The sequence below is a fragment of the Camellia sinensis genome, chromosome 8 (assembly GCF_055761805.1).
Source record: "Camellia sinensis isolate YWXY chromosome 8, ASM5576180v1, whole genome shotgun sequence".
Classification (NCBI taxonomy): Eukaryota; Viridiplantae; Streptophyta; class Magnoliopsida; order Ericales; family Theaceae; genus Camellia; species Camellia sinensis.
In genome coordinates, this window is record NC_138968.1 from 75793001 (window position 1) to 75865089 (window position 72089).

General features: G+C 37.1%; 1 long non-coding RNA gene and 1 pseudogene across 1 annotated transcript; one reads left to right on the plus strand and one right to left on the minus strand.

The window, feature by feature from the left end:
- Window positions 1-19724: 19724 nt before the first annotated feature.
- LOC114273564 (GCN5-related N-acetyltransferase 8 pseudogene) lies at window positions 19725-41191 on the minus strand (annotated as a pseudogene).
- Window positions 41192-42417: 1226 nt separating this feature from the next.
- Window positions 42418-47251, plus strand: LOC145796990 (uncharacterized). Its single transcript, XR_014337856.1, has 2 exons — window positions 42418-42635; window positions 47026-47251. It is a non-coding gene; the product is annotated as an uncharacterized LOC145796990 (long non-coding RNA).
- The last annotated feature ends 24838 nt before the right edge of the window (window positions 47252-72089 follow it).

A 72089-nucleotide genomic window follows, 5' to 3' on the forward strand; every position in this document is an offset into this window, starting at 1 on the left:
CCTTTTGGTTAAAAGCATTCGGGTGTGCCCCGGTGTTTACAACACTCATTTTGGTTAAAAGCATTCGGGTGTACCCCGGTGTTTACAACACTCCTTTTGGTTAAAAGCATTCGGGTGTGCCACGGTGTTTACACCACTCCTTTTGGTTAAAAGAATTCGGGTGTGCCCTGGTGTTTACACCACTCCTTTTGGTTAAAAGCATTCGGGTGTGCCCCGATTTTTGCACCACTCTTTTTCATTAAAAGCATTCAGGTGTGCCCTGGTGTTTACACCACTCCTTTTGGTTAAAAGCATTTGGGTGTGCCCCGGTGTTTACACTACTCCTTTTGGTTGAAAACATTCGAGTGCGTCCTGGTGTTTACACCACCTTTTCCCCTCGTGCATGAGACGCGTTGGGATTGTTTGTTTTGGTTGAAAACATTTGGGTGCGTCCCGATGTTTACACCACCTTTTCCCCTCATGCATGAGACGCGTTGGGATTGTTTGTTTTGGTTGAAAACATTCAGGTGCGTCCCGATGTTTACACCATCTTTTCCCCTTGTGCGTGAGACGCGTCGGGACTGCTTATTTTGGTTAAAAATATTTGTGTGCGTTCTGATGTTTATACCACCCTTCGGTTACCCGCCCTCCAGTTAAAAACATTTGTGTGCATCTTGATGTTTATACCCTCTTTCGGTCACTGCCCTCCGATTGAAAACATTCGGGTGCGCCCCAGTATCCACACCACCTTTTTTTCTTCTGTGTGCAACACATTAAGATTTCGGTTGAGACCCCGGGTGCACCCGATGGTTGCTTTTTGTCTTTCTTGTGCATCGTGCAGTTAAGTTTGCATAATTTTCTTACATCCTTTCTGCATGAAATGTGGTTCAGTCCGTAATTCCCACATGTGGCGTGTTTGTTTACTCCTCCTTATGATTGAGGTTATTATACCTTGCTTCGGTTTGTTTGAATGTGGCATTTTCATGGCATAGAATTTGCATCTAAATGTTTCATTACAGCCTCATTGTATGATCATAAGTTATGTTCCTACATTGTACATATCATTTGCATCTTGTCCCAGAACTACGCTGGTTTCATTCCTTGCAAAAAGATACGTAGGCAGCCTGCGGGCGCAACCATTTGTTGTCTTGTTTGTTTGCTTGTCCAAGTCTTCGGCCTTGTCAAAAATAGGTCGTCTTTGGACTTTGACATTCACTCCTGTCATTTCATGACTTCTGAATTCTGTCAAAGAGGGGCAACTATAGACACCCCATTTTTGACCATCCTCAAGACTTGAACATCATCGCTTGAGCACTCGATGATTATGTTTGTTTGTGTTTGTTTTGAGCGCCCGAAGTCCTCGGCGGAACGCCCTGTCTTCGAGCTTCTTCACCTTTCCTTTTATTTGCTTGGTTTTGGACCAATTCTTGTTGTTTTTTAGTCTAGAACCTCTTGGTGACCTATCGACCACCACCACAGGCTGTCGGCCATGGTTTTTTCTTGTCCGCCTGGCGTGGCCGGTCGGCCACCAATGCCTTTTTCCAGATATTTGTTGACAGTTGTGCCAGCTGTTAGCACAATGAGTTGCATCTCCTTACACATGTATGGTGGGATGTTTCTAAGCTTATAGAGTGTTTTTCTATAAATATGGGGGTTCCTACCCCGTTTTGAGAGGTTTGTAATTTTGGAACAAAATTCTCCCTCTCTCTCTAGATTTCTCTCTCTCTCTCTCTCTCTCTCTCTCTCTTGCAATTTTGTATACATTTACTCGCAAATCCTTAGCTTCTGCCTATACCTCCTAAACCAAATTTCCTTCTCTTTGAGCTAAGGTTCCTTGAGACTTGTTTTGAGCTCTAGCAAGTGGTTTTAGCTTGGATTTGTGCCTAAACTTGCTCTTTGCTTCAAGAGGTAGTTTATTTGCTTTGTTCACTAGTTCAGTATACTTGTTTTGCCATCTATTTTAATTGTTTTTGGCCTGGTTTTGACCTATAACATCCTCTATTTTTGTGACTTAAAAGTGGTGGTTTAAGCACTTTTTTTAATTAGGGTTGGTTCACCATTCTTGTTTGTTAGCTTTTATAGATTTTGTGCCTTTATTCATCACTTTCAAATCAACTTTTTTGGGCCCTTTAATCACTGAATTTTAGAGGTTTTTCAGTGGTGAAAAACTCATTTTGAAGTCCAAAATTGTTGGGGTTAGCCTCCCCACGTCATGTCTTGTTTGTATGCCTAGTTAGCTTCACATGTTAGCATGTTCTTTTAGCTTAGCTTAGCTCAGCTCAAGTCTAGCTTGTTTTAGTCTCTGAAATAACTTATTTTAGCTCTGTTTTGGGCTGGTTAGTTTGTTTGAGTCTTGTTTTGCATAGTTGTAGTGCAACATCATGCATTAGCTTAATGTTTTGGCTTTTTGTGTCTTGAGTCCATCATGTTTTAGACCATGTTTAGGGCTATTTTGCTTCTGTTTTTGGTTATTTGTTTCATTTGAGCCTTGTATGGCATGGTTGTAGTGTTAATTCCTTCGCTAGCTTAGTGTTTTAAGGCTTTAACTCTCATTGGTGTGAGTTGGTTGCATGTTTTAGTGCTTTTATCATTCATTTTCAGCACTTGATCACCTCTGCAATCCCCTCAACTCTTCACTTTTGATTTTCTTTGAAAGTGGTTTCAAACCACTTGTTTGCCTAAGTGTGAAATTGAGGTGTTACACCTAATGGTTTAATTCCTCAGGGGGTTCATTACCAACAGTGTAATGCCTCTTTCATGCCCAAGCAACTTGGGGTTTGAGCCATCTTTCCATTAGAGGACACTCACTAATGGACAAATCGATTAAAGAATGAATTGGTAATTAAAATAAGTAAACAAAATTGGCAAGTGAAAGTGTGCAAGATAGGCATTCTTTGTGTTGCATTACATGTGTTCAAATTGAACGTTAGTTTGAACACAAGGAAAATGGAACATTTCATATTCAAAAGTGATGAAATGTTCCATTTCCCTAGATCTCCATTGCCCTTGATCATGAAAGATAAGGTGGTGGTCATTTTGGTCTTGTTTGTGCATTTATTGAACTTGTACAAACTTGGTTCCTTAGCCATCATGCATGGAAATTGCTTGATTGATGGTTTGAGAGCCAAGAGTTTCCCTCCTTTGAGCTTGTGTGATGATAAGGAGGGTAAACAGTACAAATAACCTATTAGAATACACTGTTTTGCTCTGTTTTGCTCTTTGTTGCAGCATGGAAGTGTAAACCAGTAGTGGCCAACAGTCACCATCAGTGGCCGACTAGCCCCTTGTCCCTTTTGTCAGCCATCAGTGATTTTTGCACAATGTGTTGATAAGATAAAGCAGAGGTGTTCTGGAAGTTGGCAGAATTTTCAGTGATCAAATGTGAAAACAGAGGCTTGCAGAAGCAAAACAGCGACTTTTCGGGGGAAACCGGGCCCGTGCATGAGCCTCCCTTGCATTTTCAAGCTTATTTAGAGTTTAATATCTAGCTTAGATGCATGTTGTAATTAATTAGTTGTAACTAATTAAGTGGTGTAAATAATTAGTTAGTTTAGCTCATTATTCCATTTCGGTTTGTAACAATTAGTTAACTAGAATAGTTAATTAGTTTTGGTTTGTAATAATTACTTAGCTTAATTAGCGTAGCTAGTTGGTTAGCTTATTCATTCGAACCCTCCTTTGCGAGGGCGTAATGTTTTAATAAGTGTGCGTGTGTGTGTGTATGTTTTCCAATCCCACGTCTTTCTCCCTTTTATTTAATCGCTTTCGATGGTTAGATTAGGGACATGTTTCAGTTAGTATATTGCATGATTGCATCCATTTATCTTGCCTTGCATGCATCGAGGCTCAACGCATCATTCAAACTGCATTTGCATTTCAATACTTCTTTTAATACGTGTTTAATCGCATGTTGTTAAAATGCTTTATATGTCGTATTAGTAGCCGAGCGTATTAATTTTATATTGCATGTGTTGCATTAGACACTTAACATAGTCAGGATCGTACATTGTTTTCTAACTCATATTTTCCTAGCTTGGAGTACTAGGTGAGTTTTACGCTTTAGCATACTTGCATGAGTGTAATTGCCATGTGGCCATGATTTGCATGCTTGTCATGAGGCTATGTGCTTAAATGCTAAACTGCATGAATGCCATTGGATGAAGGCTTGTTGTTTGAATTGGAATAATTCAACAAATGTGTGTTTTAAACCCACTTTGTCGAGCGGCAAATCATGTTTTAAGCCCACTATGTTTAATGGCAAATCTGAATCTTTAAGCCCACTTGAGGTGGCAAATTCAAACCATTTTCGCAAACAAACATGGGTTGAATTGTTCCAATTCTTACGACATAATCTATACTTGCTTGTGTGCGTCACATAGTAATGCTAGCTAAATAACTGGACCAAGAACACATAATGTTTATAAAAACATCATATCATGATTAGTAGAGGCCGATCTTTGATCGGGCGAGCGGGGGTGCTCAATTCATGACCTTCCCCCCTCGTACCTAAGTTCCCGAGCCGAGGCAACTTTGATGATGACGGATACGTTGCCTTTGGCATGAGTCAGGATTTCCTAAATTTTCCCAAAAATAAAACATTTAGGTGGCAACTCTATATCTGACAAAGCACTCCATTTTTGGCATTATTTGATTTAAAATCAATTTTGCAAAAGGTTTGCCGAATTTGGACTCTTTTGGTGATTATCAGTTTCACATTGCACTTATGAGAATAGATTCAGAACCGCAGGAGTTCAAACTATGAGGCCTTTCATTTCAAACATTTTCGAAAGAGGGGGCGCGAAAAATGCGAGTCCACACTATCCAATTTCACATTTTCAACACTAATTACAATTATTTATACAAAAATAATTAATTGAAACATGTAAGGGCAAAACTCCTCTTTCATTCAAAATCCAATCCATGTGTCAAAATCAACAAATTTAACACAACACATCCTCATATCTACTCCCACAACCATTTTCAATACCTTCATTGAAAACCCCTCTTTTGATTTTTAAACTAAACCCTAGGTTCGTTTAAAAGCCTCCACATCCTAACATTTCTTACAAATTAACAAATAACTAAGTTAAAAATCATAGGAGAATATAGAAAGTCCCTACCTCGAAGTTAGAAGACGAGCAAAGCAAGGAGAAAACTTCAAAGACGCCGGAATCGACTTTTGTTTGGATCAAAGTGGAGCCCTTAAGATGCTCTACCTTTTTTCCAAAGACACTAGGGTAGAAAAACCAAAGGATCTAGGTGAAAATGTAGAGAGAAGGTGATTTGTAAAGAGAGAGGCTCTAGATCTAGGGTTTTGAGAGAAAAAGGTATGAAAAAGTGATGTAAAAAGGTGTTGCTATGAACTGATATACGCATAGTCCATTTGAGTGCAAGAAGTGATGCTCGAGCATCAGACACAATAAATTGTTCCACTCTAGCGTAAGAAGTGATGCTCGAGCGCAGAATGCACACTCGTAGTAGTTTTGCAGACAACAAACTAACGCTCAAGCACAAGAAAGGTCGCTGAAGTGCAGAATACACCGCTCGAGCGTAGAATACACTCTCCTAGTAGTGTTGTAGACCTACAAAAGTACTAAGACTTTGCAAAGCCCGCTCAAGCGCAAGAAGGGCCGCTCAAGTGGAGAAGCAAAATTTTGGACAACAAAAGTTTGGAAACTAAGCAACCAATCTACCCAAAAGCAACCACAACAACCCAATAGCCAAATTTAAGGAAATACAAGGGAAGCAAGATATGATCAACAATATGAAACCATGAAACCCGAGTCCAGAATAAAAAAAGCGAAGCAAGATATAATCTCCCTCCTTAAGGAATTTCATCCCCGAAATCTCAAATCAAGTTTTAAAGTTATGCTTAAACCAAACATAGTAAAGATAATTAATCAATTCCAACACCTTGACCCATTCTCTGGCCACCCATTCTTATCAACTCGATACACAAGTTCCAACATAGAAAGTACAATTCGTATTTTCCCAAAACATTTACAATGTTTATATTAAACCCATATTTCCAAAACTCATACAACATGTACAATGTTTCTATGCATTCTCAAAACATATACAGTGTTCTCATATTTTATTAACATAATCAAAAAACTTCAATACATACTCAAACATCAACAAATAAGTTCGGATACTTCTCACGGACTTCCGACTCATGTTCCCAAGTTGCTTCTTGAACCCCGTGATGTTTCCACAATACTTTAACCAAGGGAATTGTTTTGCCTCACAAGACTTGGTCCCAAGTATCCAAGATTCTCACCAGTCTCTCCTCGTACGAGGCATCCTCATCTACCTCTAAGTCTGTCCAATCCAATACGTGTGATGGATCCAGCTCATACTTCCAAAGCATGCTAATATGAAACACATCATGAACCTTGGAAAGCTATGGCGGCAAGGCCAAATGATAAGCTATCTCTCCAATCTGCTCAAGGATCTCAAAAGGCCCAATGAATCGAGGGGATAGCTTTCCACTTTTTCCAAACCTCATCAAACCTCTCCTAGGTGATATCTTCAAGAATACATGGTCTCCCTCCTCAAAAGACAAAGATCTTCTCCTACGGTCAACATAACTTTTCTGATGACTCTAGGCTGTAACCAACCTCTTACGGATAAGTGCAACTTTCTTTATCGTTTCCCAGACTAACTTTGGACCCAACATTGGTGCATCACTTACCTCTGCCCAACACACAGAAGATCTACATGGTCAGCCATACAAGGCCTCAAATGGTGCCATGCCAATACTCGACTAGAAGCTATTATTATAGGCAAATTCCACTAAGGGCAAATGCCACTCCCACAAACCCTTAAAGTCGAGGACATAACCCCAAAGCATATCCTCAAGGATCTAAATAGTACGCTCCGACTGCCGGTCAATCTGAAAATGATACGCAGTGCTAAAAGTCAATCTTGTACCCAAGGCACTTTGTAGGCTCTGCCATAACTGAGCCATCAAACGCAGATCTCTACCCGAAACAATCGTCACTGAGACCCCGTGCAACCTCACTATGTCTCTAATGCAAAGGTCATCAAGATAATCTACTAAGTCACTCACACGCATAAGTATAAAGTGACTCGACTTGGTCAACCGGTCAACTACGACCCAAATTGTATCACTACCCCGTTGAGTCCTTGGAAGGCCTACAACAAAATCCATCGTGACATGCTACCACTTTTACTCAACTATAGGCAACGGTTGCAACAAACTCGTTGGCCTCTGATGCTCGGGCCACATCCTCCTTCATTTCCCTCCACCAAAATGGCGACTAAGGTCGTGATACATCTTCGTGCCTCCTGGATGCATCGCAAGGCATGAATGGTGAAACTCTCGGAGTACTTCCTCCCCACAAGACTCCGGCATGAAAAAATGGTCAAGATATCTAACACTCGAGTCGGAGTACACGTTCAAGCCTCTTTCTGCCTTCCCACTAGAAATCTTTTCCTGGAGGGATTCTACCTCAAAGTCACCCTTCTGTGCTTCTATCACTGGGTTCACAAGTGTAGGTTGTGCAACTACAGAAAACAAGGCTGTAGATTGAACAGACTCGCCAAGATGCAAGTCAAACTCCCTAATAGTACCCAACATCTCTTATTCCCGGATAGTAATACAAGCTACACTACTAATAGATTTCCTACTCAAGGCATTGGCCACAACATTAGCTTTTCCTGGATGATAATGTAACTCAAAATGATAATCTTCTATAAACTCCATTCACCTCCTCTGCCTCAAATTCAAGTCTTTCTATGTCAACAGATACTTCAAACTCTTATGATCAAAAAACACCGCAAACTTCTCACCATACAAATAATGCCTCTAAATCTTTATGGCAAAGATCACCACCGCTAACTCTAGGTCATGAGTAGGGTAGTTCCTCTTATGTGTTTTCAATTGCCGCAAACCGTAGGCTACTACCTTCCCCTCTTGCATTAAGACACAACCTAAACCTTCCCGCGAGGCATCACAATACACCGAATAGCCCAAACCCCTCTCTAGAATAATTAATACTGGAGTAGTGGTAAGTTTGACCTTAAACTCTTAGAACGACTTCTCACAAGTCTCACTCCACACAAACCTAACCCTTTTCCTCGTCAATCTAGTCAATGGTGAGGCTAATTTAGAGAAATCCTTCACAAATCGACGGTAATACCCAGCAAATTCCAAGAAACTACATATCTCAAAAGCATTTTCAGGTTGTTCCCAATCTTGTACTATCTCTATCTTGGATGAATCTACAGTCACCCTTTCCTCAGATACCATATGGCCTAAGAACTTAACTTATTTCAACTAGAATTCATGCTTCCCAAACTTAGCATACATTTTGTGGGCTCTAAACAACTCAAGTACCACTCGTAAGTGTTCCTCGTGCTTCTCCTCAGAGGGTGAGTAAATCAAGATGTCATCCACAAAGACAACCACGAAAGGGTCTAAGAGCTCACAGAAGATCCGGTTCATCAAATCCATAAAAATTGTTGGTGCATTGGTTAGCCCAAAGGGCATCACTAGAAACTCGTAATGGCCATACCGCGTACGGAATGCCATCTTCAGGATATCCTCCTCCCTTACTCTCAACTAGTGATAACCCGATCTTAGGTCTATCTTAGAAAAGCAACATGACCCCTTCAATTGATCAAACAAATCATCTATAGCACGCATCGGGTACTTGTTCTTAGTAGTTACCCAATTCAACTTCTGGTAATCTACACAAAGTCGCAATGTATCATCTTTCTTTTTGACAAAAAGAGCCGGTGCTCCCCGAGGCGAAGTGCTAGGGGGGATAAAACCCTTATCTAATAATTTCTGAAGTTGAATCTTTAACTCACTCAACTCGACAGGTACAAATCTATATGGTGCCATAGAAATCGGTGCCATGCCAGGTGCTAAATCAAAAGAGAACTCGATCTCTCGGTGAGGTGGTAAACTAGTAAGATCCTCTGAAAAAACATCCGGGTATTTACAAACTACTCTTGGCAACTCAACTCGAACTTCATCACACTCAGTACTTAAAAGGTTGGCAAGAAGACAACTACGCTCACGCTACCTATGTGGATCATACACCAATGATAAGACTCTATCCACTCGGTCCCCCTAGAAATAAAAGCAATCACCGCTTAAGGTACATACAGTAACCCTCTGACGGTAGCAGTCTATAACAGCTCCATAGGATGACAACCAGTCCATACCCAATGTAACGTCAAAACTAGATATATCAATCAACACAAATACAAAAGAAAATTAGCGACCGGCAACCACTATGTCACAACCCCGACACCCCTGCTTCAAAATAATCTCACCACCAACAGGTGACTCTACATAGAGAGGGGATGCTAACTGAGCTAGCTCTAACCCCCAAAACTGATGAAAAATGTAGACGAGATAAATGAATAGGATGCACCCATATCAATCAACACATTAGCAACTGAATTGAAAACAAGAAGGTACCTCTCACTACTGAAGGCACTAGTACTAGATCTGGTGCGGTAATAGCATACACATGCCCTGTAGGTCTCTACTTAACCTGCTCACCCCTTGGAGCATAAGCTTGATGCACTGATTGTGCCATGACCCTAACCCGCCCTTATAGATTAAGGTCATAACCGTCCAGTAATCATAAGATTACCTACGACCTCAAACCAAAACAAACATATAGCGACAGAGTAAAGGGGTCAAGACGGAAGCAAACTTAAAAATTTTGTCCAGTGAGCTATGCTTACATGGCATGTCAAAACATATCACATATACTTAATAATAACTCACACCACGTATCAGTAGTTAACATCTTGTATACCCAGGATCATTCAAACACATAGTCAGCCATGCCAAAAGCTTATACACATAAATGGTCTATCATGGGCAATAGAAGTGACAAAAGAAATACAAAAGATCATAAACAAAGCCTCTTGCGTGAGGCACCTGGGCTAACTTCACAAAACTCGGGTTCCTTTCTTAAATTCCACTAACGCTGGGGTTGAACATCCCTTTGCTCACCTACATACATATAGATAAGAGTGAGCTAATGCCTAGTGAATAATATCAAAATAAAGAGGTTAATGAATGAGGTTCGTTCATAAATGAATCATACTTATAATGTACACATTTGAACCACTATTCTCATTCACACCAGATTTACAAATCTCAACAAAGCGAAACGACCTTGGGTCCAACACATCATGTCCACATACAAAATGACCTCAGGTCCAATTCTTATATAAAACAATACGACCTCGGGTCCATCTATACGAAACGACCTTTGGTCTAGCTAACTTTTTATTCAAAACGACCTTTGGTCCAATTCAAACATATCAAGCGGCCTCGGCCCCAATCCGAATATATCAGGTGTATCAAACGGCCTTCGGCTCATTCTCTATATATTCATATCCATGTGTATTTCATATTCATGATCATGATCCCTTTCATTCAAACGACCTTTGGCCCATCACGGTATTCAGACATATCAAATGACATATTCTAACGGCCTTCGGCCCAATGTTCATGTCAAACGACCTTAGGCCCAATTCAGATATATCAAACATATCAACGGCAAATGGCCAACGGCAAACGGCCGCAGGCCTAATTCAGATATACCAAACATATCAATGGCAAACGATAAACGGCCTTAGGCCCAATTCAGATATATCAAACGTATCAAACGGCCTTATACAAAATTAGGCATATAGAATACTCATTCATATTTCAAATCAACAAATCCATGAAGCTTATACAGAAGTAGCATTCGGAAAGTAACATACTTGAAAATATCTTTACTAAGATATTACTCACAGTGTTCTGCCGGTGAATTTACTCTTGAGCTCGACCCTACACATTACATAACACATATACGTCACAAACGATTCAATCCGTGCTTAATTTATACATTCCTCTTAGGCTCCTTTCCTATCATTTTAACTCATTCACAATGCTCAATGCATGCCTAAGAGTGCTTACAAATGAAAGAGAACGGATAACAAATCATAAAACCACTTTTCAAAATATCTGAAACAGGGATCCCCGCTCGAGCGCAGCTTTTGCCGCTCGAGCAGACCCCTTTGGTCTGCCAAAGTATTGGTTACTTCATTTTTACGCTCGAGCGTGACTTCGGACACTCGAACTGAGAGTCAAACTACATGGCTCCCCGCTCGAGCATGAATCTCCCCACTCGAGTGGACGTCCATGTCTGCAAAAATTCTGGGAACTAGCATTTCACGCTCGAGCGGCGCTCTCCCCACTCGAGCGGACATGCCAAATTCTGAAATTTCCAACAACCAGTTTGAGCTTCAAACTTGCTTTCAAATTAACATAACTTGCATTTTATAACCCATAACTCTCATATACAACTACTAACGTGCTATAAACACCAATTTACTACAGTGTGAAGATCAAATCTTATGAATCAATCACATGCAAACCCAAATTATACCAAACTTACTTCCAATACATTAAACTCATGCATTCAAACTTCATATCTTCATCAATCATGCATGCATGTCAATTCTTGACTCCATTACTATTTCAAATGGTACAAATGGTGCTTACAACCATGAAACTCAACAAAACTATGCTTGCATGTATGATTCAATGCCCAATCTTTCATAATTAACATGTTACATGCTAGCTTATGCAAATTCATGGCAATTCTAAACATGCATGCATTCATTGACTCCAAATTCATCAATTACCACACAATTCTTGCTCTTGGTCACATATTCTCTTTGAATTCATATAGTTACAAACTCAAACTCATGAATTAAGGGTTGATTACTCACCTAGGAGCTTCAATTCTTCCAATTATAGCCAAATCTTGAGCTAATCCTCTTAGTTTCTTGAATTCTCTTGCAATATCTTCAAGTATGGTCCCTTTCTCTCCCTAAATTCGGTTCACCCTCTCTCTCTAGAGTGTAGGATCCGATTTGGGCTCAAAAAAATATGAGCTTAAGCATGTATGGCTCATTTATATAGGCTTCCCTTAATCACACTTAATTAGAACTAATCAATGGTGCTTAATTAATTCGATTTAAACAAGTTAATTCGTTCCGAATCAGTTTTCAATTAATTTTCACCATAGGCTCTAAAAATTACGCCAATCACAATGGCGTAGTCAATTTCGGTTTCTGTGGCCGATAAGACATTCAATTTTTAGTTCAAAGCACAGATTCTAACAAATTTTCCTACGAGGAACAGATAGAAAGCCAAAATCACATATAATCATGCAATTAACACCCAAATTCAAATTAAGCACATAATTACAAACATAACCACGATTAATGAACATAGTACAGGACACGGTTATTACAATCTTCCCCCCTTTAGGAAGTTTAGTCCTCCAAACTTATTTTACCTTTAGTCAAAAACAATTCGGAATACTTTTTATTCAACGGTTCCAATCCTTTTGATAGTTATTTTCTTAGTCTCAAAATCAAGCAACACTCTGTTCTCAATCAGTCAGAGACTTACCTTTTCCTCCATACAAGGCTTGCATGGTGCCACACCGAAACTAGAGTGTAAGCTGTTGTTGTAAGCAATGTCTGCCAATGATGGATAGATTTTTCCAACTTCCCTGAAAATCTAATGCATACATTTGGAGCATTTCTCCAAGAATCTAAAATGTTCTTTCTGATTACACATTGATTTGTGGATGGAAAGTGGCATTGAATTACAATTCAGTTCCCATTGCCTCTTGAAGGCTTGTCAGAATTTAGACACATTTTAGGTTTCCTGTCTAAAACAATAGATATTGGGACCCCATGCAAACAAGCAATCTTATCGATGTAAACAGTGGCTAGTCTATAAGCATCATACGAAAATTTACGGGGAGGAAATGAGTAGACTTAGTAATTCTATATACAATAACCCAAACGGGACTTATACCTTGGGTGCTCAAGGTAGCCCCACAATGAAATTCATAGTCACATATTCCTATTTCCATTCCGAAATAGAGAGAGGTTAAAGTAGTTCCGTCTATATCTGACACTCAACTTTGACTCGTTGGCACTGAAAATATTTAGACACAAATTCAACAATTTCCTTCTTCGCAATAAGTCGCCAACATATTTATTTCAAATGTTAGCTAACTTTACCATAAAAGTTTGGTCTATTCCCTTGTCACAGAAGTTCAATTCATTCTTTAATAATTCCGCAATTCACAATTCAATTCGGTATTTAGTTTACTGACTCATCACAGTTACCCAAGGTCAATCAAAAGTCTCCAGGAAAATAAAGTGGATCCAGACACTGATTCCCGAGTCAACAAAGGTAACAACGAAGTAATCAACCACACGACGTACGTAACTCATATATCCCTATAGTACTGATTGTAAAGTACAATAACATCGAAGCAGTCAATTTCTAACATAATACACGTGTTCTCAATTCATTCAATAGTTTACAATTTACAATTTAGTTCAATATTCAATTCCTTGTTCCATCAAGTCTTTCCACATTATCTGATAGTCGTCAAAAGCATAAGGCAATTCATATATAAATCCCCATGATGTCAAAGATAATATCAAAGGAGTCGATCACATGTTAAGCACAAATTACACATCCTCAGAGCCCCAATTGCAGAATAGAATGGCGTTGAGCAGTTATTTACAAGGCGTACTGAATTCAGACACTTTCAAATAATCAAGGTTTTCTAATACCAATAGTATTCACAATCAAAGCGGTTCATGGTCAGCAATCACCATAACCTGATTTTCCAAAATCCGATAACACTAAAGCAACTATTCTCTCATACAAAACATATTATGATCAGTCAAAAATAAATGTTCAATACTGTTTATAGTCAAATCAATCTGTCGTTATCGATTCCCATAGCGTCAAATAAATAAGAATATGATAATACACAAGCATTGTTCCTTAAATCTCCTAATCACTAGATTTGCTCAATTCCGTTCATCTATAACACGTATGTCTCCAACAATTAAAGGTTGGTTCTTAATGGTGTTCATGGTTAGATCGGTCTGTTGATAGCCCACATAAGGTCTTCTAAATAAGTCAAGTATTCCAAACAGATTCAAGTTTTGGGTCTATCAATTTTCTTGCCGGGAATAATCTGGTTATTTATTCATAAGCAATTCGTAATCCCCCCCTTAACAAAATCAAATCAGATAGAGGGTCTTGTCAAATCAATCCAGGCAAAGGTCTTGTCAAAATAAATCAAACAAAGGTCCCATCAAATTATATCAAATGAGGATTCTATCAAGCCAAATCAAACAAAAGTTCTATCAGATCGAATCAGATGAACGTTTTCTCAAATAAGGTACATTTGGTTCTGTAAGTCATACTTCATTCGTTTAGGTACATAGTCAATAGTTTCACAATTGTCCTAAGTTCATCAGTTCTCAAGTCATCTACAATATGGCATTCTCCACATAAGTTCATGTGTAGTTGCATATGCATGCAATTGTTCATATCACGAGGTATGTATCATAATCAGTACAACAGTTCCCAAATAAGTCTTATATGCAAGTACATGGGGCATAGTAACACATTAACAAAGTTCCTCGGTCGCACATAATATGGGATTTGTTACGCAAAAGTTCCAAATCAGTCAAAATAGCATAGGTTTACAAGTCAAGCCTAGTATAGTCACATAGTCCAGTCAATTTTCTACCAATCAAAATACATGGTCTCACAATTTATAGAGTTCATTATTTGGGGGGCTCAACTCAGTCACACAATCACAGAGTCATAATTCCAGTGGTTTAGTCATTAAAGACAGTGATATATCAAATCACCTTGGGCATAGGTTTAGATGTATATGTGCAATCAATATCCCAATACGTATTTCACAAATTTCCCAAATGGGGCAGATACATACAGTAAATAAGGTATTGATCATGTGGGTCCAACCAATCTAGATACGTATAACAGATATGAAAGAATGCGCCGAATCGAATCAGATAATATCTCAAGCGAGAATGTACACGTGTACCAGTCCAGAATCAATCAACATATAGGCATTCGTTTATAAACAGTATAGATACCTGGGATAACGGTTGCAGTATTCTGAGTGCTTTCTGGGACAAGTGCAATTACTCTATCTTGATTAGCAGTTCCCGCCATTGGTACGAATCCAACTGAGACAACGGGTATATTCACGTTTTACTCAGTCTGGGGACAGTTCCTTACCATATGGTCCATTTTACCACACCTATACCAAGCCCCAGAAATTCGATAGCAAACTCCTCGGTGTTTCTTACCACATTCATTACATGTCGGTGTTGTATTCCTTGTAGAGTTTGAAGTGTGCGATGATCCCGTATTTTGCTTTTTAAATGACCTTTTCTTTGAGGAAAAGCCTTGTCTCTTGCTTTTCCATTCAAAAGATCGGTTCATGTTAGCTTCGGTCATCAGTGTTCGGTCTAGCACCTCAACATATTTTGTGACTTCCAACACATTTACTTGGTGCTCTGGCGTTGGTGGTGGCAAAGGTTCTTGCCGTAGTGGCAACTGACGTCGTTGTCTTAAGATCTCTGCCATTTCTTGTACTATTCTTTCTAGTCTATCAAGTCGGGCTGTGAAAGAGTTTGCCAACTCGTATGCCCTTACTTTATCCATGTTCTACTCAAACTCTTATTAAGCCATGCCAAATATAGGAATGCCCAATACAGAAATAAACACAGATACACATAGGTACATTCGCACAGAAGCACATCGTTATATTCTCATTTTACGTATCGTCAAGACACAATTAATCACATGCAAAACAGACGATTTCATACTTATTAGATATCGCATGTAGAACACTTACTAGATAATTACACATTTGACCATATTCATATTCCACATAGACACCCATTTGCAGAATCGAATGCACGTAAGCAACTTTTCATGATTCGCATGTTCATGTATGTTCATTATAACAAAACAAAACTTGTTGTACACATTAGTGCAAAAATTCATATCTCATATGATCACATGTTCTCAATGCTTACATCATGTACTTATCAAATGGATGCATCTTAAGTCTTTTCTAGACACCTTATGGCTCATTTGGACAAGTGTGTGAGTCATTAACTCGTGCTCTGATACCACTCTGTCATGACCCGAACCCGCCTCTATAGATTAAGGTCATAACCGGCCAGTAATCATGAAATTACCTACGGCCTCAAACCAAAACAAACATTTCGCGATAGAGTGAAGGGGTCAAAACGGAAACAAACTTAAAAATTTTGTCCAATGAGCTATGCTTACATGGCATGTCAAAACATTTCACATATACTTAATAATAACTCACACCACGTATCAGTAGTTAACATCTTGTATACCCAGGATCATTCAAACACATAGTTAGCCATACCAAAAGCTTATACACATAAATGGTCTATCATGGGCAATAAAAGTGACAAAAGAAATACAAAAGATCATAAACAAAGCCTCTTGCGTGAGGCACCTAGGCTGACTTCCCAAAACTGGGGTTCCTTTCTTAAATTCCACTAAGGCTGGGGTTAAGCATCCTTTTGCTCACCTACATACATATAGATAAGAGTGAGCTAACGCCCAGTGAATAATATCAAAATAAAGAGATTAATGAATGAGGTTCGTTCATAAATGAATCATACTTATAATGTACACATTTGAACCACTATTCTCACTCACACTAGATTTACAAATCTCAACAAAGCAAAATGACCTTGGGTCCAACACATCATATCCACATGCAAAATGATCTCAGGTCCAATTCTTATATAAAACAAAATGACCTCGGCTCCATCTATATGAAACGACCTTTGGTCCAACCAACTCTTTATTCAAAACGACCTTTGGTCCAATTCAAACATATCAAACGGCCTCAGGCCCATTCTTTTCATATTCATATCCATGCGTATTTCATATTCATGATCATGATCCTTTTTCATTCAAACGGCCTTTGGCTCATCACGGCATTCAAACATATCAAATGACATATTCAAACGGCCTTTGGCTGAATCGTTCGTATCTAATGGCCTTTGGCCCAATCATTCATGTCCAACAGCCTTTGGCCCAATCGTTCATGTCAAACGGCCTTAGGCCCAATTCAAATATATCAAACATATCAACAGCAAACGACAAACGGCAAATGGCTTTATGCCCAATTCAGATATATCAAACATATCAAACGGCTTTATACAAAATTAGGCATATAGAATACTCATTCATATTTCAAATCAACAAATCCATGAAGCTTATAAAGAAATAGCATTCGGAAAGTAACATACTTGAAAATATCGCTACTAAGATATTACCCATAGTGTTCTGCCGGTGGATTTTCCCTTGAGCTCGACCCTACATATTACATAACACATATGGGTCACAAACGATTCAATCCATTCTTCATTTATACATTCCTCTTAGGCTCCTTTCTTATCATTTTAACTCATTCACAATGCTCAATGCATGCCTAAGAGTTCTTAGAAATGAAAGAGAACGGATAATAAATCATAAAACCACTTTTCAAAATATCTGAAACAGGGATCCCCGCTCGAGCGGACCCCTTTGGTCTGCAAAAGTATTGGTTACTTCATTTTTACGCTCAAACGTGACTTTGGACGCTCGAGCTGAGAGTCAAACTACATGGCTCCCCGCTCGAGCGTGAATCTCCCCACTCGAGTGGACGTCCATGTCTGCAGAAGTTCTGGGAGCTAGCATTTGACGCTCGAGCGGTGCTCTCCCCACTCGAGCGGACATGCCAAATTCTGGAATTTCCAGCAACCAGTTTGAGCTTCAAACTTGCATTCAAATTAACATAGCTTGCATTTTATAACCCATAACTATCATATACAACTACTAACGTGCTACAAACACCAATTTACTACATTGTGAAGCTCAAATCTTATGAATCAATCACATGCAAACCCAAATTATACCAAACTTACTTCCAATACATTAAAATCATGCATTCAAACTTCATATCTTCATCAATCATGCATGCATGTCAATTCTTGACTCCATTCCTATTTCAAATGGTACAAATGGTGCTTATAACCATGAAACTCAACAAAATTATGCTTGCATGTATGATTCATACCCAATCTTTCATAATTAACATGTTACATGCTAGCTTATGCAAATTCATGGCAATTCTAAACATGCTTCCATTCATTGACTCCAAATTCATCAATTACCACACAATTCTTGCTCTTGGTCACATATTCTCTTTGAATTCATATAGTTACAAACTCAAACTCATGAATTAAGGCTTGATTACTCACCTAGGAGCTTTAATTCTTCCAATTATAGCTAAATCTTGAGCTAATCCTCTTAGTTTCTTGAATTCTCTTGCAATATCTTCAAGAATGGTCCCTTTCTCTCCCTAAATTCGGTTCACCCTCTCTCTCTCTAGAGTGTAGGATCTGATTTGGGCTCAAAAAAATATGAGCTTAAGTATGTATGGCTCATTTATATAAGCTTCCGTTAATCACACTTAATTAGAACTAATCAATGGTGCTTAATTAATTCGATTTAAACAAATTAATTCGTTCTGAATCTGATTTCAATTAAATTTCACCACAGGCTTTAAAAATTACGCCAATCACAATGGCGTAGTCAATTTCGGTTTCTGTGGCTGATAAGGCCTTCAATATTTAGTTCAAAGCACAGATTCTAACAGATTTTCCTACGGGGAACAGATACAAAGCCAAAATCACATATAATCATGCAATTAACACCCAAATTCAAATTAAGCACATAATTACCAACATAATCATGATTAATGAACATAGTACAGGACACGGTTATTACAGATTGAGTCGAACAGGCTCCTTGATTAGCCCTTAAGGCCTGTGCTAACTGTATCGACTAGTGATTCTATGTCTGCCTCCAACCAGACGCACCAGGTGTACCGCCCAACAGAGAGCAAAACCCCTTCACGTGCCCTTCCTGCCACACTAATAACAAGTGAGCGGCTGGCCTCTCCCCTGACTCTAACTCAGAGAATGAGCCGAAGAAGATGCAGACCGCTACCCTTCTCCTCTCTGTGGGCAAGCTGGAGACTTGTGACCCAACTGGCCATACTTGTAACAAGTGAAATCTCCCTGCCTACCTCTCCCATAACCCAAACTCGGCATTGAAAAGATAGACCTTATCTGAGCTCCTTGGGACTGTTGGGGATTAACCCCTCTGCCTCTTACTGTCCTCCTAAATGTCCTAACACCTCTTTGAGCCTCTAATCCTTTCCTTCTCCATTTGCATTACGATCTCAAGGTGAGCCACTTTCTCCACAAGGCGTCCATAATCTCTAATCATTGACTTGGCCACCTTGAACATAAGCTCGGTACCCAGCTACCTTGAACATAAGCCCGATCCCTAATCTCTTCTTGAACTGTAAATAATAGCGCTCCTTAGTCGCCATGAGTTCCGGTGTAAACCTTGACAAGCTCGTAAACGTATCCTCAAACTCAACCACCGAGGTATTCAACTGCACAAGCTTGGAGAATTGATCTCTCAACTTCTCCCTAACCGTGGAAAGCAAAAACTTGTCCTTGAAGGCACTGACAAAAGCCTCCCAAGTCACCCCAATGTGCCCGCACACATACTTCTACCATTGACCCGTATCTCCTTTCAGCTGGAAGGATGCCAAAGTCACTTGCAACTGGTCATCCTCGATGCCAAGCATCTTGAATGTTTTTACTATCTGCTCTAGCTACTAATCTGCCTTTAATGGCTCCTTGGGATCACCCAAAAACTCATCTGGATTTGACCGAAAAAACTCCAGCTTTAAGAAAGATGGCCCTGCCTCTGCTACTTGGGCCTAGACTTGATTCTCAACTCTGAGAATGTCCACAGACTCCCATAATGCCCCCGTGATTTCGTGGGCTAAGGCATCCATAGCTTGTTGACCAACTAGATTGGCCACATTAGCCTGACCAACCCCTTCTTTCTGCACTAAAATATCATCTGATAAAGGCACCTCATGCTTTCTAGGCCTACCACGCCTACCACCACCACGTCTACATCTTGATATCCTAATGAAGATAACAGAATGGATTAGCACATTTACAAATGTGCCGAAACTAACTTACTCGCGTCCTAAAGTAGTGGACAATAGTAATTCACTCCACCTAAGCACATTGTCACATAAACACATGCGAATTTCCTTCCTAGATAATTTTGCTTAGAAATAGCAGTGATCAAGTGCTCTTCTAACAGGACTTCTAGAAACTCGTAGACCCAATCAATGTCTTAGGAATTAAATCTCATGCACACACTAAAATATATATCAAACAAGAAAAACTCATTGTGGTACTAACCACTTCCTACGTACCCAAAGTATTCAAGCCCAGTATGCTCTAATACCAAGTTGTAACACTCCAAAATAATTACAATAAACCGACTCCAAACACTAGTACAATGTGATATAAAAAAAAATAAGAAGCTTTCATTAATCAAAGTTAATATACAAAAGGTGGCACATGGGATATACATTTATATATCGTACATCATGAATCTACAATACTTGTTACAGGAGGTAATAAGAAATGAAAGCTAAACAAATATTCATATACCCTAATGGCTTACATCTTTCCAAGATCGTGCTTGGTTACAACAAAATGAATCATAAGCTCAATACAAATAAAGCCCTAAGCTTGTGAAAAGTAAATACAAAATAAGCAGGAATTGAGCCTTCAACTCCACAATCCTCCCAAGCTAAGTCCTTGGAGAAAACATATCACCAGCACTTGAAAATGTTTTTCTTTTTCCCAAGTAGGGTGAGCCAAAACCCAATAGAGACAATCTAGCACAATATATGAATCTTAACAAAGATATAAGTATGATATACATATACAATGCCCATGATAAAACCATTCGTATTGTCATAAGATCATCATATGCCAAGTTTCTTATCTCAAACCATTTTATCTTAATTCATTTCATGACAATTCATTTCACCTCAATCCATAAGTCAAGTCCATTGTTATCCAGACAATCCAACTGGGGCTATAACTCAGTGGTTCTCTAACCAATACAATCATCATACAACACTTCAAATTTGCCATTTTATGAAAATTTCGTCCACGAGAATCGGTACCTATGTATACATGCGCGGTTTTCGGGACTTTTACCCTGGACATACAGGCCAACTTAATTTAATGGAGTCAATCCTCTTTCTTCTCCCAAACATGGAGGACATTCTCTTTCTCCTCCCAAACATCACACATATACAATGTATTAAAACACAGTTATATGAAATGACAAACGATTAAAGATTAGTTTCAATTCACCTAATCCTCATGCAATTTCTACAACAATCATAGCTATCCTTCACCGATAGCCCACAATAGATATTTCTAAACAGATATACAATCTCCAAAACAGATAAACTATCCAATTTTCCATAGGTGAGAGATAACAAGCAACCAACTCCACCATTTACATAAACATCTATCCAATTTCACATTTCCAACACTAATTACAATTATTTATATAAAATAATTAATTGAGACACTTTAGCGCAAAACTCTCATTTCCTTCCAAATTCAATCCTTGTGTCAAAATCAACAAATTTAACACAACACATCCTCATATCTACACCCACAATCTTTTTCAATACCTTCATTTGAAAACCTCTCTTTTGATTTTTAAACTAAAACTCTAGGTTTGTTCAAAATCCTCCACATCCCAATATTTTTTACAAATCAACAAATAACTAAGTTAAAAATCATAGAAAAAAGTAGAAAGTTCCTACCTCAAAGTTAAAAGACAAGCAAAGTAAGGAGAAAACTTTAAAGACGCCAAAACTGACTTTTGTTCGGATCAAAGTGGAGCTCTTAAGATGCTCTACCTTTTTCCCAAAGACACTAGGGTAGAGAAACCAATGTATATAGGTGAAAATGTAGAGAGAATGTGAGTTTTAGACAGAGAGGCTCTAAATCTAGGGTTTTGAGAGAAAAATATACAAAAAAAGTAATGTAAGAAGGTGTTGCTGCAAACTGATATACATATAATCTGCTCAAGCGCAAGAAGTGACGCTCAAGCACAAATAGTAGTTTTGCAGACAACAGACTAACACTCGAGCGCAAGAAAGGCCACTCGAGCTGAGCCCGCGCAAAATGCACTGCTCGAGCGTGGAATACACTCTCCTAGTAGTGTTGTAGACTTGCAAAAGTACTGAGAGTTTACAAAGTCTGCTTGAGCACAAGAAGGGCCGCTCAAGCGGAGGAGCAAAATTATGGGCAACAAAAGTTTGGAAAGTAAGCAGCCAACCTGCCCCAAACACAACCATAACAACCTAATAGCCAAATTTAAGGAAATATAAGGGAAGCAAGATATGATCAACAATACGAAACCGTGAAACCCGAGTCCAGGATATAGTAAGGGTCAGATCAAAACTGGACTCGTTATGCAATTGTTAATGCAATATGCGCTATTGTTCCTAAACAGTGGGCCTCCTATTAATGCCTATGTTCTATTATATTTGGGTGGCAGTGGACTACCAAAAGAAAAGCCCTTGTACCTTTTCTCTCTCTCTCTCTCTCTCTCTCTCTTTCTCTCTCTACTCAAATAAATTGTGCACAATTTTGGTTTGGGTTTTTTTTTTTTTTTTTTTTTGGGCATGGATTCTAATGCTCCAAAAGGAGAACGCCATTTTAGCTTTCTCTTATTTTGAAGTTGTCCCTTAAATTTAACATGATCAACAAAGAAACTCCAAGTTATAGCTTATTTATTTATATGGAATTGAGTCCACTATGTTTCTTTTTGTTTTTTTTTGGAATTGATTATGGCACGTTTAGAGAAAAAAAAAATAACTAGATTAGTTGTCCCTTAAATTTAACGTGATCAAGAAAGAAACCTTAAGTTAAAGCTTATTTATTTTTATGGAATTGAGTCCACTATATATATATATATATTTACTAGAATTGATTATGGCATGTTTAGAAAAAATAACTAGATTCTACATAACTAAGACTTTTTTCCAAGTAAGTTGTGTAATCTCATTTGTCATTCTGCAATCTTAATATTTGACTGTTGTGTAATCTTATTTGTCATTCTGCAATCCTGTTATTTCTTTCATTGTTGCATTCAATTTTGTATTGTTGTTGTTGTATTCTGAATAGATTTGAAATAGTTGTCAAGTGATAAGTTGACTTTTTGCTATTCATTTTAAATTCTCAAAGATGTACAAGTGATTTGGAAAAAAATATTTGACTGCTGTGTAATCTTATTTGTCATTCTATAATCCTACTATTTCTTTCATTACTGCATTCAATTTTGTATTGTTGCTTTTGTATTCTGAATAGATTTGAAATAGTTGTCAACTAATATAAAAAAATCTTAGTATCTTTGCAGAATTTCCATCAAAATCTCAACACTTGCAGGGTAAGCCTTTATATATATATATATATATATATGTTATCCTAGATGTTTATATTTTTATATTATTATTTCTCTACAACTTGATTGTAACCCATTTAAGTATTTTCTATCTGTGATACTTAATTACTGAAATTGATTTTGGAAAAATTACAAATCAATGGTAAGACCAAAAAAATAAAATTGCAATGAATCAAGTTGATAAGCTTAAATTATTAAAGTTGATAAACTTTATTACTTAAATTATTAAAGTTGATAAGTTTTACCATTGGTTTGCAATTTTTTTTTAAAAAAAAAACTTACAATGAATTGCAATTTCCCCATTAATTTTTAGATTTTATTATCGATTCTGCTATCAATTTCCCCATTAATGAGTTGACTTTTTGCTATTCGTTTTAAATTTTCAAAGATGTACAGGTGATATAAAAAAAAAATCATTTGACTGCTTTGTATGATTGCTACTTTTTATTCAAGTGATTGAGTATTTTTCATGTATGTATACCTATCCCCCAAAAAAAAAATAAAAAAAAAAAAAAAAATCGTGGATGTACAAGTGATTTAGTATTAATCGAAAACTATTGTTGATTGCTCTATGACCCAATGTCTAGCTTTATATTGAATTTCTAGGTATATTAATTGTTTTTTAACTTAATTAGTTATGTTTGAAAGTTTGCATAACACATAAATGTTTTTGGTTGATGTCAGATTGTATTGGGATTACATTTTTTAAAATCTCATGTCACATTGTAGGTAAGTTAATTTTTTTTTTTTTCTATACTTTTCTCACGTAGTTTCAGGTTTATAATTTGCAAACAACTATTACAATCTGATTTGCAATAGTAGCACTAGCAGTAGGTGTACATTGCTTGGTGTTTAAAATTATATTTTTTAGATTGCAGAGCAATGGTTGGTATGCATTTTAATTTTCTTAGAATAAAAAGCATTGATTGGTGTGCATTGTTTGGTATTTAATTTTAATTTTATTTTTTTGGAATTGCATTGCACTGGTTGATGCACATTTCAATTTTAATTTTTTAGATTACAAGCACGGGCTGGTGTGCTGTGACGCTGTGAAATAATTACTATAACCCATACTCAACATAAAAGTAATCACAATGATAAAGTAATTATCTTTCATTGATTCACAATTAAGCTTTACAAAAGAGTGATATAATAGAAAGATAAGATAAAAGTTAGACAAATAAGAAATTCTTTCAAGACTTACATGATACTTGGTTACAACAAAAGTGGATTTAAGTCCAATACAGTTAAAGCCCTTGGCTTATACAAAAGTAAATACACAAAAGAAGCACTCGCTCCAAGTCCTCTTAAGTTATTGCCTTTACAGAGGCATTTCATCAGCACCTGAAATATTTTTCCCACATAGGGTGAGTTAAAGCCCAGTAGAAATAATCCAACACAGTATATGAATCTTAATAAAGCTATAATGTGAATGCATATGTCATGCTCGTGCCAAAAGATTTTACGTCTCTTTCCAAAACCATGCAATGCCAAGTTAATGTCATGCGTCATAAATCATTTCATTTACAATAGAAAATAGGGAAATGAATCACACTTTGGGAATTTTAAAACAATATAACATTTTCCAAAAATTTCGTCCGAAGGAAACTGTAAATTGGGACCCATGTAAACGTAGGCTATACAAGCACTACTATTGCCATTTCACGGAATTTTCGTCTGCGAGATCGGCACTCATGTATACGTGCGGTTTTCGGGACTTTCACACTGGACACACAGGCCAACTTATTTGATGTAATAACAACTCCTTCCCAGATTCGCCCATTTTATCAAAACAGTAACATTTCCAATGTATAAGTGTGAGACAATGCTCAATGCATGAGAATGAGAAAAATAGTTTCAATTCTCCTAATTCACATTCAATTTCTACAACACTCATAGTTGTCTTCCACTGATAGCCCAAAACAGATATTTCTAAACAGATAAACAATTATCAATAAAGATAAACTCTCCAAATTTTCAAGAGGTGAGTGATAGTACATATCTAACTCTACCATCCTCATCAAACATCAATCCAATTTCACAATTCTAATATCAACCTCATAATTATTAAAAAATCAACATTTGAGGCATTTAGGGCAAAATCCATTTTCTTTCCAAAATCAATCCCAACATTCAAAATCAAAAATTTGATTTCCAACTCAACATTATTTTCCATATAAAAATCATTTTCAAGGCTTCATTTGAAAAACTCCTCTTTTGATATTTACCCAAAACCCTAGATTGTTCCAAATCTTGTAAAAATAGCTAAGTTAAAACTTACAAAGAGAGTGAAGATATACGTACCTCAAACTTAGAAAATGATTGAAAGAAGGATGGAAACTCAAAGATGCCGAAATTCAACTTTGTTCCAATTAAAACGAAGCCCTTGTCAAGCTTTACCTTTTTAACAAAAGCACGTGGGTGAAAAGATCGACAAATCTAGGTGTGTTCAAGGGAATAGATGAGTTTTAGAGAGAAAGTGTGAGATATTAAGGTTTTGAATGTTTAGAGAGAGAGAGAGAGAGATGAAAAAGTGACTCAGAAAAGTGATTTTATGAACTAATATACACAGTTTGCTCGAACGCAAGATGTGTCGCTTGAGCAACTAGACACAATAAATTGCATCGCTTGAGCGCAAGAAACCTAGCTTGAGCGCAGAATACGAACTCCTAGTAATTTTACAGACAGAAGATCGTCCCTCGAGCACAAGGAGCTTCGCTCGAGTGAAGAATACAAACTCCCAGTAGTTTTACAGACCTGCAAAAGCACTGGATGTTCACAGAGACCGCTCGAACGCAAAAAGTGTTGTTCTAGCAAAGGAACAAAATTTTAGACATCAATAATTTGAGAAACAAACTACCAACCTATTCCAAACATAACCAACACGTTTCAAAAGCCAAACCCAAAGAGAGATAAGGGGAAACAAGACATGGATAACTATATAAGACAATGAAACTCGGATCCATGGCATCAAATAGGTCAGGCCTAAACCAGAAACGCTATAACCTTCCCCCTTAAGGAATTTCATCCTTGAAATTTAAACTAAACATTTAAAATCAAGTTTAAACCAAATACAACAATGATAGTTATTCAAATTCACCACCATAACCCATCCATAGGTTATCCAATCTCAATAACATGATAAACGAGTTTTCAATACTGAATATACAATCCACATTTCCAAAACATATACAATGTTTATATTTCACTAACATAACAAAATACATCAATAAATAGGTCTGGATACTTTTCACGGACTTCTGTTTCACGCTCCCAAGTGGCCTCCTCAACCCCGTGGTGTCGCCATAAGACTTTTACCAATAGAATCGTCTTGTCTCGTAAGACTTGGTCTTGTGTATCTAAAACTGTAACAGGTCTCTCCTCATACGAGGCATCCTTATCTACCTCTAACTCTGTCCAATCCAACACGTGTGATGGATCAGGCTCATACTTCTAGAGCATACAAGTATGAAACACGTCATGAACCTCGAAAAGCTCTGGCGACAAGGCCAAACGATAAGTTACCTCCCTAATCCGCTCTAGGATTTCAAAAGGTCCAATAAACCTAGGAGACAACTTCCCGCTCTTTCCAAACCTCATCAAACCCCATCTAGGTGATATCTGTAAGAAAACGGTCTCTTCCTATGATCGGCATAGCGCTTCTAGCGACTCTGAGCCATAACCATCCTCTTACAGATAAGTACAACTTTCTCCGTTGTTTTCCAGACTAACTTTGCACCTATCATAGATGCATTACGCATCTCGGCTTAACACACAGGGGAATCTACATAGTCGACCATACAAGGCCTCAAACAGTGCCATGCCAATACTCGATTGGAAGCTATTGATATAGGCACACTTCACTAAAGGCAAGTGTCTCTGCCATGACCCCTTAAAGTCAAGGACACAACCTCGAAACATATCCTCAAGGATCTGAATAATACGCTCTGAATGCTCGACAGTCTAAGGATGATAGGCCGAACTAAATGCCAACCTAGTGCCCAAGGAATTCTGTAGGCTCTACTACAATCGAGCCGTAAAACGTGGATCTCTATCCAAAACAATAGTCACAGGGACCCCATGCAATCAAACTATGTCCCTAATGTAAAGGTCGGCTAGATAATCTACCGAGTTACTCGTGCACATAGGTACAAAGTGTGTTGACTTAGTCAATCGGTCAACCACCACCCAAATGGCGTCATTACCCCGTTGAGTCCTTAGAAGACCCACAACAAAATCCATTGTGACATACTCCCACTTCCACTCGGCTATAGGCAAGGGTTACAACAAACCTGCTAGCCTCTGATGCTCAGCCTTCACTTATTGACAAGTAAGGCATCTTGACACAAATGTGGCTACATCTTTCTTCATCCCCTTCCACCAAAATTGGCAACTAAGATCGTGATACATCTTTGTGCTTCCCGGATGCACCGCAAGGCATGAATGGTGAAACTCTCGAAGTACTTCCTCTCGGCAAGACTCCAGTACGAAAGACGGTCAAGATATATAACACTTGAGTCAGAATACACGTTCAAGCCCTTCTCTACTTTGCCACTAGAGATCTTCTCCCGGAGGGCTTCTACCTCAAGGTCGTCCCTCTGTGCTTCTATAACTCAACTCACAAGTGCAGGTTGTGCAACTGCCGAAAACAAAGCTGTCGACTCAACAAACTGGCCAAGATCCAAGTCAAACTCACCAATAGCGCCCAACATTTCCCATTCTCGGATGGCAATACATGCTACATTGCTAATGGATTTCCTACTCAAGGCATTGAGAACTACATTGGCCTTTCCCAGGTGATAGTGCAACTCAAAATCATAATCTTCCATAAACTCCATCCACCTTCTCTGCCTCAAATTTAGATCTTTATGTGAAAATAGGTACTTCAAACTCTTGTGATCAGAAAACACCTCAAACTTCTCAACATATAGGTAATGCCTCCAAATCTTCAAGGCAAAGATCACAACTGCTAGTTCTAAATCATGGGTAGAATAGTTCCTCTCATGAGTTTTCAACTGACGTGACCCATAGGCTACTACCTTCCCCTCTTGCATCAAAACACAACCCAAACCTTTCCGTGAAATATCACAATACACAGAATAGCCCAAACCCCTCTCCAAAGTAATTAACACTGGAGTAGTGGTAAGTCTAAACTTAAGCTCTTGAAATGACTTCTCACATGTCTCACTCCACATAATTTTGATTCCCTTCTTTGTCAGTCTAGTTAATGGTGAGGCCAATCTAGAGAAATCTTTCACAAACCGATGGTAATACCTAGATGATCCCAAGAAACTACAGATCTCGAAAGCATTCTTAGGTTGTTCCCAATCTTATACTACTTTTATCTTGGATGGATTTACAGTCACTCCTCCCCCGGACACCACATGGCCTAAAAACTTTACTTCTCTCAACTAGAATTCACATTTCCCAAACTTAGCATACAATTTGTAGGCTCCAAGTAACTCAAGTACAACTCGCAAGTGTTCCTCATGCTCCTCCTTAGAGGGTGAGTAAATCAAAATGTCATTAACAAAGACCACTACAAAGCAGTCCAAAAATTCACGGAAGATTCGATTCACCAAATCCATAAACACGGCTGGTGCATTAGTTAGCCCAAAAGGCATCACTAGGAACTCATAATGGCCATACCGCGTACAGAATGCCATCTTCTGGATATCCTCCTCATTTACTCTCAATTGGTGATAACCCAATCTCAGGTCTATCTTAGAAAAATAACAAGACCCCTTCAACTGATCAAATAAGTCATCTATACGAGGCATTGGGTACTTGTTCTTAACAATTACCCAGTTCAACTTCCGGTAATCAATACAGAGTCGCAGTGTGCCATCCTTCTTCTTGACAAAGAGAGTCGGTGCTCTGCAAGGCGATGTACTAGGGCAGATAAACCCTTATTTAACAATTCCTAGAGTTGAATCTTTAACTCACTCACTTCGGCAGGTGCAAATCTATATGGTGTCATAGAAATCGGTGTCGTGCCAAGCACTAAATCAATAGAGAATTCAATCTCATGGTGAGGTGGCAAACTAGTGAGATCCTCAGGAAAAACATCTGGGTATTCACAAACTACCCTTGGTAATTCAGTTCGGACTTCATCACACTCACTACTTAAAAAGTTTTTGCCAGAAGACAACTAAGTTCACTCTAACCTCGTGGATTACATACTGGCAATGAAGCTTCATCGGTTCTATCCCCCATGAAATAAAAATAGTTGCCACTTAAGGTACATACAGTAACCCTCTGACAATAACAATCTATGACAGCCCGATACAATGACAACTAGTCCATACCCAATATAGCATCAAAACTCAACATGGCAATCAACACAAATGCAAAAGGAAGTCTGCGACTGACAATATCTATCTCACAACTTCGACACCCCTGTTCCAAAACAATCTCACCACCCAAAGGTGACTCTACGTTGAGTTGAGACGCTAACCGAGCCAATTCTAATCCCAATGCTGATGCAAATGCAGAAGAGATGAATGAATGGGATGTACCCGTATCAATTAACACATTGGCCATAGAATTGCACATCAAAAAGTTACCTCGTAATACCGAAGGCTTTGGCACTAAGTCTGGCATGGAAACAGCATACACAAGCCCTATAGGTCTTTGCTCCACCTGCGCACCCCTCGGAGCATAAGTCTAATACACTGATTGAGCTGAAGAGGCCCCTTGATTGGCCCTCGAGGCCTGTGTTAACTGTGCAGGCTCGTGGCTCTGTGTCTGCCTCAAACCAGACGCACCAGGTGCATCACCTGACTGAGGGCAAAACCTCTTCATACGCCCTGACTGCCCACATTGATAACAAGTAGGTGGCTGCCCTCTCCCCAGAGTCTGGCTCTAAGAACGAGCTGCAAGCAGTGTAGACTATTGCCCTCCTCCTCTCTGCAGGAAAGTTGGAGACTTGTGACCCAACTGGCCACACTTGTAACAAGAGAAGCCTCTTGGATTACCTCTCCGTGAACCCAAACTCAGCACAGGAAAGATGGACCTAGACTATGCTACCTGGGACTACTGTGGGGTAGAACCCCTCTATCTCTTACTATCCCGATTCTCTCCCTAAACCTCCTGACTCTTCCTAGAGCCCCTTATCCGTTCCTCATCTGCCTAAACTACGGTCTTGAGATGAGCCACTACCTCCACAAGGCGTCCATAGTACCTAATTATCGACCCAACTACTTTGAAAACAAGCATGGTCCTCAATATATTCTCAAACTCTATACAACGGTGTTCTTCTATCACCACGAGTTCAGGTGCAAATGTAGAGAGGCTAGTGAAAGCTGCCTCAAACTCGGCTACTGGCAAACTAAGCTGCTTCAACTTCAAAAATTGATCTCTCAATTTCTCCCTACCAGTGGGAGGCAAGAACTCATCTTGGAAGGCATTGACAAAGGCCTCCCCAAGTCACCCCAATGCGCGCACGCACATACTTCCATCATTGACCCGTATCTCCCTTAAGTTGGAAGGATGCCAAGGTCACTCTCAAACCGTCGTCCTCGATGCCAAACATCTCGAAGGTCTTCAACATCTATTCTAGCCACTCATCCATCTTCAGTGGCTCTTTAGAATCACCCAAAAACTCATCCGGATTCAAACAAAAAAACTTCCACTTCAAGAAAGACGGCCCTACTTCAGCAACCTAGGCTTGGACTTGATTCTCAGCCTTGAGAATGTCCATGGATTCCCGCAAAGCTCTAGTCATTTCATGTGCTAAAGCGCTCATAGCCTGCTGACCAACTGGTTTGTCATTTGGTAAAGGCAACTCATGCCTTCTAGGCTTACCACACCTACCACCATCACGTCCACTTCCTAACATCCTAATGAAGGTAACAAAAGATATTAGCACATTTACAAATGTGCCGAAACTAACTCACTCGTATCCTAATGCAATGAACAACAGTAATTCACTTTACATAAGCACGTAGTCACATAAACAAATACGAATTTCCTTCCTAGATAATGATCATCCCGCAATATTGCCAGAGTTACAATTAGAAACATCAGTGATCAAGTGCTCTTCTAATAGGACTTCTAGAAACCAGTAGATCCAACCAATATCTTAGGAATTAAATCCCATACTCATATAATCACATAAGGATATTATCACAAAGAATTACAAGCATACAAACACCTCTATCAAACGAGATAAACCCATTGTGGTAAGAACTACTACCCACGACCCTAAAAAATTCAAACCCGATACGCTCTAATGCCAAGTTGTAATGCCCCAATATAATTACTATAACTCATACTAAACATTAAAAGTGATCACAATGATAAAGTAATTATCTTTCATTGATTTACAATTAAACTTTACAAAAGAGTGATACAATAGAAAGACAAGATAAAAGTTAGATAAATAAGAAATGCCCCAAAGGCTTACATTTTTCCAAGACGATGCTTGGTTATGACAAAAGTGGATTTAAGTCCAATACAGTTAAAGCCCTTTACTTATACAAAAATAAATATAGTAAATACACAAAAGAAGCTCTCGCTCCAAGTCCTCCCAAGTTATTGCCTTGGTGAAGGCATATCATCAACATCTGAAATGTTTGTCCCATACAGGGTGAGCCAAAGCCCAGTATAAATAATCCAACACAGTATATGAATCTTAACAAAGCTATATAGTGAATGCATATGCCATGCTCGTGCCAAAAGATTTTACATCGCTTTCCAAAACCATACAATGCCAAGTTAATGTCATGGTTTTAGAAAGAAGCTTGGCGAGGCATTTTGCAATGGAGAACAGTAAAGTCACACCAGCCATATAAGGCTTCCCTATTATATAAAAAACTTGGTGTGAATGGTGTGAGTTAGTGCAACTTGGGGGGGCGCTATATTAATATTACCAACGCCCCCCTCCCCCGGCTGAATCTGGGCCATCCATTCACGAAGCTTGGACACGTGTATGGTTGTAGTGTAAAGGAAGTCACACCTGGGTGTAGACCGCCCTGAACTCTCTCCGTGCAGCCCCCTTTTCGGAGAGGGCGCGAATTGGGTTCTAACTACTATAGTTCGAACTCCTATCAAAATTCTAAATCTAATCTCACAAAGTACAATGTAAGATTGATAAATCACCAAAGAGTCCAAATCCCGCAATTGGTTCTGAAAAATCAATTTTGAATCAAAAGCGCCAAATATGGACTGCTTTGCCAAATTTCAGAGTCGCCACCTTAATACTTTATTTTGGAAAATTTAGGAAACCTTGACTCGTGCCTAAGGCCACGTGTCCGTCATCACCAAAGTTTCCTCGGCTCGGGAACTTGGGTACGAAAGGGGAAGGTCCTGAAATGAGCACCCTCGCTCACCCAATCAAAGATCAGCCTCTACTGACATGATATGTTGTTTTTGAAAACACATGTGTTCTTGTTTGATTATTAGCTAACTTTACTACGTGATGCGCACAGCACACAAGTATAGACTAAATCACTCGATTTGGAACAAAACATCTCATGTTTGTTTTTTCGAAAATGGTTTGAAGATACTACTCGCAAGTAAGCTAAAACACGGATTTGCCACCCTCAAGTACGCTTAAGACTCACATTTTGATGAATTGTTCCAATTCAAGTAATGAAGCCTTCATCCACAGGTATTCATGCAGTTAATCACTTAAGCAAATAGCCACATGGCAAGCATGCGATCATGGCAATGACTTACACACATGCAAAGATGCTAAAGCATAAACACTTACAGTGTACTCCGAGCCAAAAAAGAAGCTAGTTAGAAATCATGCATGATCCTAACTATATAAGATGCCTAATGCAACGCATGCAAAAATGCAACTAAAATAGGCTCGGCTAGCTAAGATGGCATATGAATGCAACACTTGATACACGTATTCAAGAAAGTGTATTGAAATACAATGCGGTTTGAATGATGCGCCGAGCCCGGTGCATACAATACGAATGAATGATACACGCACGCAAAGTATAAGTATGCTAATTGAAGCATGCCCTAAAACTAACTATTGAAAGCGGGTAAATAAAAAGGAGAAAGACGTGAGGTTGGAAGACATGCACACACACACGCACACTTATTACAGCATTTGCCCTCTCGACGGAGAGTCCGAATGAAATGAAAGCTAACTAGCTACGCTAATTAAGCTAACTATTACAAACCAACTAATTAACTATTCTACTTAACTAATTACAACACAAATCGATTAGCTAAGCACATTAACTATTTAAGTACAGAACCAACGAATTAACCATCTAAGTAAAATAGTTAAAAGGCCTCGAGGGCGAGGGATGCATGCATGCTCGATTGGCTTCCTCCCGAAATCCCGTCGCCTTGCCACCGATTGCATATGTTTGCATTTCACCTTGATTCTTGAACACCGAACCAATCTGCAGGTTGTTTCTGCTCTAGAGGAAGCTGTAGGCCACTTGCACTAGCCAGTAGGCCACTTGCTCCTGTACACTCCAATTTTGCTGCAAATAGAGGCAAAAGGGGCAAGGCAAGGCATTTGCAGGGTATGTGTGTGCAACCACCCTCCGTATCATTTCTCAAGCTCAAAGGAGTATGGTACTTAGCTCTCGAGCCACCAACCAAGCATCGCAATGCATGATGACCGAGAAGCCAAGTGTGTACAATTCAATGAATGCACAAATAGACTCGATGAAACTTCCACCCTATCATGCACGATCAAGGGTGTCAGTGACTAAGAAATGAGGCACGTTTCATCACTTCAAGTATGAAACGTCTCTTATTTCTTGTGTTTGGATTAACGTCCGATCCAAACATATGCAATGAAACACAAACATGTTATCTTGGCATGTTTTACTTTGATTCATTTTGTTTACAAATTTTAAATTACCGAGTCATTCTTTAACCGGTTAATGTCCAATGTGAGAGTCCTCTAATTAGAAAGATGGCCTCAACCACAAGCACCTTGAGCATGAAAGAAACCTCATGCTTTCGGTTAGTAAAAACCCTCAAGAGAAGGCTAAAACCATTAGGCATGAGAGCCTCAATTCCATGCTCAAGCCAACAAGGGGCTTAAGACCTCTTGCAAAGCAAATGAAGTAGTGAAGCATGGAGTGCAATGGCATAATTTTCAGCACTGAAATGACAAGCTAAATGACTTAAAATCATGCAAATGATGCATGCAAAACATGCTTGAAGTCAAAGGCATTAAAACTAGCAAAGAGCATAGCACTCTAGGCATACAATACTAAGCCTAAATGACCAAACCAACCCCGAACAGAGGTTAAATATGCCAAAACAGTGGCTGAAATATATTAAGATCAAGGCATATAACACAAGGAAAAAATGCACATTTGATGGCTCGCAAACAAGGCATGAAGACACAACTCTGAAACACATTGAAGAAGTGGAAAATGTGAGAGTATAGCAATGACATATGCTTTGAAATTGCAAGCCACGTGATACCATATCATGCAAACATCACAAATAAGGCATGTTAGGGGCTTCAAAACATGAGACTAGCAAGACCAACTACACTATAGCTATACAAAGCATGAGCCACAAGACCAACACCACTCGAATCTGACCTAAAGCATACTAAATTAGAGCCAAAAACATGCTGGAGTGGAGCATACACATGCTAGATTAACAAGTTAAAATATCAAAAATGCTAGGCTAGTGAACAAAATTGCACTACAAGTGCAAGAAGCATGCAAAAGGTAACCAAACCAGCCAAAAATAGAGTTATATCATGGCAAATCAGTGGCAAAAACATGCTTAAACCAAGCTTCAAAATGGTAGAAAAGCATGCTCATTTGGTAGGCCATCTACACATGCAAACAAGAAACAAGGAGGGGAGGCCAACCCCTCCTATTTTGGACCTCAAAACATGGTTTCCACCACTGAAATACCTTTGATTTTCAGTGGTAAAAAGGCCAAAAAAGTTGGATTTGAAGGTGGTGAGAAGTTGAACAAAAGGCCTCACAAGCCAAGGAACAAAAAAGGAGAACAACCCCCAAACTCACCAAGCCTTAAACTACCATTTTTACACCTTAAAAACAGAGTTTTTGACAGTCCAAAACCAGCCCCAAAATAATGCAAAACAATGGAAAAAGGGGAATAAAGCAAGTGTGCAAAAACAAGCTTGAAAAGGAGAAGTGCTTACCCTTGAAGCACAGCAGCAAAATAGCCAAAATTCTGAGCTTAAGCTAGCTTTGAGAGCTCAAAATAGGCTCCAAGGGATCTCAGCCCAATGGTGATCAAGTTTGATCAAGGATGCCTAGGCCAAGGAGAGGTGTATCTCCAAGTGTATCTCTTGTATGCACACAAGGGCAAGAGAGAGAGCAAACTAGAGAGAAAGGCTGAAATTTAGCTCTGAAATAGAGAGAGAGGACTTTTTTAGAGAGAGAGGCTCCCAAAATTGCTTCACCTTTCAATATGAAATATGGCTCAATATATAGCAATATATGAGCATTTGGTCGAAATAACTGATTTGGAAATATCTGAAGTAGTGTGCAACAGCTAGAGAAGAAATATTTGCAAATTTTGGGCTTTCTGGAAATTTCTGGCTGACCGGCCACCTTAAGAGGCCGACAAGAACCATTTTTGGACGACATGTGGCTGGCATGCTCCATAAGTGGCCGACACACTCCCATAGGGGCCGGTAGCAAAAATCAGTCCTGGTCCCCGACTTGAAGCAAGCATAACTCCTTCATCTGGATGCCTTTTCAGGTCATTCTTGTGTGCAAATTGAAGCCCCGGAAGTAAGCTTTCCAATAGTGGCAGCCTCACATCAAAATTCCAACTGTGTTAAGAGATATCCCTCTTTTAGTGAAGACTACTCAGTTTCGGTCCAACCGGCTTGATGCCCTACTTCAACCAATCATATCTCCCTCATCTGACCTTGGATTAAGGAAATTCTTGAGTGAAAAATGAAGCCCCAGAAGTGTTATTTCCAATGGTCATGGCCCCATAGCTTAAATCCAAATGTATAAAAGGATAGGCCTGATTTAGCGAGGGTTGCTCGACTCTCTCTTAACGATTCATGCCCAACTCCTTCCCCAACTGGGTTTCTTCCCTCTTCTCTTCTTTTCCTCAACTCCAAACCCCTAAACAAGGTGTTTTGAAAGATTTTTCAAAGTGTTCACCTCTCTTTCATTCATTTCCACTTTGTCCTTACTCGGTTTACCGAAAAACGCGACATTTAACAAAATGCGAGCGTCGGAACATCGTAGGAACTTTTTTCCAAAATATTTTGAAAGAGAGGGTTTCAAGGTCTAAAATCTTTGGTCAAAACAGTTTTAGTTCAAAAATGGGGTATGAGGTTGGGATTTGTCTCTCTCCTTGCCGAAGAAATCGAACATTTGCCCTTGCATATCTTTCGTCACTAAGTAAACCATCAGTAGTGCCCAAGTCTTAAGGGCGGTCAAAAATGGGGTGTCTACACCAAGCCTAGGTGTGAGTGGTGTGAGTACTTTAGATTCTTTATGGGGTAGTGGTTTACACGTGTCACGTGTATAATGGTTTGCGTGGTTGTAAAGTAAAGATAAAAACAAACCGGCTGACAAAAAGCAAAGGCGGAAAAATGATTGTGTTACTGAATTATTTTGAATGGGGAATCTTTGTACTTATTGATAGGGAAATTTTTCTATTTATTTGGTAGCAGAAAACATTTGATAGTGTAGAGGAATATGCTTTTGGAGTGGGATAGATATTGTGGTGACTTTGTTTTATGGTATTTTGTTTCATCCCTCATTTTTTGTCTTTCTTTGTTGTTGATTGTTTTGGTATACAATGTTGTACTCCTTAGAAGAGTATCCCGAGAATTACGAGCAGTTCATTCAAATATTTGTAGAACATTTTTTGACGTGGCAAATAAAACTTTGGGAAGAGAGACGATTGTCAGCTCCAGCAAAGTTTGTTCGTGGGTATGAAGAACAGAGGACAAAGTTTACTCTAACCAACCCACTTGCATTGGGGGCGCAAAGGGGGGAATATTTTATTAATATTTTATCAACCTTAATAAAGGAGGTGAATTCCCTGAAGGTGTTGCTAATATGTCTTTTAATTTAGCTAATTAGACTCCTCATTTGGGGAATTTTTTGAAGTTTAACTACGATGTGGTTGTTCAGAAAAACTCTTCTCAAGGTGCAATTGACGTTCTTTTACGAAATGCTCATGAAAATCTCATTGATGGAATAGCCAAGCATATGACTATTTCATCTATTCTACAAGGTGAAGCACTTGTTATTCGGCTGGCTTGCCATGTGGCATAAGTGCATAACCTTTCAAACATTGAGATTGAGGTCTCGTTTGGGAACAGGCTAATTTAGTAACTTTTTGGCTATTTGACTAAAAAGGTAGGTAAAAAAAACTTGTATGTTTTGGATGACTTTTTGGCTAATTATGAAAAGATGTGCAAAAAGTAGAGAGAAAAGAGAATCTTTGACTTTTTGGTATGAGTTGTTGGCTTTTTGGCTAATTTAGTAACTTTTTGGCTAATTGGCTAAAAAGGTAAGTCCCCAAACGGGGCCTGAAAGTAACAAGAAGTCAGTCATACACCTCTGTGTGTCTAAAAATGTTCTCTCTTGGGAGTGCAATGTTGTCCTTGATATCAAAAGCATGACAAGGCAAGGAAATTTTTTATTCAAGTGAAGTCTTTGCTCGACAAATTAGGCAGCTTATTGGATAACCCAATCGCTTTTGCGAGGTGATTTACTATTTTCGTGAGTGTCTTCTCCTCCCTCTTGGTTTAGTGAAGGCTTTGTCTTTGTAATTGTTTGTATGACCTTCTTATTAGTTAAAAAAAAAAAAAAAAAAAAAAAAAAAAAAAAAAAAAAAAAAAAAGGGACTTGATTAGAAGTATAAGGGTTAAGTGTCACTTTTTAAAGGTCAAGGTCCAAAGTGGAATTGAGTGTAAAGTGCAAGGGTACCAAGTGTAATTTTTCCTAAAAATTAAAAAGGAAAATTTGAGTACGTGTGTCATATACCCAATACATATATAGATCTACGAAGTATTAATACTTGATACGGATAGATATTTGTGGAAGTAGCTTGCTTCATAGAGTAAATAATAATTAATGGTGATGTTATTCCTAGAGGGGGAACGCTGAAGAGCCTCTCTCTAAGTGATTTCTGATGCCTTTCCGACGACTTTACGGCATGTCTCTGCCGAGCTCCCAAACACTTTCAAAGTGTAGATCTAGATAGGTTTTTATGTCTAGGAAGAAGGGTTTGAGAGTTTCTCTCTCGATTTTTGAATTTTCTACACCCACAATGGTTCCCTCTCCTCTCAATCTTCCTCATATACTGTTGTGAGTGTTCTTCCACCTCAATTCTGGCTTCTGGCAGTGACCAAAGTACAACGACTGTAGCAGTGGAGTTGGGCAGCGACGATAAGGATGACGTTGATGGCAACGACAACGATAATGGCATGTTTGATGTAGATCTTGATTTTTCAAACCACATTGATGAGAAGATTAGTGGTTTTCCGTAAATTGTAGTTATGTTTTTTGACGGCTTTGTAATTTGTTATTTGTAATTCTTGTTAGGTTATTTGTTTGGGTTTTTTAGGTCTTATTATTTTTATTTTCATTTTAATATAATTGCTTTAGATTTTTTTTTCAAGGAAAAAGGTAGTTAATGGTTAAATGATAATCACGACTAACTAGCTATTCAATTTATAGTGAGTCTAGTATTGACCATTATTAGCATCTTCAATGAATATTGCACAAGATCATAAAATGAATAGTATGTGCTAAAACTAACCAAAACTTGGCTTGCAAAAGATGGGCAGCCCAAGTGGTCCAAGCACTGTGAATGAAATCATGGGAAGCCCAATATATGATAAATGGAGATATCTAGGCCCATCGTCTCAATCCTGAGCCTAGATTCTGAAACCTAGGTTGTGTTGGTCCATTAATTTGAATAACGGTTTGAAAAAATGAAAAAAAAAAAAAAAAAGATAGAGAAAGATATGTAAAATATAATTATATTTTAGGAGAATTTTTTTTAAAATCCCTGATATTAAGATTTTATAAGATAAAAGACATATAATATTTTCATAGTAATTAAGGTCCCTCAACATTTCTACAGAGAAAATTTGATTAAGAAAAATTTTACCTGACTTAGAGAAATTTCACCCCGACTCATAGAAATCTCAATTTTCACAGAGAAATTTTTCTGATTTCACAGAGAAATTTCAAAATTTTTCTGTGATCATACCAAAGAAATTTGAGTCGGCCCAAAATTTCTTGGAGTGGGGTGAAATTTTTCTGATTTTTCATAGAGAAATTTCTCTGTGATCATACCAAAGAAATTTCAAAATTTCTCTGGATCGGGTGAAATTTTTTTGAGTTGGGCAAAATTTCTCTGAGTCGAATTTTCTTTATAAAAATGTTGAGAAACCTTAACTAATAAAAATATATATATATATATATATATCTTAAACCTCTCGTACTACACAAAGTGAATGTTTCATTAATTTTCTCTATATCTTATTTACATTTAACTAACTTTTTATTTTTATTTTTTTTGTCAAATCTTTATTCAAATAGATCAACCAAACACAGTGCCATTAAGATTGGTAATTTTCTTGAGCTATGTTCCATTGTGGCCTCAACGGTTGTTATTTGCACTTGCACATATGATAAGCTTTCGTTCATTTGAATAAAATGATTATTTTATTAAAATAATTATTTTTATAATTGATTGATTTAAAAAAGGAAAATGTTAATAAGTTAATATTGAAAAGGTAAGAAAAAATATAAAAATATTATAAAGTGTTTTAAAATTTATAAAAAAAAAATATTAAATTTAATAATAAATGTCTCAAAATCTATATACTTTTCGCCATTTTCTTGTATTTTAGGGATACTTGTTAATAAGACCCTATTTGATTTAATGGAATAAAACGAGACCTTCCTTTGTTTGGATCATATGTAGGAATTTTAAAAGGAGAAAGAAAAAAATGTAAGTAAAATATGAATGAAATATAGTTGAATTTCAGTTACATTTCATCTACTTTTTTTTTTCTTTTTGATTTTTTAACCTTTCTAAATGTCTACCTAAATTCATTATCCAAAGACAATCTAATGAAATAATATTATGTTATGTTCGGATTATAGATTTGTGTAGAAATTTTAAAAGGTAAAAAGAAAAGGTGGATGAAATGTAACTATTTCATTTATATTTTATTTATCTTTTTTATTTTTATTTTTCAAATTTCTACTAAAATTTATATCCAAACACATGAACTTAAGTTTTAATTATTTCACTTCATTTCATTGTTTGAGGGCCCGAAATCAATGGCTCGAATTTGGCTCGAAACCCAAAACGACGTTGTTTTGGGTTTCGTTTTTTTTTTCTTTTCTTTTCTTGACCCACGCCTCTCACCTCTCTCGCCTCATCTTCCCGAACCCTTTGCTCCTATAACACTTCCTCACGAACAGGTCTTTGATATAGAACCCTGGTTTTGGCGAGGAATGTTGAGTGGTTTGGGAAGAAGAGCACAAACCTAGCAACGATGAAGTCGGTTTCGGAAGATTTGAAGAGATAGGATTCTGGGTCGGTGATGGGGAGGTTGAAATTGAGGAATTTGGAGATAGAAGGGAAAAGAGAGAAGGTGGGGTGGGGGGAGAGGAAGGGGGGTGGAGGTGGGGGAGAGTTCTAGGAGGAAGACGGTGAAGGAGTGGAAAGGAGGGGAGGGGTTGGGGTTGTTGGGGAAGAGGGTGGTGGATAGGAAGGACTCAGTGGCAAAGCAGTGGTGGCCGAGTCGCTCAAAAGCGGCAAGGTTATGAGCTTGTGGATGTGGGGGATGTCTGATTTGGTTGCGAGGCGGATTCTGGTGAAGAGTGGGTGGCCGATTGGGTGGTTTTCTGGTAATGTGGTGGTGGGGGTTGGGGCTAGGGTCGGTGGCGGTGCTGCGGTGCCGGCCATTCTGGTGGTGGAGAGAGAGAGAGGTTTGTAGAATGTGGCCTCTTGTAGCAGCGTCTAGGACAAAGGACTAAATTAATCTCAGTGAGCTCCACGTGCATCAAAATTTCGGAGGGAAACCATTTCGAGCCATTCGAGCCGTTGGGATTTCAAGCTCTGTATCGTTGTTGATAAAATGAAGTGTTTTGATAACAAATCCAGTTTTTTAAATTCAATATTCAGCTTCCAAATGAATTTTTGGATTAAGTGTTTTGATAACAAATTCAGTTTTTTTTTTAATTTAAATTGAGCTTCCAAATGGCTTTTTGGATTTGTCATATATGACTAGACTACTACTTAAGGGGTTTGGATCCGCATTGTTGTGCTGGCTTTTGAGCCTATTTGGGAGCCCAAATGCATCATTCCAACGGTTTGTCTTTTGGATTTGTTTCGGTGTTTATTTATATGATTTGGATCATTTATTTTTGTAGAATATATAGATGGAGAACAAATTTGTAAAATATTAAGTTGGTTGTACATCGGTATTTCTATCATAAAATCATATTGTATCTAAAAAATAAAAGAAAAAAAAAAAAAAGAGAAATGTAAATGTAAATGTAATTAAAAGTATAAAACAAAATATAGATGTAATTTGATGAAAGAGATATTGATATACAATCAATTTAATTTTGTTCAGGTATGTTTTAGTTGATGTATAGTAAAATGTGAATTATTCAAATCATCAAAATGAGTTTCAAAATGAGCCCGGTACAATAATTCTTGCTGTACATTTCTAAATCCCTAAGTAACCTTGTTTTTGGTTCCATGAAAAATAACAAAAATAGTAATATCATAAATTTAGAGTTAATTATTTAAAAATTATTCAAAATTATTATCTCGTAGTTCAGATTTATTCTATGCATAGATTATGTACTACATAAATTCAATCTCAATCACACAATTCTCATTCAGGATAAATTTGATATACTTTAGAAGGGTTCATGGCATTTTTCTAACAAAAATGCTACAAATTTTACAAAAATTGCTAAAACATTAAAGGAGGATTCTACCTTACATACTTCCTACCATATGCACATCTAATTATGTCATTTTCTTTGATAGTTATGAATAATTTTTTTAATAATTATGACATTATTTTAATTATATCATAGCTGATATTTAATTATGATTAAAAATATATATATTCTTTCGTTAGGTGGTACACACATTTTGTGCCTGTACATAATTTTTCCCAATATTAAATACAAAATTGCACCTATAAACAACGGTCTTCTCTGGGTCGTCGTCTCCGTCAACTGGATGGGAGAGGAGAGAGAACCATACCATGGAAGCTCTGATTAGGCTTCGAGTAGCTCTAGTGTTCTCAGTCGTGGCTCACTTCTCTCTTCTCGCCAAATCTTCTTCTTTCTCCCCGCAGGAGTTTCAGATCGTCAATGTCCAAAACAGAGTAAGCTCTCTGAATTCATCAAATTTGTCTCTCATCTATCTATATACATATATATATATATCGCATCCGAACGAGCCCCTGTAGCAAATTGAGCTACAGATCTTACACTTTAGGCTTTGTTCTTTTTGATATTATAATGGAATCTGGCTTTGTTTCTGAAATAAAACCTTCTAGGTTCGTTTGGCCGCCAAGAAAATGGAGGAAAAGAAAAGAAACTGAATTTATTTATCTCATGTTGTCAAAATTTCTCATTTTCCCCAGTTTCTAGAAAATATACGATGAAATAAATCAAAGTGTAAAAAGTTGTTTCAATGGTTACAGAGCTTGAACTCAAGTTTAAATGGTTACAGAGCTCGAATTTGAATACTTCAATTTTTCAGAAAGAAGTCTATGGAGTTTTTTTCAAAAGGTGTGCACATTTATAATGAAAAACAACGTGCTGTGACTTATTGTTAACCAGATTTGCCCCCAACTGTGAATTCTCCCAAATTTCAACAAAAAATGGAATTTTTCTTCTTGTAATTCTATAGAAGAATAAGCCTTTTTTGGGGTATGATTTTCACAAATTCATAGATTATTATTATTATTATTATTATTCATGCAAGTTTGAGGTTCATAACTTGCAAATTCATTTCGTGATGAATTTATTTGGAAAACTTAATTTGTATGCTTCTTTATTAAAAACATATGATACCAAAAGTCTGCTAAATTTTCCTTAAATATATAATAAAATTTACAAAAAATTTAAAAATATATAAAATGTTCATCAATTTTTTTTTTAAAAAAAAATTAGTTGAATAGTTTCATAAAATCAATAAATAAATAAAAATAGAGAGGAAAAGAAAGTACCTTCACTATTTGTGATGGATGAAAGATGAGAGAAGATCAATAATGTTGAGTTTTAGGTCTCCAATTCCTTCTTTGAACTTCAATTAATCTTTGAGGGACTATTATGTGTGGCTGGCTTTTGTTTCGCTCTAAGGCTTATGTGTTGTTTTTCAACCCAATTTTTATTGCCAGGCACGAACAACAACACAGGTCCTATAGATAATAGATTGGTTGGGCCTCAAATTTCTTTATAGTTAGGCCTCCTTTGAAAATATCACTTTTTAATTTTAAAGTTAAAATGTCATTAAAAAAAATTTAAAAATTAACAAATTATACAAAAAAAAAGTTAAAGATTTTTTTCTCTATTTTTTACACTTTTTTTCATAAAAAATTAAAAAATTATCTCAAACATACTAATTTTTTTACCTCATATTTTAATTAAAAAATAAAAAAATTACTAAAATAACTTATTCTTAAACGAGATCTAAGTTTTAAAAGTTTTTAAAATATAGGCCTCAAATTTTTGGACTTTTTAAATTTAATTTGGGCTATGTATTAAAAAGAATTTTGTATAGTGAGTCTTTTTTTATGAATTTATATAAAAACTTTAGATTGGGCTTTTTATTCATTTAGGCCCGTAAACAATAATGTTTCCTCCCAACATGATTGGCCAGCTTTTTTTTTTCTTTTTTCTTTTTTTCTTCTCCTTCAATCATCACCCGTCATATGTGTGTAGGGTGGTGGGGGTGGTGATTGAAGGAGTCTCAATCATGACCCATTAAACTTATACTTTGGGCAACTTATTTTTAATACACTAGTATAAAATTGAAAATACTTTTAGGGTCCTATTTTCAACTTTTTTTTGGAGGCTCAAAGTGGCTGCTTTGTCTGCTTGCCCCCCAAAACCGGGCCTGCAAATTCGTATCTATTTTTCTTAGTTTTTCGCCCACAAGAGTATATGTAAGGAAATAGGTATGGATTGAATCTTATTGATAATATGGTTTTTAGTTGCTTCATAAGTTTGAAATCACAAATCTTGGCATACAGAACAGTCTAGTAACCATAAAAACATCAACAATTTCAAACTTCCCCACCAAATTACCAAGGGAATGATGGAATTCCATGAATCAATGTGTTTTTTTTTTTTTTAACGATATGAATCAATGTGTTTGATTTCAGTTTTTTTAATTCAATTTTTAAAAAATTGAATTTTTTGTTTTTTATATTTTTTTTTATTTTTAAAATTTTAAGTATTTTTTTTTTTTACTGTTTTTGATAGACCTTACTCAAATATATCTAAAAAGTAAAATATTTGTGAAAAAATATTTTAAAAATTAATAAATACACAAAAATAGGAAAAATATACTGAATCTTCATTATTATTTTTTTATATATATTTTTGGTATTTAGTGAATTTTTTTAAAAAAAATTCACAAAAAATATTTCACAAAAAATATACTTTTTAAGTGTATTTATGTTAGATGTGTCTAAAAATTAAAAAGAAAATACATAAAATATCAAAAAAATTCAATAAAAATAATAAAAAACAGAAAATAATAAAATAAAATTTTCTAAAAAGTAAATTCTAAAAACTGAAAACAAACAGAGTGATATTTAACTACAAGAAATGAACTACATTAATTTTTTTTTCTTTTTTTTTTTTGGAAAATAGTTTCATATTTTGGATGTTGAACCCTTTCAGGCTAATAGATATATATATCACATCTATCTGTTTATGTCGATTATTTATATCAATCACTACAAGCTAATGAAATAGGGAGTATATCATCATCACATTTGCGTATAGATTCTAGGAATATAGTTATTGTTTCTTATTTTCTGTTATCATCTGTAGAGGAACTAGATTTCAATGTAATTCTTGAAATTTCAATTGCTACATTGCCCAGGATCCATATGCTTTTCAGACATGTCTCAGTTTTTTTTTTTGGGAAGATTGGCTTCAACATTAGTCCAATTTATTACATTAAGCATAATCAACTCCGTTTGTTTTGACAAAAAATATTTTTCAAAAAATATTTTCTACATTTTTTGATATTTAGTACGATGGAAAACAAAAGTCATTTGAAAATATTTTTCATGATCAATAGAAAATAAGTATATTTGGACAGAAAATATTTTTTAGTTTTAAAAGTCGGAAAACGTTTCCCGAACAAAGCTTGTACTAATGCTACCACCGCCATCACCTCCACAACCACACTACTATCACCACCATCCACCAATGTCGTTGCCTTCACCACCTCCATTGCCACCAAACCACCACAACGACTACCACCTCCACCTTCTCACTACCAGCACTACCACTGTCGCTACCGCCACCACTACGCCATCACCTCCAACCTCCACCTCCACCACCCTTCCACCACCTCCTCCTTCTCCTCCACCCTTCTGCTGCCACTATTACCACCACTAATGCAACTATTCGTGCATTAGTTTAAAAAACAAAACCAGATATAGGAAGGCATTTTTTATGAAAAAAAAAAAAGAAGACTTAAATTTTTTTTTCCATAAAAAATATTTTACACTGAAACAAACAAAGAGTAAATTTCAATTGCTAAATTTCCTACTTTGATGCTTGGGGGAGTGATATTTTCCAAGTTGCAAAATCATTGGTCCTTAACGTACATATACATACATATATATATATATATATAGAGAGAGAGAGAGAGAGAGACATACAACCCTTCATTTAGGCAACATTTGCTTTGACGTAAAATATTTTTCATTTTTCGTTATTTGGTTAAACAAAAAGTAAATAAAACATTTACTAAGGAAGATGTTTTTGCATCCTTTTTTAAAAATGACTTACCTTTAAAAATTTTCTAAGTCAATTTTTACGAAGTTAACTCTTACTCATTACCTTTTCAATAAATATCGTAACTCGCTAAAAATCATAAATGACACTTATTGAATCAAAATTTCTCTTTTAGACAATAAAATATTTTATTTCTAAATGTCAACCAAACGTTGAAAAACATTTTTTTATTTTGTGTGTGTGTGTGTAAAATCAATTTACATGAAAAATATTTTTTTTGTGTAAAATATTTTAAGTTAAAACAAACGGAACCAATTGCCATATATATTTCTATCAGGCTAGGTGTTGCTAGTCCCATTGTGTTTTCTCGGCTTCTTGAAAGATTGCAAGTTCGGTATGATAAGAATTGCTGTTTAGCTTTTGGTCTATCTGAGTTTATTATTTTATTATTTCCCTCTATAGAATTTTTTTTCCCTTTTCATTTGGATGAAAGAATGATCTCAGTTTTATGCAGTGATCAATTTGAAGAAAAAATAAAATAAAATGAGACAATGAAAAGTTTTCTTAATGTTGGTGTTAAAAAAATCAATAACACTACAAATTCAAATTTATTAACCAGAATTTCCCCAAAAAGAAAAAAAAAATTATAATTTAAACTCATTTTACTAATGAAACTTACGCTTTATTAATTTAATCTCTATTATATAAATACATTCATGGATAAGAATGCCTTCATAACATTTTTGTAAAAAAAAATCTCTATACTGATGACTTTTTCTTTGCAATCAGAATTGGAAATAGAGCCACAGTTTGCCGTTATTTGGGGGTTTAAAAGCCACTTTTGTCACTGGATATGGAATACAATTGCAAGACTTCCTTTTTGAGTCATCTGATGGTAGACCCCTCACTTCAGCTTTTGGATGTCCTCTTGTTGAGACAGTGGTAGACGAGTTGACCATCAAAGTGGGTACGTATATTTTTTCTACTTTCTATTTATTCCACTTGAGTTTCTCTATGTTGGACATTTCCCTGGAATGAAACATCATATAAATACTAAAGAAAGGAACTGTTTCTTTTAGGTGGTGTTGACAGAGGGATTAAAAAAGGGGAATTAACACTTCACTCTATATTTGTAAATAATAATAATAATAATAATAATAATGATAATAATAATAATAATAATAAATAAATAAATAAATAAAATTAGTGATAAATTTTAATAATCAAAGAAAAAATTGTTAAAAAGTTCAAGATAGGAAGAGTATAAGACATTAAGTCCAACATATATTTTTTATTAGAGAGATGTCCACTCTTTTTGAAATAGTTTGGTAAAAAATTCTTTTGTTAAGTTTGAAGGATATTTTATTTCTAATTTTATCTCTTAATTTATCTATTGACTTTTTTTATTATTTGTTAAATTTTTTTTATCTGTTTAATTTTATATCTATCTGTTCAAATTTTTTTATTATCTATTTAAATTTATATTTATCTATTCAATTTTTTTTTAACTATCTATTTAAATTTATATCTATTTGTTTAAATTTTTTCTATTTGTCCAAAATTTATCTATTCAATATTTTTATTTGTACAAATTTTCTATCCAAATTTTATATGTATAAATTTTTCATATTGTACATTTTTTATCTATCCAATTCACTAAATTTATTTTTCATATTTGTTGAATATCACCAAGCTTATTGATCATATCTGTGTTAAATAATTATTTGTTGAACTTATTTGTGTGAAATTCTTATCAAAGAAAGAGAAATTGAATGGATCAACCATCAATTGAACAGTTTGGGTATGAACACATCAATTCAAAAACCATTAAAAGCACCTATATACACCACAAGCATATATAACCACAAAACACACATATATAAATCTAAAGCACATATAACCACAACAATCACATTCTTGAGAATCAATGGTTGATCTATGTAGATGCTCCTCTAGAGAAGAGGATTACTTCTAACAGTTAAATGCAAAGATTTGCAAACCCGTTCCACAAAAGAGGACCACTTCTAATAGATGAATTCAAAGATCTGCAAAACCATTCCATAGAAAATAAAAAAAAATAAAAAAGATCCCAAACACCAAGAAAACTAAGGAATGGCAAAGCCGCATGAGGAGCTCCACTATCTTCATCAGCACAACTTTCAGCAACCTCTAGAGATTGCCGACCAATAGAACTAGTAGATTCATTTCTAAAGCAAACTGCCACCGCCGGCCACCTACAGAGCCAAGTTCATGTCCAGTTTTGGTGGAGAGAGAAAGAGGATAAAAGATAAAGAGAGATCAGTTGGCAGAGAGAGAGAAAAAGAGGACAACAGTGACGGAAATGACACGGTGGTGGTCTAGATCTAGGGTTAGGGTAGGTAAATCTATGGTTGGGGTAAGCAGCGATGAAACCCTTGGGGTCACCGGTGATGAATCTCTCATTCCCTTATTCAAACATCTCTCTTTCTCTCTCTCTCTCTCTCTCTCTGATGGTAGCTCTGGCGGATATGGCGAAGTGAACATATAGATATAAGAAGATAAGTGATCAAGGTAGAAAGGGAAGATAAAAAAATGAGAAGACGAATGATCTAAGGCAAATCTAAGAAATATCAGTACTCTCTGTCTCTTCATCTTCACCGGCGGCGACGTTTTGTTTCTATAGGAGATTAGTGACGAAACCCTAACGCCTTGTTCCGTTAATATCTTCGATGAATCATCGAGATATGTATTTGTGATGATGAGAAGTAGCAGCTGGGATGACACCGTCAGAAGCCACCATTGTTGGGCGGTATCGAATGAGTTTTTAGTAATGGTGATGAAAGAAAAAAACAAAGAGAGAGAGCGAGAGAGAAATGCATAACCGATGAGAGTTGTGTACATATATATAATAGGGTTAGTTTTGTCATTTTGCACAACCATTTCCTTATGGACATAATTGTTTACCGCCTAGACTTTTGGACTAAAAAAATTCAAATCTAGATTTATAGACCAAGTGCGCTAATCAAAATCATATATATTTTTCATGAGTTAGTAATTATTTTGCGAGAAAATCAAAAAACCCATTGATCTGTAAATTCCCCCCCTCCAAAAAAAAAAAAAAAAAAAAAACCCTTTTGATGTGGTTCATTTTCTAGTGCAACAACACCTGTAAGTATTTTTTTTATGATATATTATTTTTGTCAGACATTTGAAATAAATTTTACCATATATGTTAGGAAATTGACTCTTCCTAATCAGAATCAGTGAGATAAAAAATAGAAAGCAAAAAAAATTAAAATGAATGGAAACAATCATACACACAAGAAATACCAAACTTTACGCAGTTTATCGCATAATAAGACTACATCCACGGCCGTTGTGATTTTCACTATGATCATAAAATAATTACAAACCCTCATCTATTTATAAATATAGAAATCAAGGTAATGCGGAAGCAACAAGAAATTATCAAAATATCCAAAAAAATTCAAGCCTCCCTCCAACCCCCCATCACTTGAAGGAGGAACCTCAAACCTTCCATTGGACCTATGGCCCAATGTATAATACTTATTAGGGTCCATAAATCCAACAATGTGTGCATAGGATGGATTGCATTACTCACATCACAAACCACTTGATTCATCTGATTCTTTCATATTGCTTATTCTTTGTTGAAAGGATTTATTAAGGAAATAACATGTGTGCCTTACAATGTTAACTGTAATTTCCTCTCATATGGATCTCTACAGACTAATTATTCATACCTTGACGTCGTTGGAAAAGAAAACTGTAGTTCTTGAAAACAAGTCTTCCTTTCCAGGTGATTTGCCAACCTCTTGTGCTGATTTTCACATTTGCAGTGCATTAGTTCTTTCAGCCTTGAGTTTTAACATGGTTAGGCATAATTTCAGATGATTTTAGGGTTTGGTGCATTTATGTTGAGAATTAGTTCATTAATTTTTTAAGACAAATGAATCATACGAAGACTCACATGTCATTTGTACAACATTTTGCTAACCTGGATATTTGACAAATGTTCATACAGACATTAGAGAATAAACAAGACATCCAATATGTGGCAAACACATGTTTATACAAAACATGTTTAAACAAGCATATGTTATGTTAAATCTTTTGCATCTGTATAGTGGCATGTTATTTGAAAGGCGAGTCTGGCGTGGTGGTACAACTACCCCTTGGTGACTTGGTGGTCATGGGTTTAAGTTGAAGAAACAACCTCTCTATTTGCGAGGGTAAGACTGCGTACAACAATCCTTCCCCAGACCCTGCTTAAATGAGAGTTTCACACACTGAGTACGCCCTTTAAGTAGCATGCTATTTATTGTTATTTCTAATATGTACGGATGCTTTTGTTTTCATTCTATAAGTAAGCAAACTTTTTAGTCACCCACAATTAGCATACCTCGTCAAACAAAAGATATACATTCATTTAGCTTGTTACAATAGTTAAGAGAGAGAGAGAAATAGAATATTATATGATGTGTATATTCAATATTATGTTGAATAATAATGTAACAATGTATACAAGATTCCTTCATATAGGAGAAGAGAAACTTAAGTATGGTAATCCTAAGTATGGTAATGAGTATAATATGGTATCTATGTAGACAGAATATATAGTTACTATATTTAACACTTCCCTTGAAATTCAAATAGAGATACCAACTTGAGTTTGGAGAGAGAAAATAAAACATGAAATAAAACTAAAAATAAAATAAAACATGGATAGATTTGAGGCAAATAGATTGCAAAGTCAAGATGAAAGCACAGGGGTGTTTAAGATAGATTAGAGGTCGGTGCTAATGCCGAGAGACAATTTATGGTCGTGTCCAATCATTGCAGGAACATGGCCGAAGCTAACAAAGCTAATATCGGGAGACAATTTATGGTCATGTTGAACTGTTGTAGAAGAAGAACGGGTGTTGAACTAGCAAACGCTGCGCATACGTAACTTATGACGTGGTGCTGAACAGTGATGGAAACAGATGAAGAAGTGCGCCAGGGGGTGTCTTGGAAAGGAACCATGTGCGTTAAGAGGTGGCTTGGAAAGAAACAACATGCGACAAAGGGGCAGCTTAGGTGTCATGCCCCAAACCCGCCCCTAAAGGTTTTGGGCATGACCTATTCAAAAACGGACACTTAACCTGTTCTACATAACATATGGGGCCTGAGCGGAAGTATTACCATTATAAAATAACATAAAACATCATCCATTGAGCCACCACTACCATGCCAGGACCGTACACATTGCATTAGGTACATAATATATAGAAACATACACCCGAACTTCGGTTACACACTTATACATTCATACTTAGACCCACAATTGGGCGTGTAACGAAAATATTAATGAAAGACAACCAAAGCATAAGCCAATAACCTAACAACACTTTACAAAATGCGCGGCTTCAGGTAGGTGCCTGGACGCATCAAGGTTGACAAGAGAAAGATGAGCCTTAAAGGTTAGAACTGAACTCCCGGTTGATTACCTACAGAAAAAGACAGACAAAATACAGAATGAGCGAACTCAGTGAATAATAGTGCATAAATAATGTAATGTTTAACCTGAATAATAAAACATATAACTGCAGATACATATGATTAACTACATTCCGTAATTATTTCCAAAATAGCCATGGGTCCAGTTTTCGTGATAGAGTAGCTTTAAGCCCAGCATATACAGAACAGCCATAGGCCTTCAGATGCAGATCAGAACGGCCATTGGCCTAGAAATATCAGAACGGCCATCGGCCCAAAAATAACAGAAATAACAAAACGGCCGTCGGCCCAGAAATAACTGAAATAATAGAACGGCCATCGACCCAAAAATAACAGAACAGCCATCGGTCCAGAAATAACAGAACGGCCATCGGCCCAGAAATAACAGATGTATGGACTCAAGAGGTGGCTCGTACGGATTCTAAAGGTGGCTCCCACCAAGGTGTAGCACTTAGTTCCGTACAGCACTTTGTTCCGTACCAGAAAACATCAGAACAGATTAAAATAGATAAACACATTATTTCCATTAATCACATGAATAAACATAGATAACATAAGTTTAATAGAACGTTACCGATAATTGTTAGCAAAAGGTAAATATATTTTACAGCATGAACGCTTTCAGAAATACGTAGATTCCACCGTTCCATAATGCATATACATCCCATTTGCTTATCATGTTTCAATGCCACTAACTAGCAGATAACATAATGCTAACATTAATTGTCAATAGCAAACAGAACATATGGTACAATGATGCGCTTAGATTTCCTCATGGTTCTTTGTAAGTAGACATACTTGTTTCGTAATTAACAGAACCTTAACATTACCAATAATCCAAAGGTAAATGTACCATTACATCAAATGGCCAAAACAATTCATATCATAACATGAATTACATAATATGGTCGTTGATACGCAATTCTTTTCTATTAACCAACTTCACAGTGTTAATAGTTTGTATGAAATTCTTATACAGAATCATAAGTAATTCTTAGGATGGTACATTGACAATAATCATTAGCCATAACCCAAAATACGGAGTAGGTTCAGAGTCATACCGATGTGTGCTAACTCTTTCAATGTTCACCTCAATTCCCAATCAACACACATGTTAACATATTAGCTCACAGAGAATAGAATGTTGTTAACAATATTCCTTAACGGTAAATAATGTACATTTGTAGTACTATTACTCACAGTGATCGGATCCCGGTAGTACTGGGATGATGTCCTCGTCTCAACCTACAAGTACATTGCACAACACATTATATGAGATTATACTCGATCCTTTACTTATTCTCTTTGATAATTCAATCAATTAGTCATGGTGGTACCAAGCTCATTATTCTTTAATAACTTATAATCCATGTCTCAGAAAACAGGAGAAATCGATGGGAAATGGTTTAGGTGAAGAAATGGTACAAAACTGGTTGACAGAAAGTGAATAGTCGTCACTAATTTGGGCATAACTATTTCTGCATTTAGAATTTGGGCGTGAGACCACTGCCGTTAAAAACTAGACTTTCGGGGCTTGATTTTAGGCTCAAGAATCACTCAAAACGGAGTCCGGATACAAAAGATATGCTTGTTCAAAGTTGGCTGGACAGAGCTGTCTCCACACGTGCGAGGGAATAGTGTCGCACGTGCGGCCTGGATAGTTTGCAGTCCGAAAATGGCTAAAAATTTGGGACTTCTCATTTTCAAAATCAAACCTTAATTACATTGTAGACACCCCATTTTTGACCGACCTTAAGACTCAGACGTCACCGATTGAGCACTTGGTGATATTGCATATCGTGCTCGTTCAGAGGTTTCAGAGTCTTGGCCGCGAGCCTTGCCTCCAAACTTCCGGACTCTTTCATGCTTTGCCTCGGTTTGCGAACCAGGCTCTGTTTTCTCTGTTTTCTTTTCCCGAAGGGAGGGAGAGGTCTTGTAGATCATCTCTCAGTGGCTGTAGGCTACGTTTCGTGGTCGTAGGCCATTTTGCCCGTTTGGAGTCCGGTTTCCGATTTTTCGGAGCTGTTGGCCGTGTGCCTCGGTTCGGGACCGCTTAACCACCTCCGTTTGCTCCGATTTTTGGCATACATCTTATTTGCTCCCTTTTGAGGGACACTGTGGATCGAAAAACCAACTTCGTGGTCGAACACCACTTCTGGTGCCTAACAGTCGGTTTTCGGGGCCTCGGGCTGCGCGTTTCGGCCCCCGAACCTTCATTTTGCATCGGTTTGGGTTCAATTTTGGCAGGGACCTCTGTTTCATTGTTAGGAAGGTCATAGAAGGGCGGGAGGCCAGCAATTGTTCAGACAACCAGTTTTATTCCTCCATCGCCCTCTGTCGCCCGTTTTTCCTCACTCGAAAGCCAATGTTGACCACCCTAAGGCCACTTTTTCTTGCCCCAAACCACATATTTGTGTTGTACACACTTGGGAGGCCACCAATATCACATGGACGGCCAGTAATTCCGATTGACCCTTTTGAACCCCTCCTAAAAGTGGCCTTTTCTCTCTCCTGGTTTACTTTCTCCAAATTCTTGACTACATGGTTATGTTGTGCACACATGAGAGGCTCCTTTTTTGGTATGCCCGGCCATTAATTCTCATTGATCCTTTTGACCCTTGGCCGGCCGGCCATGGGAAGAGCCGGCCGGCCACCTGCAACGCCAATAACCGGCCGGCCATGATCCCCTCCACTGATACAGTTCAAATATGCATCTCTTTTCCTCCCAGATTTTGTATCCGGGGGGCCAACGTTTTGGGGGGAAACTTGAATTCATTTCCCCCCCATTTTTTCCCCCTTTTCTCTCCCTCTTTTGCCTATAAAACCAGCCTCCCAGCTCTGGTTTAGGGGTTAGAGAATTTTCCTTTGAGCTCCCATATTGTATCTTTCTCTCTCTACACTTCCAAGCTTCAAACCTCTCAAGTCCTACACTCATTTCTACACCACCACCTAACACCACACCACCAGTCCATTCCAGCGGCTTGGAGGGCCTTCTCAGAGCTTTGGAGGCACCTTTTCTCAACCCAAAAGGCTGCTAAAGTTTGGTCTTCAAGGGTGAGCAACATTTCCTCTCTTTTAAGCTTATTTTTGTATCCTTTCTAAGCCATACATGATTGCATATTTGGGCTCCGACCCTAACTGAAAATAGCCTTGTTTTGATGTATGTTTCATGTTTGTTTTAGGATCCTTCCATGTTTAAGGTCCCTAGCTACCACTTTCTTCATTACCCCTCTTGTGCGCCTATTTCTTGTGTAGTATTTTTGGCCTACGTGTAAACTGTTTTGAGCTCTGTCATAAACCGTAAAGTGGATTATTTTGAGCCCTTCTTCAACATTATTGAAGGGCTCATCACTGTTTGAGGCTTCCATTTGCCACTTGCCTTTATATCCCTATTTTGGCCTTATTTTTGCATGATTTGTTAGCCCCTTGTGCTTATTTTTTTAGGCTTTGGTCCGAACTGTAAATGGCCTTATTTTGACCCTCTCTTCATGTTTTATCAAGGGACTTTTTCTGTTTGAGGCTTCCCTTTTGCACTTTGTGTTTAAGCCTCTTTTTAGGCCTTATTTTGCATAATATTTTAGGCTTGCTTATGTACTGTTTTGGGCTCGGTTGTGAACTGTAAAGTGCTTCATTTTGAGCCCCTCTTCAACTTTGTTGAAGGGCTCTTAGCCATTTATGGCCAGAAGCTTCCACTTGCTTCATTACCTCTCTTTCGGGGCCCTTTTTGCATGCTAGCTTAGCCCCATTTGTGTTCATTGTTTGGCCTTTCTTAAAACTGTAAACATGCTTGTTTTGGGGCTTCCTTGAATCTGTCTTCACACTTCATGTTCAAATAGTGCATGTTTTGTATAGCTATAGGTCATCACGCATGCCTAGTTTTGCATTTCGGGTCCCATTCCATGCATCGGGTGCCATGTTTCCATGTTTCGGGGCTGTTTCGCATCATATTTCAGTGCTGAAACTTGCATGTTTGTATGCCATATTTCGTGCCTTGCTATGCCTTGTTAGAGTGGCATTTGTGCCTTAGGATCGGTCCTCGGTTTGTGTGCATGTGTGCACGCATTTCGAGTGTCTCATTTTTCATCTCATGGCCTCTTATGTGAGTGTGGCTGAGGTCCATTCATGTTGTTGTAAGTCCATTGTGCATTGTGTATGCTATTTCATTTCATAGCATTGTGTATGCTAGGTTGTATGTTAGCACATTGTGTATGCCATATTACCTCGTGCATCGTGTATGCCATTTCATAGCATTGTGTATGTTAGGTTGTATCTTAGTTGCATTTCATGCATATCATGCATATCGCACTGTGCTTGGGATAGGAGTTAGCCCGAGCACGGGAAACGAGGGACGTTTCGTACTTTGAGTGACGGAACGTGTCTCAATTCCCAGTCACCGACACTCCGGATTACCCATGATGGAGTTTAGGTTTTGTTGTGTTTATATGTGCATTCATTTCATATTGAGTTGCACAATTCGACTCCTCGGCCATCATGCATCGAGATGCGTGATTGGTGGCACGAGGATCGAGGCATGCATACATTTATGAAAATACATTGCCATGCCCTTTTTCTGCTCTCTGTTGCAGCAAATCAAGAATCAGCAGTCTTCCGAGGCTTGGCGCGCTTTCCAAAAGTTATTGCAAAATAGAGGCTAATTGGGGCATCGCCGTGGATTTCCGCGCGAGGCAACCCGAGCATGCATCATTCATCATCCGGGGCGGAGTCACGGCAGTCCCTAGCTTGCATGCCAGTTTATTGTTTTCCTAGTTTAATTGGTTAATTAATTAGGATTTTTGTATATATTTGGACTGTATTATTTATTCGGACTGTATTATTTGGACTGTAATATTTATTCGGGACTGTATTATTCTTTTGGACCCTCTGCGCGAGGGCAATGTTGTAATAAGTGTGCGTGTGTGTGATGTATGTCTTCCAACCCCACGTCTTTCTCCCTTTTATTTACCCGCTTATGATGGTTAGATTAGGGCATGTTTCAATTAGCATACAGTATGATAGCATGTTTGCATTCATTCATCTGTTTTGCATGCACCGGGCTCGGCGCATCATACTAACTGCATTGTATTTTCAATTCCAAGTTGAATACATGTTAGCTGTAGCATTTCATATGCCATGTTTAGAATAGCCAAGCCTGCTATAGTTGCACTCTTGCATGTGTTGCATTAGGCATTTCAGCATATTTAGGATCATGCATGGATTTCTAATTAGCTTCTGTTTTGGCTTGGAGTACTCGGTAAGTTTTATGCTTTAGCATCCTTGCATGCGTATGAGTGACTGCCATGAATAGCATGCTTACCATGAGGCTATGTGCTTATGTGATATATCTGCCTAAATGCCTGTGGGTGAAGGTTGGGTTATTTGAATTGGAACAATTCATCAAATGTGTGTTTTAAGCCCACTAGATAGTGGCAAAATCATGTTTTCTAAGCCCACCCGAGGGTGGAAAATCCACGTCTTAGCCTACTTGCGGGTAGCACCATCAAACCACTTTCAAACAAACATGAAATGTTTTGTTCCAATTCAGGCGATCCAGTCTATACTTGTATGATGTGCGCATCACATAGTAAATCTAGGCTAATAACCGGAATATGAACACATAATGTTTTCAAAAATAGATATCATGGTTAGTAGAGGCCGATCTTTGATCGGGTGAGCGAGGGTGCTCACGAAGTGACCTTCACCAATCGTACCCAAGTTCCCGAGCCGAGGCAACTTTGGTGATGACGGACACGTGGCCTTAGGCAAACGAGTCAGGGTTTCCTAAATTTTCCCAAAATAAAATATTTAGGTGGCGACTCTGTATTTAGCAAAGCAGTCCATGTTTGGCACTTCTTTCAAAAATCTGTTTTCTCAAAACGATTTGCCGGATTTGGACTCTTTGGTTCAGACTTAGAACCGTGACAATTTTAGAGTCCTGAGCTGTAGTGAGCCCAATATCGAATGGAACGGGGGGACTCGTTCCTCCCCGGGGCGTTCGGGGACGTCTACATACATGTAAATCAAAGCCCAAAACCCTTTAATACATGACCAATTTCACATTATTATTCTCCATCAACCATCATAACCTCAAAATAAACAAATATAATGCCTATACTTCTTCAATCAAGAAATTCTAAGGAAATCAAGGTTCAATCAATATATATACATAAAACCCTAACTCAAATGGGTTCAAAGCTTCCCTTGTTATCATGATTTCATGAAATTAATGTCTCAAACATAAGGATTCAAGATAATTAATCTTAGTTCACTCTTTGATTTCTCCAAGCTTCCATGGTTGTTCTCCCTTCTCTATCTTCAATTTCCTTCAAACCACCATGATTGTTAAGCTTTTCTTGGTCTCCCCTCTTTTTTCTCCCCCATGGTTCTCCTCTCTCTCTCTTTTAGATATTTTGGCTTCCAAAAGATGAGACTAAACACTCACAAACATATCTATATATCTAAATAAACACACACACAAGGCTTAACACAATAGGGAGAACCAAACGTGGCCTTACGAATCGCGCAAAATCAAATTTCAATTAAAGTTCCCAGGTGACTCTAAAAATTGTGCTGATCATAAATATGTCCCCTGTTTTGGTTTCTGAAGTCTCTAGGGTCTTCAATTTGCAGTACAAAGTTAACCACCCAAACGTGCATTAACGAATCAGACAAATTAGATTTCCAATTAATTTTCCCCAATAGTTCTAAGAATTTCCATTAACATACCCAAGTACTCAATTTTGATTTCTAAACCCATAAAGGTCGGTAATTTCAATTTGAAGTCCGTAACTCAACAGATAATGCTTCAATTCTAATAGATATAATTAAATTAAAACACATCCTCTCATAGGTAAATAAAAATGATTTCTTATACGCATTTTGGGGTCATTACATTAGGTAGTGCGCCAAGGAAACGACTTAGGGTAGTGTGCTAATGGGATTGCTTAGGAAGTGCAGCAAGGGGGTGACTTGTGCTAAGGGGGCGATCTGGGTGGTTTGCATGTTGCATAAAGTAGAGGGAAAGGCAGAGTGGAGTAGACGCACACACACACACACACACAAAAAAAAGAGAAAGAAAGATTGAGAGTAAAAAAAAAAATGATAGAGATATTTGGGGCAGGAATAAACCAGCGGACATAGGAAGAGATCACTATGAAGCAATACAGAAAGGAAAATATGGCAGCGGAATGGGTTGGTGTCTAGTAGGCGGCCAAGGCAAGGTTGTAGCCCGCCCGTAAGGCAAAGAATACCAAGAGCTTAATCTATAGCTCTAATACCATGTTGCAATATCTAAGAAAGAGAAAAATATAATATTATATGATGTGTATATTCAATATTATGTTGAATAATAACATAACAATCTATATAAAACTCCTTTATATAGGAGGCGGAAAACATAAATATGGTAATCCTAAGTATAATAATGAATATAATATGATATGTATAATAGACAAAATATATAGTTACTATTTTTAACATAGCCCTCAAGATTCTTTATAAAATCCAAAAGATACTTTCAGCTAACCCTTGGAAACCCACATATACAAAAGAGTCAACAAACAAGATTTCAACTTAGAAAAGGGTATCAAAAGACCTTCTATTCATTTCTCCCCATAAAATCCACATCAAACACCGTAGAGCCACTTTCTATACTTTCCTTGTATAAATCTATCAGGATTCATCAAAGCATGATAAAAAGAGTTGATTTCCAACTTCCTTGATTCAGATCTATTCTACCTTATCATGTCATCTCTCCATTTTGAGTCCTCATAGATTATACATTAAAGTGAAGTTGATAAAATAAAAGTCAAAAATTAAATGAAAGGGTAAATGACATTGACACCCCTCTATTAATTTGAAATCATACCGCACCCTTTCTATTCTCTGAAATATCATAGAGCTCCCTTATTTTAAATTTTGTTATAAAACACAAACCCTTTTGTTAGTCAATCGTTTGCTTACTGAACATAAACTTTTGCTTTAGGCAAACAATTTTCTTTAAATGCCAACTCTACATTTATTAGAAAAATCCTTCAAGTGACATTTTTTTTTTGGCAATTTCTCCAATCATACGCCCCCCCTATTTTCTCTCTCCCTGCCTCACACAAAGGGTATCAAATGTATGCCTTCCACAATCTGAAGCTATAAATGAACCAATGAAAAAATTCTTCACACTTTTCTCTCCCTACCACAACCCTTGATGATAGCTACAACAACTGCTTAATACTCATTTGATCAAACAAAGAGGTTGGAATACAAAGCCCTAGCCCAAAACCAACATTACAACCTCTGGAATGCTGGCAAATCCATCTTTTCACCTACCACTACCTCTATTGGATTGCACCAACCTCTCAACTCAAACCAACCCTTACACTATCCACTACTTTTTTACCTACTATTCCATCCACTGTTCATCACCATTATCCCCATCCCACATTTGATCAATGAACAATCGCAACCACCACCCAACATAAAATCCATCACCATAGAATCTATCCGTACGTAGATCCAAATGATATGATGATTTTAACCAAAAAAAATTGATTTAAGAGAAAACCTGTAGAGCAATGGGAGATTAAAGAGGGAATATCGCATTGGTAGTGATGGTGTGCGACGTAATAACTATGACAAAGGTATTGGTGGGAGTGGGATGTTCAAACCACTTATGCTGGTTCAAAAATAGATTTAGAGAAATGATTTATTATGCAAAAAATAAACTTTTATTTCACTCAGATAAACTGAAACAAATACAAGGAGAAAAGAACACTTTCTCTCAAACTCTCACACTCTCACATTTTCTTATTTTTCTTCTCAACCCCTACATTTAGAACTAGCATAATCCTTACATATTTATAGCTAAACATTGATAATATGAATGTATTAAATAAACTACAATAAAACCATTCAAATTTGAACTCTTCAACCATCAAACCTATAGTAACATGTAGCAATCCTTGAACCCTAGTTTTCTATATTTTGCTCCTACCTCCTAGCTAGGATGGTGGAAAAGAAAGCTTATTTTACAACATCCCCCCTTAAGCTTGATTGTCTACAATGCTTCATCCATTGTCTTTTTCTACAACATCATTGTAAAACATGAGCAACATCAACTCTTCACTCACTGCAAAGTTTACAGACTCATCAACTTTGTCATATGTTACTTCCTCCATACACTCATGACTATAGTGCCCACACTGAGTGCAGTTATAACATTGGACCTCTTTTGTGCATTCACTACTGTAATGACCATACTCATTGTAATTATAGCACTACATGTAGCTTCTGTCACAACCTCTTTGTCTGCTGTTAACCCACTATTGACATTTGTTGTCATCTTTTGTCAATCATCTATTAACTTTTGTTTTTTGGAACAACCACCTATTGACCCCTTCTGTTTTGCAGAACAACTGCCTATTATCTGTCTCGTGGAACAACTACTTGTTGTTCTCTATTGTCAATCAACTGTTGACTTTTGCCTTCCATATTGGAGCCTTTTTCAAGTTGTCTATGGCCTTTTCCTCCACTTCTCTATGGTGTTCCCTATGGTTGTTCTCTATTTCCTCTAAACGTCAACTTTGACTAAAGAGCTTGCTCTAGGGAACTTGTGAAAGTTCTCTCGTTTATTCTTTGCTCATGGATCTCCAACGTTGCTATTAGCTTATCCATGGTCATGGTGTTCAAGTCCTTTGATTCCTCAACTGTAACAACTATACATTTTCAAACTTCAAACATAGAGATTCAAGTATCTCCTCTATTACTCAAACATCATCCATTTTTTTTTTTTTTTTTGATCAGTAAAGAAAAATTTCATTAAAAGCATGAAATTAAAGGTACAGGAAGATGACATGCATCGAGAGAGATTCGGAAGTACAAAATACCCCTACTATTGCTACTCGCATCCATACAACCAACCCCTTGGCCTCATGAATTTTTTTTTTTGAACAAAAAAGTTAAGAAGAACTTAACCAGAAAAAAATACAATAAAAATACAATAAACCCCACAAATCAACCCACAAAACCCAAAGACAAAGCCAAAACCCAAGACCAAAAAAAAAAAAAAAAACTAAACTTAGCTGCCTACCGGCAAATTTTGAAATCTAAATCATACACCTATGCAGCTTCAACTCCCAACGTCCACAGCTACGCCCCACGCCTGACAACGTCCATAGCTTCAACTAAATCATACCCCTATGCACGCAAGCTGCTACTGCTACTGCTAAACCTTACCCCAACCTGCTGCACGCACCTCTGCACCTACCGAGGAAGATCGCTGGCCGGAAAAACTACATAGCCACCATCTCCATGGCTGGAAAAACTCCATTGCCTGTCATCACCAAGCTGCTAAACTCCCAAAGCCTCCCAATGCCCAGCAGAAACCCACATGCGGCTAGACTCTCAACACCCAGCCAAGACCCACTCCGGACAACATTCTGCTACACCAAACCGAGAAAACACCATGACCACCCATCTGAACACATCTGAACACAGCTTGGTCACCATGCCCAGACCCACTTCCAGGGACGGAAACTTGTTTTCAGATTCAAAACTCCGAACAACACCTAAACAGCTTACTCCTCTTATCAACAAACCACACATACTAATCAACCCGATTAATTTAATCACCCATGCTGCTGCCCACCAAACCCAAGACACACGCCACCGAAACCACAACATCGAAACACCGCCGAGACACCACCATTCAACTGGATGAAGTTCACCCCTCAAACTCCCACTCGAAAGGAGCGCTCGAATGAAAACTTAGACAGATCTGGATCAACTACAACACCCTCGTTCCCTCCAAACAAAAGCACCGAAGCAACTCCAAAGATTCGAAACCGAGCTCATCCCTCAAACTCCCACTCACAAAAGAGCGCCCGAATGAAGCTCCAACCAGGTCTGGCCATCCTCTATTTTGGTCCAAAACCGACCTCCTCCTACTCTGATTTGACCCTAAAAATAAGCACCCCTGTTGAAACAAAAACGAGCAACCCCAAGATTGAGACAAAAACAGACAACAAAATAAACAACTCCCTGAAGATACCAAATGACCAACCCAAAGCACCCTTGATGAAACAAAAAAGAACACCAAAGTGGAAAGAAAACGTAGGTATCAAGTTTATTGAAGGCATAAAACCGCACACAAACACAAAAGAGAGCTGGGCCAGCCGACCGCCATAGCCAATGGCGGCGGTCGGCCGGCCAAAAGTGAGGCCCGTGGGTGGAGGTTTTTAGAGAGAGAGGTACATAGGGGGTGTTTGGTGGAGCTTCTCTGATCGATACTCAAACATCATCCATCTTGTCTCTATATCATCTGATCTGGTTCACAATGGTCAAAGTCTTCATAAAGTACTCAAAAATTGACTCATGGCCCTCCATTTATAACAATTCAAACTCACCTCTAAATACTTGGAGTCAAATCCTCACGGTTTTCTCAATTCCTCAGTGCAAACTCGGAAGAGTACTTCATGCTTGTTATCTTTTCAAAGCTTGACTCGCTAATGCTTTGATAGAGCAAGTACAAGGATTTCTTGTCTCTTCTCCTTGTATCTCTCAAAGTAGCCTTTTGGGCTATATTCATTTTCTCTTCATCTTCTAGGCTTACCAGCTCTTCATATCTGCTTTCAACCAAGTCCCACACATCTTATGAGGCTAATAACATTTGTATCTGGATACTTTAGTTCTCATAGTCCTTTTTGCTCAATTTTGGAAACAGGGCTGAAAAATGGTGTTCATGTTGGCCATCGATTGATTTATGTTCTTCAAATAAGCTACACAAAATTTTCAAGTTTGAATTTTGAAAAAAAGACTCCACAAATAAACTCAGAAGGATCAATTTAGCTAGGAACATATTTTGTAAAATTTTAGAATTTTTCAAGGTCTTAAATGAAAATATTCAAAAATATTTTAAAATGTTTTGGGGCCAAAATGGAATTTCAAAAATTACTGAGCAGAGCTGGACACAACCGTGTGGTTCAAGTATTGTGATTTGGAAATAGTACTAGTGGAAGAGATGGTTGTTGAATGCATGACATTTTCTCCTGCTTTGTGCTTGGATTGATTGTTGTATTTGGCTGTGTTGTTTGCAAAAGTCATGACGAATTTGAGTAGGGTGGATTCTAGGCTAAGGCTAGTAAGTCATTTGTCATGGGTCTCAAAAATTAGGCTTACGAAAAATATCTTAAATTCATTAGTTTTGTATTATATTAAAAATTTAAAATGGTCTAATTTTGTTTTATTAATTTAGGCCAATTTAAGGGGCTCAAAAAATTTTGTTAGGTCCAATTAAAAAATATTTGTAACTGTTAGATGTTAGTCCAATTGAAAAAAAATAAAATATAAAATAATTATATATATATATTAGTCATTAGACTAATTCTATTTAGGCTTCTTCTTTTATTTTTTTTTCTTTTATATATATATATATATATAAAGTCTCTCTTTATGGCTCATTTATGGCTCAATTATGTGTTATTTTAGTTTTTTTTTTTTAATAATTTACGTAATTTTCTTTTGTTTATTATGTAAATACACCTAAGTTACATATACTTAAAAAATATAATGTATGTGATTTTTGTTTTCAAAAAATTTAACAAATATAAAATAATATAAAAAATATGAATTACAAACTCAAAAAATTATTTTTAAAAACTCTAAACCAAATAGAGTAATTTTATTTATTTATTTATTTATTTTATGAATATTTAAAAAGCCCTCGAAAAATTATTTCAGACTCACGAAACTCAGGGCTGGCCTGGATTTGAGGGTGATTACATGGTGAAGATGTTGGTATGGAGTGGTAAGATTGGGGAGTTGAAGTTGGTTAAGTTTTTCCATTGGTGGTGGGAGATGGCTTGAGGGAACTTTGTCCATTGTCTTTCTATTTGGTTAGGCTGAAAATTATCAAATCAGATAAAGGTATTATGGTCCTTTAACCATTTCATCAACGAGGTTAGCTAATCGGGGTGTAAGTAGGTATGGACAAACGTCAGGTCAGGTTGGGTTCGAGCTAGTCAACACTATATAATAACAGATTTTGTATATCTGCCCAACTTCAATTTGCCTAAGCACAGTTAAAAAAATAATTCTAAATCCCAAATCCACCCATTGGGCTATTTATGAAAAAGAAAATAAAACATTTTATAATTAAATTCAATCACACATTATATTTTTTAACTAAATATTTTGACATCATGTGGCTTGAAAAATAGTCCAACTTATGAGGTTTTGAAAAATAAGTCAGGCCTCGTTTGGAAATATGCTATTTTAGTGACTTTTTGGCTAAAACATGAGGTAAAAAAAAATTAGTATGTTTAGAATGACTTTTTGATTTTTTACGAAAATATGTGCAAAGATAGAGAACGAAAAGGAAATTTTTGACTTTTTAGTATAAGTTATAGATTTTTAAATTTTTTTAGTAATTTTTTAACTTCTAGACTAAAACTCTCGCATGTCAAACAAGACTTGAATGCCTATATAAGTTATATTTCGTACTTTGAATCTTGTGAGAGTGATATACTTTCCAAGTGGCAAATCATCTGGTCCTTACATACATATTAATATATATATATATATATATATGATCCTTCATTTCATTGCCATATTTCTAATCTTGCAAGGTTTTTGCTAATCCTGTTGTGTTTTCTTGGCTTGTTTGAAGAGTGCAACTTTGGCATGATAAGAATTGCTGTTCTGCTGTTGGTCTGTCTGAGTTTCTGATTTATCTATTTCCCTCTAGGGAATTTTGTTCCTTTTCATTTGGATGAATGACAGCAATTTCACACACTGCTCAATTAAAAAATGAGAAATGAAAATTTTTCTTTATGTTATTGTTAAAAACATTCTCTATACCAATGACTTCTTCTTTGCAATCAGAATTGGAAATAAAGCCACAATATCCTTTATTTGAAGCCTGGAAGGCCACTTTTGTCATTGGATATGGACTACCATTGCAAGACTTCCTTTCTGAGTGATCTGATGGTAGTAGACGAGTTCACCATCAAAGTGAGTACAGTTCTTTAAATTTATATTTTTTTACAATCTTTTATCCCACTTATGTCTCTCTATGCTGGAATTAAAAATACAAATACTAAAGCCGGAACTATTGTTTTTAGGTGGTTCTGCCAGAGGGATCAAAACACCCTTCTACTGTGGTTCCTTTTCCACTGCAACAACATATGGAGGTAATTGTTATGGTATACCATTTTTGTCATCTTCAGAGACATTTGAAATAAATTTTATCATGTGTGGATGTGTACTGTATTCCTTCCCTTGATTTTGTTTTACTCATATCCCAAAACACCTGATTCATTTGATTGTGGCAGGGAAATTTCATGAGTACAGACTAGTTGTTCATATCTTGACGTCATTGGAAACATTGTAGCAGTGTTGGTTCCTAGGCACAAAGTCTCTTTTCCAGGTGATTTACTAACTTATTGTGCTGATTTTCAGATTTGCTTTAGAATTAGTTCTTTTTAGCCTTGAGTTATAACAAGATTTAAGGATAATTTTGGATGATTTTGAGGTTCGATGCATTTATTTTGAGAATTAGTTCAGTAATTTTTTAAGACAAATGAATCATATACACGAGACACAACAAGGACATACAATGTCGTTTGTACAACATTTGGATAACTTGAATATTTAACAAATGTTCATAGAGACATTAGTGACCATACAAGACATCCAATATAGCATTTTTATACAAAACATGTATAAACAAGCATATGTCATGTTTAAAATTTTATATCTTTATGTAGGCATGTTATTTACTGTTATTTCTAACAGCTACTGATTTATTATTTTTTAAATAACAAGTGAAAAAAAAAAAAACTGCAAAATGTAAATTAATAAAAAAAAAACACAAGAAAACTTAAAATATGAAGTCGTCAAAGGGAATGTTACCTGTATCCTTCCACAACCACGAGCATACCTAGACCAAACAAATGCTGGACATTCCTTTAGCCATCAAAGTTCTCTAAAAATATCCAAAAGATACTCAATCATCGAGTTACTGACACCCTTGGAGAACCAAATACACAAAAGAATCAACAAACAATTTAGAAAGAGGTTTCTCCATCCCATCAAAAGACCATTAATTCTTTTCTCCCCACAAAATCCACATCAAACACAACAGCGCTACTTTCCATGCTTTTCTTATACTCTTGCCGACTCACATTGCATTTCTTTCCTTTCTCTCTCCCCAAACTTGTCTACTTGTTTCTGCATTTCTTTCCTTTCTCTCTCCCCAAAATTATCTACTTGTTTTTGCATTTTTTTTTGCTTTCTTTCTTTGTCATCATTACATCAGCTTTCTTATTCATTATTACATCAACATAGCAAGTGATGGATCCGAAAGCGATAAGCTCACTCACTCACTCTCTCTCTCTCTCTTCAAAGTTATATATATATATTTTTTTTTTATCGGCAAAAAAGGAACCTTTATTGATGTAAGAATCAAGTACAAAGTACCAAAAATAAAGAACATCAATAAAGAAAAGGTAAGTGCAAACGCATGACAATGAACTAAATCATCCCAACAAGGTTGGCACCAAATAGCCTATCCTATCATTTGCTAGCCCCTCTATTCTCCATACTTTCAAATTTTGGATTTGGGCACAAATGGATCTCTTGGATGAAGGAGTGTCTGACCACTGTGAAATTATCTATACTTGTAAATGGTTCCCCAACTGAGGAGTTCTGCCCTCAGAGAGATTTGAGGCAAGGTGACCCTTTGTCCCCTTTCCTTTTTACTATAGTGGCTAAAAGATTGAACATCTTATTATTAAGGGCTCTGCATATGGGACTGATTAAAGGTGTAAAGGTTGGATCCAATGATGTTTTAATTTCTCACTTACAATTTGCTGATAACTCAGTTCTATTTTGTGAAGCTGAAGAGGATGAAGTGCTGAAATTAAAGAGGATTTTGAGGTGCTTTGAGATATTATCAGGATTAAAAATTAGCTATCACAAAAGTATGGTGTGTAGTGTTGGTATATCTAATGACAATCTAGCAAATTTTGCTTCTCTGTTAAATTGCACTACCTAGAATTTGCCTATCAAGTATCTTGGGTTACCTCTTGGGGCCAATCCTAGAAGAAAAGCAACATAGCAACCTGTATTGGAGAAGGTTAGATCCAGACTTGCTGGATGGAATTTCTTTCTTATTCATCATTATCTAACTCATCAGCATAACAAGTGATAGGGGATCCGAACGTGAGAAGGTCAATCTCTCTGAAATTCTAGGTTTGCCACTGGATAAGACCTACATGCATATATAATGTGGGCCTATTACTTAGTGTCTAGGAGTGAAAAAAGAAATAAATAAATAAATAATTATGTATAGCATTACTCTTCTAATAAATTTCGTAAAGTAAAAAAAGTTAAATTAAATTAAATCGCGAAACTGATTAAGATATATGTCTTACTATATGAATGGAACGTGAGGGCCTTTTTTTACCTTTTTTGTTTGGAGGGAGGCCCTATTACCTTATATTAAATTAAATCGTGAAAATGATTAAGATACATGCCTTCCTAATCCGTTTTTGCTAGTTGAAAAACAACTAGATACTGATGGAGGCTCCCTTGATTCGCAAGAAAAGCAACAAAAAATTCAGATATACAGGTGAGAGTGACATGAAGGACCAAAAATTCAGATATACATTATTTTTAATTAAGTTTGAGAGTGAGGACATAAAAGAGAAAAAGCTCACATAAAGTTGAGAGTGACATGAAGGACCAAAAATTCAGATTGACATTATTTTTAATGAAGTATTTTTTAATTAGAGCTTGTTTGGGTATATTAAAATAGTATATTTATTATCTTTTTATTTTTTTGAGTGATATTATTTCTCTTTCTTTTTTTTTTGTATATATTTTTTTTTATGAAAAGTCAAAAAATTCTTTGAATCATTCCGAACAACCCTAGAGAAAAGAGAAAAAATTCAGATTAAGTTGGGAGTGATGTCATAGATGATACCAAATATTCAGATATGCTTTGTTTTTAATTAAGTTTGAGAGTGACAAGTGTGTGACTAAGTTGACAAAAACGAATGTCAGAATCCCATCACTGTTACACTATCAATTATCAACTCTATAAGTTTCAAAGCGCTCGTAAGATCGATTTATGCGTGTATATATATATATATATATATATATATGTTACGAGTGAGAACATTTGATTCAATCCACTCTATAAGTTTCAAAGTCCTCGTAAGATTGATTTATATTTCTAATACTCTTGAATTGTGTGCGTGTATATGTATGTTAATTGATATCTATAATTTGTTTTTGTGTTTTGTGTTTTGTTTTTCTATTAGGTCTCAACTCAAGGAGAATGGAGCCGGGATATGTGAAATGCTTTGAAAAGGAACTCTCGAAGGCAGACGTTAACGGCAACCTCGAGATTCCTCGGTCTGCACTGTATCTTCCTGATGTGACGGAGGACAACGAAATCATGCTTGTTTGGGACCATGGAAATATTTGGAGGTTCAAGGCTCCTGTTAGGAGGGATAGTACTGGAAGGCGTTACATGAGTTGCCAGTGGCGTCAATTCGCGAAGGACAATTCTCTCATGGATCGTGATGTTCTCGAGTTTTATCGCTCTACTGCCATTGCGAATTTCTATGTTGTGACCTTTGAACGTGCGCTTAGGGCCCTCCCACTCTTTCCGGGCGCTCCCCTTTGATTTATTCGGAACAGGAAGATTGTGTGTTGTGCGCTGTTTGTTACTGTTGTTATTGAACTATATGCCATGCCGTTCTCTTTTGTTATGTTCACTTTTAGGAACAAGATTTGTCCTTTTTATTTGGTTTGTGTGATGCGTGAATGTCTTTATTTAGATCTATGGTCTATTATCAAGAAATATTTGTTATTATTAGTATTATTATTATTATTATTATTTTACTTCTTCCTCATTTCGTTAAATGGTGCCGGTGGATGACGGAAGGTGGTCTGCGTAGGGAGCAAACGAGGCTTGCACAAGGAGGAGGGGAGAGAGAGAGAGAGAGACAGCATAAGAGGAGACGAATTGAGTAGGTAAATGAAAAAAAAAAAATCCTCATTTATTTATTTTGATCAGTCAAAGAAAAAAAATCCTTATTTATGAAATTAGCATACAACTACGGAAATACATCAATAAAAAAGAAAAATTGTATAAAGTATCACGGTAGCCTACACCGATTGATTTAATCCACAAAGCAATTCGATAATCAAATCACACAGCTCATTCAAATTTGGATTGGATGCATTGAACACACTCATTTCTGTGTTTTCACACTGAGCACAGAGTGGGTTAACTCAACCTGAATAAAAAGTCATTAATGGTAAGTTCATAAAGAAATCATTCTTTGCTTTAATCCCCCCCCCCCCCCCCCCAAAAAAAAAAAATAAATAAATAAATAAATAAAATGAAGAAGAAGCCATGTTTGTGAACTTCAATCACTTCAAGAACTTCATGTGTTTTAAATTTGGAAAAACTATTATTCAGTGTAAATATAATATAAAAAAAAATTACATATCACTAATAAATTTTATGAACATTAATAATTAAAATTTTAAACCTTCTTATGTTTCTGTAAACATTTGTTTAAAGGAAAATATAGACCTAGGTGACTTGGGGACGAGGTTAGGTGAATTAGGATCCATCCTAATGTTCCCACGCTTTCTCCCGCTACAATCAGCCAACAAAACCCAACCAAACTAAGGATTCGTTTGGGAAGTGTGTTAACTTTTTGGCTTTTTGGCTATTTTATCTTGGGGCTAAAAAGTCTCGTTTGAAAAGAGTTTTTTGACTTTTTGTAAGAGGAAAAATGTAATGATTATGAGTTAGATGTAATGTTTTGTCTTATTGGACTAAAATAGCCTATTTTTTCTTATATGGTTATTTTAGCCCAAATCATAATTCCCAAATGGAGGCTAAGAAACCGCCCTAGCCAACGCCAACCATATGTTAATCAACCTACTAGCCTACGAGGTCCTAAGTCTACCATTTTGCCCCTAGGCTAACTTATTGCTTAAAAAAAACCAATTTAACTCCCAATTCATCACTTTTGAAAAAATCATCAATTCAGATTTAATGGGCATTGTCCCTCACACTTTCTATGAAATGAGTTTTAGTAGAAAAATGATTTTTGGATATTAAAAAGTGAAACAGCGAACCACAGTGACCCAAACACACTAAAAATAAAAAATTGAACATTTTTTACCATCGGTAAACATCCAAATACCTAAATTTTAGTAGTTGGTAAAAATGAGATGTCTACACTCCACTCTATCGACTCAGTTGCTTGAACCAAGCTGAGATGCTGCTCTTGCACTTGAAGCCTTCAGGGTCCAACTGCCTGGCGAAGAACAAGACGAGTTGCCCATAGAGCTTCGACTTTCTGCCCACCTCCTGATATGAATAGTACTTTAGATTATTTCCTATTCTTCATTGAACTGTTAGAAAAAAAAATCATTCAAATCTCATTTCCTATTATATTCTAGTCTAATATAACATAATCTCATAATATTTACAGCCTCATTCAAAATTACATGATATGAAAAAGTAGATGTAATAAATCCACAATATTACTCATCAATTACTTTCAAATAAATGTGAATAACTTCAACAGACTTTTTATACTGTGCTTGTTAAGCATCGTGAGAGGGGGATTTGCGCCGAACAAGTAAGACCGAGCTACAATAACGCCAGTTGTGACGGACCTTACGATAGTCATTTGCTCGATCGAAGCGATTCATCGAATTCGAGCGATTCCCCTGAGCCGTTGCCGAGCCGAGCAACATTTGTCGATCGGAGCGTAGAATCACGCATAAAGCCAGACCGAGCTGTGATCCAGCTGGACCATCGACCGAATTCACAATGGTACGGCTGGACCGAGCAAAGCGTGGCCCGGAATGAATTTGGATTGGTGCGAGGGCCGGCACGATTCACATCCACCCAGTCCGGAAGGATCGACACCTTACAGCTCGGCCATTTTGACTATGGCTACATTTCCTTCCAAGGGACAGATCGGTCGTGACAGCTCGGTAGAGTGTGCCGCCTGGACCAATGGTGTGACGGAAGGGAAATCCACTCCTGGCATGCGTCAATACCGTTTGGCAGTTCCACACATACTGTTTGGAGGTTTTGGCCTTTACACATGTAAGGTGGTGAGAGGCGAGTACTGCCACCTGTCCAGGGAAGGACAGTAGAGGTAGTGCGCGCACAATCCCTGAGGCTGCATGACCAGCCTAGAAAAAAAAAGAAAGTGAACGTTAGAGGTATGCTATCTGAACAACTCTCTCTCTAAAAAGAGCTTTCTTCTTCAAGTGATCTGCCTTGATCGTCGGAGGGTCTATCCGGCAACACACCGCCCGGC